The 70,490-nt window shown below is 41.8% G+C and overlaps 3 protein-coding genes across 10 annotated transcripts; 2 read left to right on the forward strand and 1 right to left on the reverse strand.

Moving 5' to 3' along the window:
• Positions 1–6,771: 6,771 nt before the first annotated feature.
• On the forward strand, positions 6,772–9,320 carry Nfe2 (nuclear factor, erythroid 2). Its single transcript, XM_026398814.2, has 2 exons — positions 6,772–6,898; positions 8,304–9,320. Exons 1-2 carry the CDS (start codon positions 6,785–6,787, stop codon positions 9,312–9,314), a joined length of 1,125 nt encoding a protein of 374 aa, XP_026254599.1. The 5' UTR covers positions 6,772–6,784; the 3' UTR covers positions 9,315–9,320.
• A 3,363-nt stretch (positions 9,321–12,683) lies between these two features.
• Positions 12,684–18,954, reverse strand: Hnrnpa1 (heterogeneous nuclear ribonucleoprotein A1). Of its 5 annotated transcripts, none has more exons than XR_013343665.1 (12): positions 18,857–18,954; positions 18,196–18,312; positions 17,752–17,898; positions 17,400–17,610; positions 17,215–17,307; positions 17,026–17,118; positions 16,793–16,867; positions 16,424–16,585; positions 15,711–15,866; positions 15,394–15,458; positions 13,002–13,082; positions 12,684–12,823 (listed from the first exon to the last, which is right to left on the reverse strand). XR_013343665.1 is itself a non-coding variant. In XM_077799274.1 (11 exons), the coding sequence occupies exons 1-10, from the start codon at positions 18,869–18,871 to the stop codon at positions 15,403–15,405; spliced, it is 1,125 nt and encodes a 374-aa protein (XP_077655400.1). In that variant the 5' UTR covers positions 18,872–18,954; the 3' UTR covers positions 14,481–15,148; positions 15,394–15,402. The 5 variants fall into 5 exon arrangements, 3 of the variants coding, with proteins under 3 accessions (XP_077655400.1, XP_077655401.1, XP_077655402.1); XR_013343666.1 differs by having other exon boundaries at positions 15,390–15,458; XM_077799274.1 differs by lacking the exons at positions 12,684–12,823; positions 13,002–13,082 and adding an exon at positions 14,481–15,148.
• Positions 18,955–18,978: 24 nt separating this feature from the next.
• Cbx5 (chromobox 5) lies at positions 18,979–59,052 on the forward strand. 4 transcript variants are annotated; one of them, XM_026398822.2, is made up of 5 exons: positions 18,979–19,216; positions 39,140–39,317; positions 44,889–45,075; positions 48,539–48,639; positions 50,461–59,052. In XM_026398822.2, the coding sequence occupies exons 1-5, from the start codon at positions 19,072–19,074 to the stop codon at positions 50,609–50,611; spliced, it is 762 nt and encodes a 253-aa protein (XP_026254607.1). In that variant the 5' UTR covers positions 18,979–19,071; the 3' UTR covers positions 50,612–59,052. The 4 variants fall into 4 exon arrangements, with proteins under 4 accessions (XP_026254607.1, XP_026254609.1, XP_026254611.1 ...); XM_026398824.2 differs by lacking the exon at positions 18,979–19,216 and adding an exon at positions 19,564–19,665; XM_026398826.2 differs by lacking the exon at positions 18,979–19,216 and adding an exon at positions 19,579–19,641.
• Positions 59,053–70,490: the final 11,438 nt, after the last annotated feature.

Genomic DNA, 70,490 nt, shown 5'->3' on the forward strand with positions numbered 1-70,490 from the left:
AGCTGCAGCTCTAAGTATTGAAGTACTGCAGCTAGACATAAAGGACTTTCCTTACAGCTGAAAATTACTAAAAACTGGGAGGAAGAAAGATTTCTCCTACTCTCTAGAGAGAGATCTGTTTAGTCTGGGTCTTGGATCAAACTCTTGGAGACAAAAGGATGAATGAGAGACACTTCTAGGGGTACAGGTAGGCCTGATGCAGAGCTGCTTGGAGATGAATCTGATAACCTGCACATGTGTCCTGGCTTGTCCAGGGTATATGGCTGCCATGTGGATTGGGTACCTTGCCTGGAAGAAAGGAAGCAGAGGCAGGCAGGGGTCTTCTTTATGGGCAGCCCCCAACCCAAGTCTCTGCACACACTGACAAAACAAAGCAAAGCAAAACAAAACAAAAAACCTGGCCAAGAAAGAAGCCTTTGTCCTGGGACATCTGAGGCTGAGGGGGAAAGGGAGAAGTCTAAAGGTGAAAGGACACATCAAAGCAGCCAGCAGCCCCTCCTCCCCCAAATAGGTCCCTAACCTAGGTGTTCTCAGGGCCTAGGTGTTCCTTAGAGGGAGGCTGTACCCTAAATGCCCACCTGCCTATACAACTGGGAAGCTAGACAGCTGGTCCTTACCTTTAGCAGCCCTTCACCTTGCTATGACTCAGTTTCCCTGTCGCTAAGAAAGCCACGGGGACAGAGGAAGGAGGTTCCGACCTGCATACAGTTTAGAGGTCACTCTTGAGTGGACCATCAGGTTGGAATTCATCATATGCATGGGAGAAACGCAGACCTGGCTGGACTCCTGGGTGAAAAGGAGGGCTGGGAGAGGCTTGGAGCCCTGCGTGCCCCCGCTGGCCGGGAGTAAGGCGGGGGCGGGGTGTGGGCAGAAACCACACCGGGCTCAAGTTTCCTCTCTTGGCCAGAAGGGGCAGGAGGAGAGGAGGGCCACGGGGAAAAGGGGAGGGTTGGAGGAAGAACTGAGAACTCAGACCGAGGGCTTCAGAGACCAGTCGGGTGCTCCAGCCAGCTTCAGGACTCTGCGCTCAGCGGGTTGGAGCCTCCACACTCAGCGCCCAGAAATGGCCCAGGGGCGGGGCGCGGCCCTGGCCGGTTCTCAGAGGTAATAGGGATCCTCGCCCAGGAGGTGTCAGCTCTGACCTAGCCTCCCCAGAGCCAACACCCGGAGCCTCACCCCTCGCCTCATCCTGCTTGGATTCTGCCACAGGTGCCTGAAAGGTGGGGTGGGGGAGGGGAGCGATCCTAGGAGGACCCACGGGTCACGCTGGGGAGGTGGAGGAGGTGGAAGGAGAAAATAACCAACTTTCAGTACGGTTCTAGGAGACCTTCCCTGCCTGCCCCTGGTTTACGAACTTGACATCTTTGGGAACTCCTCTGGGAGAAGATCTAGATGGCTTCTTAGGTGTTCTGGGATCCTTCCGATGGGAGGTTGTGGGTGCCGACCACCTGAGGCGCTCCTGAGGGACTGAAGAGTAGCCAGAAGGAACCTTTCAACTGGTGGGCTGTCCTGGGGGAACCCAAAGACTCCCAGGTGTTATGGTAACACCATTTCATTCTGCTGCATTGTCCAGCGCGCTGGGAAGATTGTGGGGAATCGCGGGATTGGAGACCCTGGATGTCTGGACTTCTGAGAAGTGTTGCTTCAGCAAGATGTGTTGGTTGGGTGAAGAGTGCTGGGATCTTGCCTCTCATTATCCCTTCTCTTGTATGGGCCCCGTGGCAGTCGGGATCAGCTGGCACTGCAACAGAGAGGAAGGCATCCCAACCACAGTGTCGTTCCTTCCATCTGGAACTTGGCTACTGGGGAAATGGGGATGCGGTGGAAGAGAATGGGGATGGTATCTGATCTGCTGAGGTCCCGAGTCTCTAGTCATTGGTGTCAGAAGATTGGAATTTGGGGTCTAGGGATAGAATGACAGGATAGCAGAAACCTGTCCCCCCCTTTCCCTTGTTCCCATACACATGTTTGAGTCATATATGTCCCCAGAGGACTGCACTCACGCTGCTCAAATCTCTCTCTTCCCTTTTCCTTCACACAAGTACTTTCTCTGTCTTGCCTCTGTGTGCTTCTTCCTCTTTGGAAGTTCTTCCTAATCTTTTTAACTAACCCACACTCCAAATTTTACTGACCTTTCCCCTGTATTGACACCTGGAGAAGTGGAAGTAGTCTAATAAGCCTGAGAACTGGGACACTGGGGCAAGCCCCCTCTCTATCATACTCCTTTGTCAAGGAAGTTAAGAGCCTTGGACAGCAGTGGGGGCCAAATATCCTCCTCCCACCAGCATCCTTCTCCAAATGATCCTGAATCCCTAAGCATAAAGCTCTGTTTCATTCTGTGAGCACTTCAGGATTGTGATAAGATCTTCCTGGAGATTTGGGGATATAGCTCAGTGGTAGATCACTTACTTATGTATAAGAACTTGGGTTCAATTCCCAACACTGCCAAAAAAAAAAAAAAAGAAAAAAAGAAAAATCCTTCTGACTGACACCATCTGGGTGAATAAGGAGGATGGATTTTCGTTCCCTGTTAGTGACTCCATTTCTACCTGATCCATAATGTTGAGAAATAAGAGAAGGAATGAAGTAAAGTGGTTGTGTGACGTCAAGATTTAGAGCTGCTAATTACAAAGAAAAGGGACATAGGGAAGTCCACTCTACTTCTTTTCCAGTATTTCTTTCCTCTGTTTCTGATTTTTTTTTTTTTTTTTTTTTTTTTTGTGGTACTGGGGATTGAACCCAGGGCTTTGTGTGTGAGGCAAGCACTCTACCAACTGAGCTATGTCCCCAGCCCCATTTTTTTTTTTTTTCCTTTTTTAGTACTGGGGATTGAACCCAGGAGCACTAAACCACTGAGCCACATCCCCAGCCCTTTTTTATATTTTATTTAGAGACAGGGCCTTTTTTTTTTTTTTTTAATACGGGGGATTGAACCTAGGGGCACTCAACCACTAAGCCTCATACCTAGTCCTATTTTGTATCTTATTTAGAGACAGGGTCTCACTGAGTTGCTTAGCACCTTGCTTTTTTTCTGAGGCTGGCTTTGAACTCGCAATCCTCCTGTCTCAGCCTCCTGAGCTCCTCGGATTATAGGCTTGTGCCACCACACCCAGCTGTTTCTGCATTCTTCATGGCCGTTCTGTCTGATTCATTTCTGATTACATCCTCCTTAGTGATCTAGCCACTGGCTGCCAACTTGCTGGTCGTCTGAAAGGTAGGCTTCTAGAACCCCCTAAACTTTACTTCACTTTCACTTGTTATAAAGACCATTGTTCATTCTTGAGTTTTGGAGAATATCAAGCTCTTACTTCCCCTGCAGCCTGGTGCATCCTTACTGCTGCACCAGACAGCTGGCTCAAACTGGCCCAGGGATCTCAACTTCTTCTCTCTCAGCCTCCTGCCTCCCCCTGCTCTTCTTCCATGTTCTCATTTTCCTATTACAGCAAGAAGGGGAAGACCAAGTTCCAGGTCTTCATCAGAAAGGGCTGATTTAGCCAGTGTGGTGGTGCATGCCTGTAATCCCAGCTGTTCAAGAGCCTGAGGAGAGAGGATGACAGGTTTGAGGCCAGCCTTGGAAACTTAGCAAGACCCTGTCTCAGGATAAAACAAAGGCTCATGGCATCTAGGCTCAGAGATGAACTGCCCAGATCAAGGTTTTTTTTTTTTTTTTTGTGTGTGTGTGTGTGTTTTTTTGGTGGGGAGGGTACTGGAGTTTGGGCTCAGTATCACTTGACCTCTGAGCCACATCCCTGGCCCTACTTTTTGTATTTTATTTAGAGACAGAGTCTCACTGAGTTGTTTAACATCTTGCTTTTTGCCTGAGGCTGGCTTTGAACTCTCATGGGATTACAGAAATGCACCCCCACCCCCAGCCCAGCCTAGATCAAGGTTTTGAAGCTGGAAGAAGTCTAGAGAAGAACATTTGCTGATCTCCTTTCTGGTTTTCTGTTCTTTCCTGTAAATCCATACAGATGGATTATTTTAGTGTTTCTCATGATGAAATTGGGCTGTTGCATGAGAATCATCAGGCACTTGTTAAAATGCTGGTTCTTAGTTCCTGTGCTATGAATTTAACCCAGCAGGTCTGCAGCAGCTTTCTGGAATCTTGTTTTTTACACATATCCCAGGTGAATGTGGTACACAAAGGTTGTGACTCCCAGAGCTAGATGTAATCTATTTCCTCTCAGCAGTAATTTTCTTCAGTCCTGTCTCCATTTGATGGAAGAGACTGAATGTGAAGTAATTTACCCAAGGTCTTGAAGGCCAGAGAACCTGGTCTCCTGCCTCCTAGAGCAGAATCTTTGTACTGCACCTTTGGCTCAGATCCAGGAAGACAGGAGAGACAAAGGAGGGGTGAGGTGGGTGAAGAACTGTGAAGCAAGAATCATTGTCCCTGCCCTCCAAGCCCCCTTCTCCATTCACTTTGCCTTTGGGCAATTTCCGCCAAACCTGGGTGGGGGAGGGTGGGTTTCCGGTGTTGAAATGGCATCCTGGACAGACATAAACACCCCACCCACTCTGCCCACTGGCCGAGGGCCTGTGCCTACATGGACTCCCAGCTCTGGGGATGGCACTATAATAAGGGGGTGGAGACAGGACTCAGGGAGATCCTCTTTCAAAAGAATAATTTGTACTTTCCACCAATTTTATAGTTAAGTCCAAGAGTAAATTCCTTATTAAATAGTTGTGATGGTCAATCCTTGTGGTGGGTGGGTGAGGTTATCCAGTCCTATCCTCTGTCCTATAAATTTCCTTTATTCTAGCCTGCTTCTCTTCTATGTGGTGGTGGTGGTAATGGTGGTGGTGTGTAAACCTAGGCATGCCGTGTCTGGCCTTAGAGATCAGAAAGCCCCTGCTAAATCTACTTCTCTTGCTGAAGTCAAGGAGAACAGATGCAGTGTCAGGGAATAGGAAGGTAGGACCAGGAAAGTGACTGGCATAGAGAAGACAAACAGAGATAAGGGTTTTCTGAGGATTTTAAGCTGTCAAGCAGAAAGGGACTTCCAAGTTCAACTTGTCTAACTTCTTAGTTTTATAAATGAGGAAAGAACAGGCTCTGGATAGGAGTGTAGTACTCAAAGGTCTAAAGAGGTATTCCCCAGCAGGGCATGGTGGTGCACACCTGTAATCCCAGCAATACAGGAGGATGAGGCAGGAGGATCACAAGTTTGAAGCCAGCCTCAGCAATTTATCAAGGCCCTAAGCAACTTAATGAGATCCTGTCTCAAAAAAAAAAAAAAAAAAAAAAAAAAAAAAAAAAAAAAGGCCTGGGGATGTAGCTCAGTGGTAAAGTGCTCCTGGGTTCAATTTTCAACTCCTGGTACAGGAAAAAAAAAAGAGAGAGAGAGAGAGAGAGAGAGACAGAGAGACAGAGAGACAGAGAGAGATATTGCCCAGAAGAGAAAAGGGACTGAGACACCACAGAAAGAACTGACTGAAGCAGACTGCCAATAGAGGCCCAGAGTATGAAGACCCAGAAATGATACTGGGAGGCCTTATGGATGAGCAGAGTCAGGTTCCAGATCATATCCTGCCATTTTTCAGCTTGAATCAAAGACCTTATAGGATCTGTGGAAATCTTTTCTTTCTTTTTGTACTTGGGATTGAGCCCAGGGGCTCTTTAACACTGAGCCACACCCCCAGCCCTTAATATTTTATTTTCAGACAGAGTTTTGCTAAATTGTTGATGATCCTCTTGCTTCAGCTTCCCTAGTCACTGGTATTTCAGGTGTGTGCTACTGCATCTAACTGTGAAAATCAATCTTATAAACTAATAATGCTTGTAAAGCACTGGAACAACAGTTCTTTTTCTTTTCTCTTCTCTTCTCTTCTTTCTCTCTCTCTCTCTCTCTCTCTCTCTCTCTCTCTCTCTCGTTGAGACAGGGTTTTGCCCGGTTACTAATGGTCTCACTAGGATGACGAGGCTTGCCTTGAACTTGTGATCCTCCTGCTTTAGCCTCCCAAGTTGCTAGGATTAAGTGAGTGTACCACTGTGCCTGGCTTAGGACAGTTTTGACAAGGACTTAATAAGTCTTTGCTGTAGTTGTCATATTACCTCGGAAGAGGAAAGACCCCTGTTTATGTGAGTTAGGGTATGGCCAAAATGACCCTATGGGGACACAGGGAAGAGGTCCAGGGTCTCTAGAACCCATTCCTTTTTTGCCTCTGCTGCCTGCAGCTGATAAACCTCTTATCTTGCCCAGGCAGGGGAGCCCAGGGTCAGGATAGGAGGAGAGGGCAGGGCTGCTATCAGCCACCAGGCCTGGGCCCTATCAGAGAAGGGGAGGGGCTGTCTGCACTTCCCAAACACTCCTAGGGGATCCCCCACTTACTCTCAGGAAGAAAAGACTGAGACCCAAAAACTGAAGACACAGGAGGAAAGCTGGGGTGACTCTCCTGATATTTTTCTTCCCAAGATGGAAAACCAAACCAAGTTTAAGAAGTTCAGAAGATCTGACCCTGTCTCTGGCCAGGAATATAATTTTGGAGAGTGAGAAGTAGGGCAAGGAGAAAGCACCTTGTTTGAAAAAAAGGTAAAAGTTTACTGCGCTTCTCCTAAGGGAACTGCCATGGCCATGGTAGCTGTGATGGAGACCACATCACACAAAAGGACCTTCCAGTTTAAAAGTCCAACATGAGTGCGCCGGCAAGGTCTCCCTCCCCTCAGGCAGGACAAACTTGCCAGGCCTAGCAGAAGCTGCTCTAATGCCTTTCTTCCTTCCATACAGGTTGTGGAGGCCCTTCGGGCTTTGGGGGAACCTGGCCCAGATCCTCGCCCAGTAGGATGCCCCCGTGTCCTCCCCAGCAGAGCAGGAACAGGGTGACACAGCTGCCCACTGTGGAGCTGGGCGAGATGGAACTGACTTGGCAAGAGATCATGTCCATTGCTGAGCTGCAGGTGCGCAGGAGGGGAGGACTGGCGCAGGAGGGGAGGACTGGCGCAGGGGTGGGAGGAGCAGATCTCAGGCTGCCAGTGTTGCCAACAGAGGAAAAGAAATGCTGGGGAGTGTGCATGGAAACATCTGGGGACAATGGGGAGATGGGAGAGTGGATGGCTGGGGAAGGAGTGGTGGGGAGGGAAGGGTCTGATTAGGGTAGAGGCCCCTCTCAGAAACTGCCTGCTCGCCTCTCTCTACCCTACCTCCTTTTCTGCCCTCCCTTTCTCACCTTCTCTTTTGACCTCCCTCTCCTCCAATCCTGCTCATCTTCTTCCCTTATTTCCTCCCCCTGCCCTTAGCAACAGGGCCCCTTTCCCCCAGGTAGCAGAGCAGTAGTTCAGGGGCCTTAGGAAGGGGAGTCAGACTATGCCGGGGTCCTCTCCTCCTACAAGTTGGACAAAGGGGTGTCTGTTGGCCTAACAATGATGCCTTTGTCCCCAGCTGGGTTGGAGCAAGGTGGCTCCCCTACGTGGGTTGGGGGCCTTGTTTCCAGTATGTTCTCTCCTTGCTGCACCTGGGCAGGGACAGAAGGACTGAAGAGTTAGAGGGTAGAGCTTGTGCAGGTTCCCCAAGGTGCTTCTTAGCCTCCAGGCCTGGCTCTGTGCCTGTCTCCAGTCACTGGCCCTGGCACCTTTAGGATCTGCCCTAGGCCCTCCTTCCACACAACAGCTCCCTCTGCTGGCACCCAGGGCATGGCCAGGGACTGAACTTGACCCTTTGTCCCTAGATTACCACAGCAGGAAGGGGTTCTGAGGGGTCATCTTGGCTAACAATACCTTGCCTTCCTGAAGGAAATAATGGAGCAGGAGCCATTTTAATACAGTAAGAGCTTCTCTTGAGGAGGAGGTTCTGTAATTGTTCTAATATTAGGTGGTCTTCTCTGAAGTCTGACCCCTGTGACCTCTATTCTTGCTTATGCTGCTTTCTTCTTGGAATGGTTGCATCTCCACTTCGCAAGAAGCTTCCAATTTTGTGCACATCTTTCCTCATTGGGTCTTTGGAAGGACTGTGATAGAGCTGGTTTCTTCTTTTTCTTCTTCTTCTTCTTTTTTTTTTTTTTTTTTTTTGGTGCTGGGGATTGAACTCAGGGTTTTGTGCATGTGAGGCAAGCACTCTACCAACTGAGCTATATCCCCAGATTTCTTTTTTTAAAATATTTTTTAGTTGTCAATGGACCTTTTTAAAAAATTTTTTTCAGTTGTAGATGGACACAATACCTTTGTTAATATTTTTATGTGGTGCCGGGATCAATCCCAGTGCCTCACACATGCTAGGCAAGTGCTCTACCACTGAGCCACAATCCCAGCCCCAGGGCTGGCTTCACTTTGGCAGCCTGTCTCAAAACTCTTTTCTCTTTCCTTGCAGGGTCTAAATGCTCCAAGTGAGCCATCCTTTGAGCTCCAAGCCCAGGCCCCATACCCTGGACCTCCACCACCCCCAACCTACTGTCCCTGTTCAATCCACCCAGATCCAGGTTTTCCACTTCCTCCACCACCTTATGAGCTCCCAGCATCTGTGACTCATGTTCCAGAAGACCCCCCATACTCCTATGGCAACATGGCTATTCCAGTCTCTAAGCCACTGACCCTTTCAGGCTTGCTCAGTGAGCCCCTCCCAGACCCCTTAACCCTTCTGGACATTGGGCTGCCAGCGGGGCCACCCAAGCCCCAAGAGGACCCAGAATCAGACTCAGGATTATCCCTCAACTACAGTGATGCTGAATCTCTTGAGCTGGAGGGGACAGAGGCTGGCCGGCGGCGGAATGAGTGTGTAGAGATGTATCCAGTGGAGTACCCTTACTCACTTATGTCCAACTCTCTGGCCCACCCTAACTATGCCTTGCCCCCTGCTGAGACCCCCATGGCCTTAGAGCCCTCTTCAGGCCCGGTGCGCACTAAGCCTACTGCAAGGGGCGAGGCAGGAAGTCGGGATGAGCGTCGGGCTCTGGCCATGAAGATTCCCTTCCCTACAGACAAGATTGTCAACTTGCCGGTAGATGACTTTAATGAGCTGTTGGCACGGTATCCGCTGACTGAAAGCCAGCTGGCACTAGTTCGGGACATCCGACGTCGGGGCAAGAACAAGGTGGCTGCCCAGAACTGTCGTAAGAGAAAGCTGGAAACCATTGTGCAGTTGGAACGAGAGCTGGAACGGCTGGGCAATGAAAGGGAGAGGCTTCTCAGGGCCCGGGGAGAGGCAGACCGTACCCTGGAGGTCATGCGCCAACAGCTGGCAGAGCTGTACCGTGACATTTTCCAGCACCTTCGGGATGAATCTGGCAACAGCTACTCCCCTGATGAGTATGCTCTGCAACAGGCTGCAGATGGGACCATCTTCCTGGTGCCCCGGGGAACCAAGATGGAGGCCACAGATTGAACTGGCTCAGAGAAGGGGACTGATAAAGGGAACCTTGAGATCCAGAAGACACTGAGTTCATTAGAACTAAAGAAGGGGGAACCCTGGCATTTGAAAGCTACAAGTTGTGTTTGAAGAGGTTTGCCTTGCCTGGGGATGCAGCTGTGGAAGATGATTTGTTTGCTTGCATAGCATGCTTAGCAAGTACAAAACCCTGGGTTTAATCTTCTGCACTGCAAACAAACAAAACAAAACAAAACAAAACAAAAAAAAAAACAAAAAAAAAACGGGGGGTGGGGGAGTTTGAGGGTGGGGAAGGGGGAAGGAGCTTAGCTTCTCAGGCCTCCAACCTCCACCTCTAGTATAGACTTTGGTCTATAAAAAGTTCTGCAGAAATAGCTTTCCACTGTTTTCTTTCTTGAGGGACCTGGGCACTCCCTACAACACTACTTGTTGGGGTGGGGAGGGAAGCCTAGGTATTTATCCACCTTCATCCCCCTTTAAGAGACAGGGATAAAGGATGATCTGAGGAACCCCTCTCTCTCTGAAGACCCATTAATAAAGTTGGGAGAGGTGCCAAAACTGGATGGGCCCTCCATGCAAGGTTCCTGATGTTTAGATACTGGGGATTTAATCCAGGGGTGCTTTACACCCCCATCCCTAGTCCTTTTTATTTTTGAGAGGCTCTCACTAAATTGCTGAGGCTAGCCTTGAATTTGCAATCCTCCAAACTGCTGGGATTACAGGTGTGTGCCACCAAGACCTGTTTAATTAGATCTCTCTTCTCTCTACCTGTGGAGCACAAAAAAGCCCACAGGCTTTTTTTCTTCTGCTTCTCAGCTTTGGTCATGATGTGCCAGAGCTCTCAGAAAACCGAGTGAACTGTTGTTCTTGATTGGAATGAATTCAAATTACACACCAAAGTTTCAGAGCATTTCATACCCAAGCACTGGTAAAACCTAGTCTAAAGTGAAGTAAAATGTGCACTCTCATAAAATCTTTGGACATGTTAGATAATTACTACCCAATTCTTGTTTTGGGGCCTGGGCCCTCTTCTTCAAGACCTTGAAAATCTTTTATTTGGGCTGGGGATGTGGCTCAAGCGGTAGTGTGCTCGCCTGGATGCGTGCGGCCTGGGTTTGATCCTCAGCACCACATACAATAAAGATGTTGTGTCTACCGAAAACTAAAAAAAAAAAAAATATTAAAATCCTCTTTAAAAAAAAAAAAAAAAAAGAAAATCTTTTATTAGCCTTCTCTCACAAAACTCCAGGATATAATAAACTAAGTTTTAGACTTTTTAGTCACATCAAAGTTTAATCAAACTCCTTAACTTGGGGTTTGGTGCCTCTCAATCTCCTCCATCACTGAATCATACCACTTCCCTTCTGCAGTGTTTTACCTCCATCTCAACAGGGAAAACACACTTCCAGTAGAACCCCAATGCTTACACATGGTCTCTAGCCTGGGTTTAAGGAATAAAAACCTAAAGCTTCTTTGTACCCCACCACTGCTAAGGGTGGCTTTTAACTTGTGATCCTCCTGTCTCAGCCTGCCCAGCTGCTGGGATTACAGGCATGCACCACACCTGACCCACATTTTTTGTCAGGGGAAGGGTACCAGATATTGAACTCAGGGCCACTTGACCACTGAGCTAGACTCAGCCCTATTTGTATTTTTCTTAGAGACAGGGTCTCAGCGAGTCACTTAGTGCCTCACTTTGGCTGAGGCTGGCTTTGAACTTTTAATTCTCTTGCCTCAGTATCCTGAGCTGGTGGATTACATTTATGTGCCAAATAGGCTCCATGCCTCCTATTTCTAACAGGTTTGAAGATATTCCCACATTTCAAGTTGTAAAGAGCAGGGCCTTAGACTAGCTGCTTAGAAAAAGCCTTGTTCCCATTCTAATGGGGGAAGGCAATAGTGTACTTTGATACATGCTAATCTAAAGCAAAAGTTGGAAGTTATCTGGATTATATGATCAAGTGGTTATAGGAACTTGAACAAGACATCAAATCTATTTCCTCATGTTACAAGTATGGAATTTGCCAGGTGTGGTGGTACACACACCTGTAGTCCCCAGCAGTTCTAAGAGGCTAAGGCAGTTAAAATATTGAGTTTAAAGACAGCCTCAGCAATTTAGTGAGGCCCTAAGCAACTCAGCAAGGCCCTGTTTCTTAAAATATAGAAAAGGGTTAGGGATGTGGCTCAGGCTTCCAAGTTCAATCCCCAGTACCAAAAATGGGGAATTTACTTTCATAATCTCGTCTAAGTAGAATATGATAAAACTCACTTTTCAATTTCAATAGGAATTATTTTACTGAACTACAGGATCCTAGAATTCTTTCCCTCCATATAACTGTCCAAAAGATGCCTGACACCACTCTTATAAGGGTGGAAGACTCTTACCATGAAGTATTTCAGAATAATACAGCCATGAACAGAGGCAAAATTTCTCCCTAATTCTTTGCTAAAAATTTAGGGCAAAAATGGCACTGTGTAAAATTGAAATGGTTTTACCAAGTTGCTCAGGCTGGCCTCCAACTTGTGATACTATTGTCTTAGCCTCTGGAATTGTTAGAACTAGGGATGAGCCACCATGCCAAGCTTCACCTTTAAGTTTTATTCATCACCTTTTGAGATGGGTCTCTTGTTGCATAGGCTAGCCTCAAAATCATGTTCCTGTTTCAATCTCCCAAATAGCTACAATTGCAGACATCTGTCATGCCTGGCTGGCTTAGTACCTTTAAGAAAGTCTTTCTTATTCAGTTCATTTCTTACCCTTGGAATGAGAATTTTAAATCTGAGGTATCTGGTCAACAAGTACAACTTGTTAATCAAAGATTAGTTCTATCATGCTCCTTCCTCTCCATGATAGGCACACAGCTCCCAAAAGAGATTCATTAAACCCAGTGGTAGGTGTTAAGCTTATTACTTGACGTTTCCTTGCCAGGGAAGCTAGAAACACATGCTCCAGTAGAGTGAAGTAAACAAAGTATTTCTATTGGGTCATATTATCCCCACTGTGCTTTTTTGGCTTTTACTAAACCATGACTCAGGGAGTATGAACCATAACGTATCCCAAACATGTAAGCTCAAGAGTACAGAACAGCAGCAAAATATCTGTATAGCATGCTGAAGGCCCAGGGTTCAATTCCCAGCACAAAACAAAGAACCAGAGTATTAGAACCACTTCAGGAGCTCAAGATTTCATTTTAAGCATCCATGTTGTTTTTCTGACTTACCACCAGACAACTAGTGTAAATCACCAAACCCCTATATCCTATTCGCCAATTTGAAATGGTTTCAAAGATTGCAGCATCAGGTCATTTACTATTAACACAGAGGAACAAGAAATAAAGCTTAAAAAAAAAAAAAACAAAAACAGACAACCAACAACAACCCAGTTTATTAGAAGTCACTCACAAAATTGAATGATTACAGAGCTGCAGAGCAGCTAAAAACCAACTGCATGGCAGTGAGAATGAAGTACATTGACTCAGATAAAGGTTGTCCTCACAAGGATGTTCCTGCAGAAAGAAAAAAGATTATCAGTATTTATGTAAGCAGAGTAGAAAGATTCTATGACTGTATCCACTCATTATGATAACACTTAGTTCTAATAATTCTGCTGACTACAAACAATCCAACATTATGAAATATTTTTGTTTTATCTGAGGTGCAACATCTCTGATTGTTAAAACTTACCTTTAGCAATGAACTTGGACAGACGTTTCTGGCCTTTTTTTTAAAAAATTGAGCTGATAAGCCTGTAGTAGCAGATTCCTCCTAGAAAAGTAAACAACCTTTTAGAACAAACTCTTTCCTGAGACCATGTCCCATCTTCAAGTTATACCTCCCACCTCCCGTTAAACAGCCCACCCAACCTCCCACCATTTTGGGGAAAGGATTCTAGTCATTACTTTGAGCCACTGTTTTAAGGAAATGGATGAAAGGAAGGTAATAAATGAATAATTTATAGGGCAAAAATATACCTTCACAATAGAAATAATTTAATGTGCTCACTTCCTTCAATTGGGAGCCAACAAAGAGCAGGGTGTTAAGAATTCATCTCCAGAAAAACCAATTGCAGCTTAACTGGACTAGTTTTGGCTCAATTTATTAAGGAGAATGCAACAGAAAACTGGATTTTAGGTAACTAATGGATGTAAGTAAAATCTGTTCTTACCTACCAGCATAGCAATAAAACCTTTCCTCCTGGTTCTGACTGCTAGTCCTAAGAGTCAGGTGTGCCTTACTCTTGTCTGCCTCCTTCCTTGCGATGATCACTGAAACTTCACTCCCTCCTAGCTTTCATGGAGCGTGCCGTGGCCTGCCCCTGGCTTATCTGTACTCCACATACCACAAGTGTCTACTCTCAGCTGCAGAGTGTCTGAGCTCGGAGCCATTCGCGCTATACTTGCTAGCAGTTCCTAGTAGCTGAACATCTCCTGGAACTTTAAAGGCTTTGTCACGAATCCTGAGGTATCTGCAAACTCCCTTAATAGTTAAGGTTCCACCTGCTATTGCAAACTCAGCCAGTATCATGGAACTATCATCCATGCTTCCCCACCCCCACCCCTCCCACCCACCCCACCCAACCACCCCCCTCCTCCCCAAAACTTCCAAGTGATACACCCATGAGATGGAATATACAGTCCTATCGTATAAACAAATATCTATGCTACTAGGTACAATGGCACTGAAATTGAGAGGGTACCAAAGGGAAGGCTCAAAAGTATCTATGCACAAATAACAATTATTGGGTCTATTTGGAATTTCTACACAATTATCACTATAGGATGATCGTGTTATCTTTGTGTTGAATTTAAAGGAAAACTGCAGTTAACACAAAATTACATAGAAAACATGGCTCCACATATTTCTAGTTTTGCCCTCCAGATAACTAGTTGATATTATATATAAACCTTTTTAGACCCACCCAAGACCATGACCCAACAAAACTGCAGTTTTCCTTTAATATAAAAGCCTATTTTCATGTAAATTAAAATTCTTGTTTTATCAAATGTCTCCCAAACACTTATCTGTGGACTTGAGGGGTGGCACTAGCCAGCAACTGGTTTCTATTCTCTGGCAGAGCTTTGAACTTGCATTGTGATAGAAGCATTCAACATTTATCGGGGTAGTGGGTAGGAAAAGTACAAATCTCTGCCAGTCCCAAATCCATACAGTTTTCATTCCATTCAAGAGAATTAAATCGTTTATTGATTACACATGATAATGGATGATACACAAGCTTCATTCCCATCTATTATTTATCTGGTACCATTATTCAATTTAGATATTGCATAGGATATGCCAACAATCATTTTTATAACCAAATAATTCCATGACTGCTTGGGTGACCCTTTCAATGGTGAACTTCAGAAGGTCACAACTACACCAAGGTTTCTGAACCTGGCATCATCCTGAATGAATTCTAACTTCACACTGTTGGGGAAGTTTTACCAAGATGGCTTCAGAGTAGACTAACTTTACACAGCACATTTAAAAAAAGACACATTTATTCAGCGTCATGATCAGACTATTACATTTAGCAATCAACAGCATGGGTGCAAAAAAAAAAAAAAAAAAAAAAAAGTCTACATTAAAACCCTTTGTTGGAATGCTTTACACTTTCCACAGAACAGAAACTAAAATAACCTGTTATACAATTAGTCACAAATACAGTCCTCGAGTTTTTTTGCCCATACACATGAGTATTGTCTAAACCATGTCTTCTTTGTAGCAGCTAGGCCCTGCCACCACTGTGCTTGGCTGAGTTCACAAATCTGTTGTAACCTGTAGCTTCCCTGTCACTTCTCTGGCTCTCCTCTCCTGCTAAGCTTTGTTTCCTGTTGAACAATATGGAATAAAGTTGTTAATCTAAACATATTAAGACTCAAGGCTATAATCCAATAGCAAAGTTGTTTCCCACAAATTTTGCTAATCTGAATATTAACTTAACATCCACAATTTACTGCAATTATAATGTTAACTACGTTGCACTGCTCAGCTATATTAGGGTTATTGGGTTCATCAGCAATTATAAAAATTATGTCAACACGTAAAAAAAAAATAAAAAAGGTTACTTACTTACCTGGCAGTATTAAAACCTTCTGCCACTGCCATAGCTACTGCTGCTGCTGGAACCGCCATAGCCACCTAAAAGAAATTTCTTTCATTTATATTTCGGAAATGTACCGATTTGAGGCAATGACACGTTCAAAGAAGGAACGGCCATTAAAGTGACCTTCACCTAGAGTGACAAAAGCGTGAGGAGGTCATGTTGAGTTTTCAAATTTGATTGCAAATTACTAACAATTGTTAAATTATCAGATTTTCATTATTTACATATGTACTACCTTAAAAACTGGTAGTCCAATGAGATCAATCAATATTACAAATATATAATACCTTGGTTTCGTGGTTTGGCAAAATATTGGCCTCCACCACCGTAAGGTCCAGAGCTTCTGCCTCCAAAGTTTCCACCCTTCATGGGTCCAAAATTTGATGACTGATTGTTGTAACTGCCAAAATCATTGTAGCTTCCACCACCTCCAAAATTGCTTCCTAGGAATGGAAAGAGGGACTTGTCTATTACTTGGGGAAGATGACTGATAGTGCCCAATTCTGCTTAGTGTTCAGAATAAAAAGAGGTTATATATTTGCTGCCTGCCTTCCTCCCAAACTGTTGGCTCCAAATCCTTATATTTTATCTCTGGGCAAGGTATTCAAAACACATCATTCAACTCAACAGTTTTCCCCTAGTGGCATTTGCAAGCACTCTAACCTTAAGGCCTTTCTTCCACATCCAAGGCCAGTGCAAATACAAGCTAAATCACCTAAGTACCTAAGGTCCCAAAGTTGATTCAAAACTAAGTGTCCTGCCATGGTACTGCTTACCTAACTCAAAATTTAAGACACCACTAAACACATACCCATCTACTTATAAGGGAGTGAGGCGGCCCCAGCTTAAAGCCAGGAGGAGGTAGCACAGCAAGCTTGTTTTAAATGTACCATGCAGTGTACCACACAATGCTTTAAAAGCTCCAAATTCCAATACAGGCAGAAACTCTAAAAGGCTAATCTAGCTATCACACCAAGTACTTGGATCACTGGATACCTACCACTACCACCGCCAAAGCCGCCTCCGCCTCCTCCGTTGTTATAGCTGTCATAGCTGCCACTCCCGCCATAGCCACTGCCCTGGTTTCCATAACCCTGTCCACCACTTCCATAGCCTCTGCTTCCTCCAGAGTAACCAGGGCCGCCTCCTCCTCCATAACCACCTACAAGAATACAATTCTTCTCAATAAGACAAAAGTATTCAACAATAAAAACCGGTGCAAATTTAACAGCTAAGGGCCTCCTTTACAGCATGCAAATTATGGGCCAAGTTGAGTTCGTCATGCACTAGGAGTTTTAGTTTCTACCATCCTATTCTAAAGGTATAGATTGCCAGAAATTTTTACTTACACATTTCTCTAAAAACTTACCATCATTACCAAATCCATTGTAGCCATCCCCGCTGCCACCATATCCACCACCACCACGACTGCCACCAAAGCCACCTGCAATAAAGATTTTATATACGAGGTGTATAGTATGTTAATTGCACACTGAAGATTAACTTTTGGTTTACTGTGGGTTGTAAAAAGGATGTGATGTAGAGCAATAGTATTATATGGTCACTATCAATTTCCACTAAGCCTTAGATAACAACACATACCACGACCACTGAAGTTCCCTCCACGACCAAAATTGTCATTTCCACCAAAACCACCTCCACGACCACCACCGAAGTTTCCAGAACCACTTCGACCTTAATAGAAAAAAAATATTTAAGTGTTAAACCACATATTGGCTCACAGTAACTCAAAATTACCTTTACATTGTAATCAAGTAATAATAAATGTACCTCTTTGACTAGATGAGGCACTAGCCATCTCTTGCTTTGACAGGGCTTTCCTCACTTCACAGTTGTGGCCATTCACAGTATGGTATTTCTGAACTAAAAAAATTTAAAGATAAAATTCTGGTCTTAGATGGAGACTGCAAGTGGATCTTAAAAGCCTTAGTAAATGTCAGCAATGTGTTACTTACTGACAATCTTATCCACAGAGTCATGGTCATCAAAAGTTACAAAAGCAAAGCCCCTTTTCTTTCCACTGCCTCGGTCAGTCATGATTTCAATAACTTCAATTTTCCCATACTGTTCAAAATAATCTCGTAGGTGATGTTCTTCAGTGTCTTCTTTAATGCCACCAACAAAGATCTTTTTCACAGTTAAGTGGGCCCCTGGTCTTTGAGAATCCTATCAGGAGGAAATTAAGTTACTTTACATAAGCAAGATCTATTCCCAAAATCAGAATTTTAAAAAGCTTAGAAGACTCCCAAATCTCATCAGTAGCAACACCTTCAAATGAATATTGGGGGGAGGGGAAAAATCACTCACTTCTCGTGAGACAGCTCTCTTTGGTTCCACAACTCTACCATCCACTTTGTGTGGTCTTGCATTCATGGCTGCATCCACTTCCTCCACAGTGGCATAAGTGACAAACCCAAAGCCTCTGGAGCGTTTGGTGTTTGGATCTCTCATTACCTGTGAACATTGTTAATTCATTTAATACACAGCGCAACTCTACAAAGTAATATCATTTCTATTTTAAGGCCAAGAAGAAACTTTACACCAATCCTGTATACGAAGCCATTCAGTTTCCCACTACTATATATTTGAGATAGCTTTGTACACTAAAGAACAAAGGCAGTCCCTTTGCCTCGTTATTTCTCATTATTACCTCTATTAACCACCTTCACAAAGCATTCAGACAAGATTAATATCAGGAAAAGCCTAGGAAATCAACTAATTCTACTGCCTTTTGTCCCTTCCAAGTCTTACCACACAATCCGTGAGTGTTCCCCATTGCTCAAAATGGCTTCTCAGACTCTCATCAGTTGTTTCAAAACTCAGCCCTCCGATGAATAGCTTCCGCAGCTGTTCGGGCTCTTTAGGGGACTAGAGTGTGGGGAAAACGCGTTTAAGTGGGGCTATAACACGGACGCTTCCATTTAGGACAAACAAAACCAGACACCAACGTGCGTATAACTTATTGTTCCTTGAAACCCCAACAAACCACGTGCTTCTCCCCATCACTGAGGGTGGTGGTGGTGATAGTGAGGGTTGGAGAGCATCAAGCGCATGCGCCCCTACTCCGGACGCACGCGCAACAAAAGGACTGTGCGAAGGGGTGCATCGTCAGTAAGATACTAATAGCTCTACGAAATTCGCCCATGCGACAAAGCAAAAAGTGTCCGTATGCGTCTAGGAGTTTTGACGTTACTAACGAGTCCGGAGTGATAACTAATATTTAGCGGACGGCGGCCTCATGGCGACGACGAGGACAACAAAATGGCGACCTCAACTTTGGGAGGAGTAGGCCCTGGCAGCGACCGAAGGATCTGCTGAAAGCGCTAGTGCAAGCCGCAAAACCACACAGCATCTCACCCAACTCAGAAGGGGCGAGAAAGAAAACTCAACTTTCGAAAAGCGTCTAACTCACCTCTGATTTAGACATGACGGCAGCAGGAAGACAGACTTTAACGATGCTTTCTCGGCGGCGTCCACGGGCAGAAAGGAGTAAGCTAACGAACGTATCCACCAGCCTACCTTCAGCCTCGCCTTTTTATCCCGCCTCCTCGCTTTCGGCATTGGCAGACTCCGCCCCTCCAAAGCTCCGATTGGCTGTCTGAAATAACTTTCTCCTTCTATTGGTCTATGGTTCCGTACTGCTGTGTAACGTCATCCGTTTGGGCGTTCTACGCAAGCCCCGCCCCCTTGAGTCATTGGTGCCTGAGCTACGTTACTCTTAACCAGTCTGATTGGCTAGCCCGCCAATCATTCATATTTGAATATACCCAAGGTATGTAAGCGCCTTTTTCGTCTTCCACACCCATATAATACATTCACCTCGCCTGGCAAAGCATAACTAATACTATAAATTAGATAAGTAGCTTGTAAAAGCTTCTTTTTGCGGTCACTACTTACAGAGCGCATGTGTAGTAAAATGGCGAGTTTACGCAGGCGTATTATGAAGTTCCGCCTGCCGCTGGAACACGTGAAATGGCGGGCAGGAGTGGGCGGTGAACCTATGGCGCCTGCGTAGTGGCGGGAGTTGTGCCCTCTTTTGCGCAGGCGTTATGGGCGGAGAAAGGGTCCGGTTCCAGGATTGGTTGCGCAGGCGCAGGGAAGGATCCGTTTTGGCGGGCGGTTGGCGTTGCGCAGAAGGCGGCGGCAGCGGTGACTTGTGGTTCGGCCCCACCACAGAGGAACAGGGCAGACGTTAGTGTGAGTGATCACTCTCGATCCCGGGTAAGTGGAAGAGAGTCTTGTCTACGCATACGAGGTCTTGAACCGGCTCCATTTGGGCCCGTTATTGTGTGAAATGAATGGACCGCAGGGTGGGGGGGATAGTGAAAGGGCAGCGATGCATCGGGCCAACCAATAGAAGAACAGGGGGCGGGATATTTTATCCTTGCAGGTTCTTTGGGGCTTTGCAGCCGAAGAATTTGACTGGCAAGTGTATAGGCCAATTGGGTCTGCCTTGAGCTGCCGAATGACCGGTGCTTGGGCCATCGGAATGTGGGAGGCGGGTTTTTCCCTCCTGAGCAGCGTCTTACTGAGCCAATGAGCACGAAGCGCGCGGTAGGATGGCCTTCTCCAAGAGGCAGCGGTTTGACTCCAATGGGGAGCGCGGGAGTTGGGCAGTTAAATGGATAGACCGAGTCTGGAGCCAGTAGGTGAACGGGTACTCCAAAAGAGGGAGTTATCTTAGACTAGGAGTTGTTACTTTCAATACCTGTGATGGTGCGTGGGAATGAACATTTTATCCATAGTAACTAACCTAATGAAATCTTTAGGTTTCCATCCTACACACCTTTTGGGGAAAATGTTTTCCCCACCTCGGGACATCATATATCTACCACTTTAGTTTTAGGGAAAACGAGGAGTTTTAGACTTATTTGCTTGTTTAGAAGACCGTTAAGATGGTAGAACAAATAGGATAAATCTTCACGTATCTTTATGGAATGCATCCAAGAAAAATCTATATCATAATCATATTTCCATGGACAAATAGGTCCGTAGGTCCAGAGAGAGTTTTGAAAGACTACATATTTGGATATGACACAATGGGATCTAGGCAGATGGGATTTCTAATGTTTAAATCTTTTCAGAGATAATTTGTTATAAAATTGAATAAAAAATGATAATTTGTCATTAAAATTAAATAAAAAAAATTTTTTTGTTTCCAGTCATCACGTATTTCTCATTACCTCCTTTCTCTTTAATTATGTATGTTCTGGGTGCTTTTCTCTTTGGTCTCTTCCGCTGAGGAACTTTCCTTACATAAATGTATCTTTGTTTACACCATTAAAGATTTCCCAAGCCCCTCTTTCCTGCTCTTTGAGAATGTCTGGTTTGGGGTGAAAAAGAAGTTGCTTAAGGAGGGTATGGGGAGGGAAGAACCACCCATCACCTGGATCACCATTCATTGCCTTTTGGTTAGATTTTCTTCTGTTGGTAATGCCCACTGTGTTTATTCTAGGGCTTTTTAAATTTTATTGTTATTATTATTTTTTGGTACTGGGTATTGAACCCAGCCAGAGGCAGTTTACTACTAAGCTATGTTCCCAGTCCTTTTTATTTTTTGAAATGAGATCTTGCTGACCATCATCATCATGTATAATAAGTTAGAATAAATAATTTTAATAAGTAAAGAAAAAGATCTTGCTGAGTCGCTGAGGGTCTCTGCTAAATTGTTGAGACTGGCCTCTAACTTGCAAGTATTCTGATTGTAGGCCTGAGGTATCTACTCTGGCTGTGTCAATTTTAATACTTCATTGTTCACTGGTTAATGTAGAGTCAAAAGGGAAAATATTTAAATGGCTGATAAAATCAACTATATATGAAATAAATTTAGGATTAGAGACCTTTGGGGTTTTTAAAAAATATTTTAAAAAATATTTATTTTTATAAAATTTTAAAAAAATATTTACTTTTTAGTTGTAGGTGGACACAATATCCTTATTTCATTTTTATGTGGTGCTGAGGTTTGAACCCAATGCCCCACATGTGCTAGAAGAGCATTCTACCACTGAGCCACAGCCCTGAGACCTTTACAGTTTTGTACAAAAAACATAATTCCAGTGCAGCTTATAATGAACAGAGGAGTGATTTCTTTTTTTTTGTTTGTTTTTAATATTTTTTTTTTAAAGAAAGAGTAAGAGAGGAGAGAGAGAGAATTTTTTTTAATATTTATTTTTTAGTTCTCGGTGGACACAACATCTTTGTTGGTATGTGGTGCTGAGGATCGAACCCGGGTCGCACGCATACCAGGCAAGCACGCTACCACTTGAGCCACATCCCCAGCCCAGAGGAGTGATTTCCATGTTAACTGGTGCTTGCAAAGGGATAACATTATCAGTTATACACCTATTTGTAGGTTATGTTAAGGATGCAGTTGCTGAGCTTCTAAGAACTAAAGTGATAATGGGTTAAGGATATTTATCGTTGATGTATTTAGGTTTAAAAGGAATACCAAGAAAGAACAATAAAGAAAAATCTAATCATGGTCTAAAATGACCAATGCCAGAGTTTATATTTATATTTTAAAATATATTTTAAAAATATTTTACCAGTTGCAAATTAGGAAAGACTGGAGATGATGGGTGAGGTGTTTAGGGAGTGACCTTTGGTAAGGGAGCACTACATTTTACCTGATATAAGTGATTTGGACATTCCTGGAATTCTTTTGGGCCAGAGTCTCAAATTCTCCTTTGACCTTGATTTAGTGAGAAATAGATTTTACACTGGTCCTGTATACATATTGAAACATGTTTCACCAGACAAAAGTGCAAAGAACACTAGCACTTTCTCATCTACAATGTATTTCATTTTTTAAAAAACCAGGTCAATTTCCACTGAACTGATTTCACAACTGTTATAAACCCACAGTTTTTTGGGGAGGGGTGTGGGGAGAGCCCTGCTCAGAGGAATGGGCAACCAGATCATAGCACCTTAGATTATTCTGAGTTGATTCATTTCATCTCTAGTTTCAGCTACCTGAATTTATAAGCAGATTCATTGGTGGTCCCTTATATGGTGTTTTTACATGTATTTTACCTTGAAAGATTTTAGCTTTGTGAAATTGAGCATTTCTAGTTGTTGTGCAAGTAAAAATTGCTTGTTTTATTATGAAGTGTATTCTAATGGGATTGTAGGTTTGATGAATATTTCTCTGTGGTGGGGGTATTTTAATAGATAATTTTCATTGAAATTCTCAAGACTATCACATGAAAAATCCTAACTAGACTTATCCTTTGCCGTGGAAAATCTGGTAGGGTTGTGAAAACCACCCCACAGTAATACAAAGTGTTGGGCCTCCATTAGCAAAAGTTAAAGCACTTGCACTTCGAGTTTGGAGGGCTACTAATGCATCTAAACTTAAAAGGATTATTTACTTTTTTTTTTTTAAAGAGAGAGTGAGAGAGGAGAGAGAGAGAGAATTTTTAATATTTATTTTTTAGTTCTCGGCGGACACAACATCTTTGTTGGTATGTGGTGCTGAGGATCGAACCTGGGTCGCACGCATGCCAGGCGAGCGCGCTACCGCTTGAGCCACATCCCCAGCCCAAGGATTATTTACTAAAAGAGAAAATAACACATCTTCATTGGTCTGTATAAAAAAAAATAAGTAGAAGACTTCCTTATAGGTGATACAGAATTTGCCATCCTCCTGTCTTAGTCTCCAGAGTTGCTAGGATTACATGTTTGTGCCACTACCCATGTCCAGCTATATCAGAGTCTTAGGTAAGCAGGATGGTAATTGGGAGAGAGAAAGAGCAGATAAGTCTGAAGTGACCAGATATTTTCTTTAAATGTCTAAGAAAATTTTGTAGATTTTCAGAGCCTTTAATAATACTTTAGAAAAGAGAATGGTTTGTGATTCAGGATGCAAAGTTTCTGAGGAAGACTAGTGGGTGTTTATTTTTGGTTTTGGGGATTTAAACCCACCAGAACCTCTTGCATGCTGAGCCAGTACTGTTGCCCCACCCCCACCTCTTTTAATTTTTAAGGCAAATTAGTAACCACAGCATAATTTTCATCTTTTAAAAATATTTTTAGTTGTCAATGGACCTTTATTTTATTTATATGTGGTAACAAGATTTGAACCCAGTGCTTCACCCATGCTGGGCAAGTGCTCTACCACTGAGCCACAATCCCAGCCCCCTAATTTTCATATTTTATTGGAATCACTCATTTAATAAGTTCACCTGGTAGAGAATGTTCAACTTTCATTTTGTTCTTTTTCTTGGTCTTTTTTTATTTTCAATTGGTTTACCTGAAATCAGGCCTAAAGCTGTGCTATGGATATTGATTTTAAAAGCAGAATATTAATGTGGTTATTGTTTGATTCAATATAGGTATTTACACATTATTATTCATGAACTTGGACTCTGGGCAGTCATCTTTTGTCACTAACATAAACTTTGATTTTCCTTTCTTGCTCATAGAGGGTGAATTTAACTGATCATTGTACTAATAGGAAGAAGTCCAGGTCGTCCTGAGAAGAGTTGGCTTATACAGAGTTCAAGATGCACATTTGTTGGATTTCTGTAAGCCATTTGATGCCACATATTCATTTCTGATGACAACTTTACACTTGTGCTGGCAGAACACCCACAGTGACAACTGCTGTCTATGTTTAGTCTGTCCAAGACCTCAACCAGTTAGTATGTTTGTGGAAAAACCTACACTGTTCTTGTTAGCAGCTATGTAAATATTAGACCGCTCTCTGAGTTTATCTTCTCAGGTCTGCCAATTTATTTTTGGGCAGTTTAGATCCTGTGGTTGCCTCAATTTACCCTTTGAAATGAGGGATTAAAGGTTTTAGTTATCCTTTGGGTTAAGTGAAGCACAATTCTTTTTGAATCGGTACATGGTTTTATATATGTCCAGTTTATGATGGATGTGTGTGTTGGGGAATGAACCAGCGCTTTGAGTACATGCTCTTACTTCGGAGTTACACTTCAGGTTCCTAGCCCCAATTTATGGTGGTGCCCCCCCCCCGCCACGCCCCAGGGATATCAAACCCAGTTCCTCACACATGTTGGCAAGCATTCTCCCACTAAACTGCATGCATAGCCTCCTGGTTTGTGATTTCAAAAATTGTACTTCCACTGTTTATTTGCTTCCTGTGGTTCGTACAACATCCTAGCACAGACTTGGTAGCTTAAAACAACAGGAATTTAGCTGAGCACCATGGCACCGGCCTGTAATCCCAGCTACTCTGGAGGCTGAGGCAGGAGGATCACAAGTTTCAGGCCAATCTTGGCAAATTAGTGAGACCTTGACTCAAAGTAAAATATAGAAAGGGTTAGAGATGTAGTAGCTCTAGAAAGAAAAAGGTATAGGGATACAGGTCTGTGGTAGAGGGCCCCTGGGATCAATTTTAATACCACAAAAAATCCTAAACAACAAAAAACCAGGAATCCTCATAATTCTAGAGGCCATAAGTCTGTAGTCAAGGCTTTGAGCCCCTTGTGGAGGCTCCAAGGGGATAGTGTCTGTTCCTTGCCTCTTCCAGTTTCTGGTGGTAATTACCATTCCTTGACTTAATGGACTCATTTCCCTCTGCTCTTTAAAGGATACATGTGAGGTTGCATTTAAGGCTGGAAGATCAGGACTAATTTCTCTCAGATCTTTTTTTCCTATATATTTATTGGTGCATTATAATTACACATAATAATGAGATTCATTGTTACATATTCGTACATGTACACAATATTGTTTTCCCATCCTTCCCTTTCCCTCCATCCCTTCCCCTGGCCCACATCTTCTACTCTTCTAGTCTCCCTTGTTTTCATGAGGTCCCCTCACCTTTTTTTGCCTTATTTCTTTTTAGCTCTCACATCTTTTCTTATATAAGACAATCACAGTTTTGTGGGTTAGGAATTGAATATCTTTGGGGGGACCACCATTTGGACCACTATACCTTGGTTCCTTAACTCCTACTCAAATAAATTTGACCTCCCTCAAAAAAAAAAAAAAGGTTATTTTAAATGAAAGAGGCAAATGAAAAATAAAAAAAGCTCAGAAACCTTGGTTCTTTTCCTATTTCTGCCATTAACTAGTGGCATATTGGGATCTCTTTGCCGTCTGGTCTAGAGTTGGATAAGCGATAGCTAATAACTTGAGACTAAAACTTATGAAGTGGCTCCTAAGTCATCTTGGAGTTTATTTTTTATACCAATAATTGTAAGTGCCAATTAAGAAATTATTCTAGGTCTGGGGATGTGGCTCAAGCATTAGTGTGCTCGCCTGGCATGCGTGGGGTGCTGGGTTTGATCCTTAGCACCACATAAAATAAAATAAAGATGTTGTGTCCACCAAAAACTAAAAAATAAATAAATTTTAAAAAGAACTTATTCTAAAAAAAAGATCACTCAAAAATAAAAAGTGTGTCTTCACATTAGGGAAAAAAATAAAAGAACTTATTCTAACATTTGGGCCAGTGTAATCCTTTGGTATTCTTTCCTAGGACTTGCAAGACAGAAGACTGACTTGCTGGCTGATTGTCAACTCCCCAGGGCATAACACAGGATAACCTTTACTCTGTGCTTAAAACTTTTTCAAAGAAAAGATTTTCTGCAAAGGGTGTAAGGGACTAACTAGGCCATTTTCACCCTTTTCCTAGTGAGACAAAGGGCTATATAGTTTGAATTTCCTAGTAATAGTAGTCCATCTAAATTAAACACTGACAAATTTTTCCATCTGAAACTAGATGGTGGACAGAAAAAAATTTCACATGCAATTTTAATCTTCAGACTTACTGTGTGCCTGTTCTATTGTGCTTCATGGCTAGGAAGGACACTAGCAAGCATGAGATCAAGAAATGGTATACTTGAAAGGGCTGTTTTAAGATCAAGTTTTGTAGCACACATTATTTATTTCTTCCATGGAGTGGAGGAACCAAATTGAATTCAAGTATTTCTCTGATCGTAATCTGTTTCTTAGAAAATAAAGCAAGTTCAATCTGAGCCAGCGGGCATAATTATGTCGGAATAAAACGCCCTGTGCTAAAGAGGTCAACTAACAGGCTGGGAAATCTTGAAGTTTAGTTTTGGAGGCAAATCCTTGAACTCCATGTGCCTTGTTTTTGTCCCTAAATCAGTAAGACTCACCTCACAGGGAGTTGTAGAGGGTAATATATTGCTAATTTGTTCAGTATTTTACAACAATAAATTATCTCAAAAGATCTGATAAAACATAGGCAAACTTCATTTATATGAGTAGCTGGAGACAAGCATAGATAAAACTTACAGATAATTCAGAAAAGTTATTAAAGTTATTTTTAACTTCCACTATATGTCCTATATATTTTCCAAAAAAAATTTTAAGTTGTTGATAGACCTTTATTTTATTTTATTTATTTATATGTGGTGCTGAGGATCGAACCCAGTGCCTCATGCAAGCTAGGCGAGTACTCTACCACTGAGCCACAACCCCAGCCTCTCTTATTCTTTTTTTAATAAAACATCTATGGCATAGTTAGGGCAAATAGCAGCAGGTTAGGTAATAAAGGAATCAGTTCATCAAGAGGATGTAACAATCCTGTGTTTAAACAGCTAATAATAAAGGCTTCATAATACATAAAGGAAAAATGAAATGATAGAAATCTATATTTGGAAATTTTAATACCTTGCTGATTGATAAGTAGAAAGATCAATAGGGAAATAGAAGACTTCATATAATTGATGTTTGCAGAGTAGTTCACATGACAGCAGAGTACTTTTCAAGTATACATAGAACACTTAACCTAAACAGATCATCCTCTGGTCATAATACAAGTCTCATATTCAAAAGATTCAGTTGTGTACACTATATTTTGTTTTTGCAGTACTGGGTATCAAACCTGCATACATTTGAGGCAAGAAATCTTATCACTGAGCTACATCCCTAGCTGTGTCAATTTTTTTTTCTTTTTTAATTACAGTGTGATTAAGTTTGAAGTCAGGGGCTGGGGATGTGGCTCAAGCGGTAGCGCGCTCGCCTGACATGCGTGCGGCCCGGGTTCGATCCTCAGCACCACATACCAACAAAGATGTTGTGTCCGCCGAGAACTAAAAAATAAATATTAAAAAATTTTTTAAAAAAAGTTTGAAGTCAGTAACAAAGACATCTGGAAAGTCCCCAAATATTTTGAACTATACAACACACTTCTGAGTAGTCCATGAATTAAAGAGGAACTCATGGATTGGGGATGTAGCTCAGTGGTAAAATGTGAGCTTAGCATGTACATGGTCTTGGGTTTGATCTCTTGCAACACAAATATGCAATAACAAAGAAAATTAGAAAATATTTTGAACTGAATGAAAGTGAGAGCATGACATCCAAACATGAAATACAGATAGTGCAGTGCTTAGGGGGAAACTTAACTACAAAAGCGAATCTAAAGTCAGCGACTTGGTTTCCACCTTAAAGCCCTAGAAAAAGAGGAATTAAATCCCAAGTATCTTCACAGCCTGTAGTCCCAGCCACTTGGAAAACCGAGGCAGGAGGATCCATCTCTCTCTTTTTTTATATATATTTATTTTTTAGGTGTAGATGGATACAACACAATGCCTTTATTTATTTTAAAGAGATAATTTTTTTAATATTTATTTTTTAGTTTTTAGGTGGACACAACAGCTTTATTTTATGTGGTGCTGAGAATCGGAACTCAGCGCCCCTCGCATGCCAGGCGAGTCGTTACTGCTTGAGCCACATCCCCAGCCCCAATGCCTTTATTTTTATGTGGTGCTGACAGTCAAACCCAGGTCCCACCCATGCTAGGCAAGTGCTCTGCCACTGAGCCACAATCCCAGCCCTTCTATCTCTCTTTTCATTTTGGTACCAGGGTTTGACCTCAGGTTCATGTAGCCATTGAACCCCATCCCCATCCCTTTTTTGTTTTATTTAGAGACAGGGTCTCACTGAGTTCCTTTGTGCCTTGCCAAATTGCTGAGGCTGGCTGTGAACTTGGGATTCTCTTGCCTTAGCCTCCGGAATCATTGGAATTACAAGCCTGTGCCACTGCACTAGACCAGGAGGATCTCTAGGAGTCTAGGAATCTAGGAGTTCATGGCCAACCTGTGCAACACAGGCTGTTATGTTAAACAAACCAACCAAAATTCATCCAAAGTAGGCAGAAGAAAAATAGTAAAGATAAAAGTAGTAATAAATTTAATTTTATTTTGGTACCAGGGATTGAATCCAGGGGCACTTAACCCCTGAATCGCATCCCCAGTCCTTTTTTAAAAAGTTACTTATAGACAGGGTCTCACTGAGTTGTTCAGTGCCTCACTAAGTTGCTGAGGCTGTCTTTGAAGTCTCGATCCTCCTGCCTCAGCTCCGGAAGTCACTGGGATTACAGGTGTGCGCCACCACACCCGGCTTGAAATATTTTTTTAAAAATAAGAAAATAATGAACTGAAAGTTCTTTGAGAAGATCAGAAACTTAATTCTTTGAGATAAATCAGGAAAGATGGACAGATGACTAGCCAGGCATTTTGGCACATTGCCTGTAATCCCAGTTTACTTGGGAGGCCAAAGCAAGAGGATCACTAGTTAAAGGCCATTTGACAAGATTCTGTCAAAAAGACACAAATATTTGGAAAAAGAGGATGGATATTACTATTGATCCCACAGACTTTTTGTGTGTGTGTGTGTGTGTATATTATTGGGGATTGAGCCCAGGCAAGATCTGTATCACTGAGCTAGCTATACCCGAATCCCTGATCCTACAGATAAAAAAGGTAATAAGCCAAGTGTAGTGATACATACCTGTAATCCCAGCAGTTGGGGAGGCTGGGAAGATCACAAGTTCAAAGCCAGCATGGGCAACACCCTGTCTCAAATAAATAGAAAGGGCTGGGGCTATAGCTCAACAGTATGAGAAACTGTGGCACTATATTCCGTGTCTTAGTGAAATTAATTGCTTCCTGGAAAAACAAACTATCAAAGCTCACTTCAGTACAGAACTTTATTGGCCCTATATCTGTTAAGGAATTGAGGTTAAAAATATCCCACAAAGAAAACTCCAAACCTGAAATATTTTGTTCTTTTTCCCACAACAGACCTATAAATATGTAGGGCAAATGGCTAACATCCTTAACTTTTGAACTTTCCAATTCAATATTTAGTGATCTGGCATATCTACTTATTCCAGATTCTGAATAGAACTGTTAAAAAGTTGCACATTAAGTTGCTTTTTTGTAACAACCTTTTAAGGTGCTAACAAGCACTGGCTTAACTAAGGGAGAAACTTAAAATCCCCTTAAGTTGAAGACTGGAGTAGACTGCAGTTATTAGACCCTCAATAAATGTCCCATAACCAACCAAACAATTTTAGAGCAAGGAACAGAATGACTACATTAATCATCCCTTTGGCAAAGGATTTGAATTGGGAAAGTAGTTGGAAACTGTACAAAAAGAAAAATCTTACTTGGCTTAAGTAACATGTCAAAACAGTTGAAGAGCTGGGTGGTCTGAGATTGGCCATCCCTTTAGCCATTTATCTGATGGTGGCCTTTCTTTGCATTTAACTATCAATATATCTGAAGTGTAGAGCACACTTTTATGATATTGTGGCATAGTAACTCACACTTAAATGTCAATAGAGACACTTGCAAAGACCTGCAAGGTTCAATAACTTCTGGTGTGGGTTTGTTTCTCCTGTCATCACCCATTATGTATTTTTTTACAGCTTTTAAATTGCCACAGAGTGAAATTGGTTGGGATCATAATAGATGGCCCAGGAGCTGCCAAGGATACCCTTGTATGGGATGGGAAAAATTCAATACTGGCTTGATTTTATTTATCTAAATTGTAGGCTATGAACTTCAGTATAATTCATATTGCAAATACACCAAGGTGATGGCAAAGCACAAAATCATGCCATATGTTGAAGGAATGCTCTTTTACTCCCAGAAGTTTTATAGTCTTGAGATATTTTTTATTCCAATTATATAAAAAATTTTTGTCAGCAGTCGTAATCAGATTTTAGTATTGCTAACATTGGTTTAAATTCTAATATTTTCTCAGTGAAATTAGAGAGATTTTAGAGATTTTAGTTTATGGTTTTGAAAATTAGTTTTTATGTCTCTTTAATGTCTTCACTAAACTAAGAAGACTACTGAGAAGCAAAATTGTCTTAATGTAGGTTCTTCCTTAAAATAAATGATATGTTGACAGGACCTGAAGGGGTCTTTGTAATCCTTAAACTGCTGATGTCCAAAAACTGCAAGCTAATACCAGGGTAAGGAGTGAGTTTTAATTTTGTGGCTGATGTTGGAAAAATGCTTTATAATTATAATTTTATTTTGGGGTAAGTATTTTAACCCTTCCATATTTTGTGAGCATGATCTGCCAAAGTGGTATGTATAAATCTGTGATTCATGGTAATCTGCTGAACATTGCTATTACCCAATTATCTTAAGATTTACTTATGGTGAAATTGCCATGTTCTTTGTGAAAGGTGAGAAGGTTTTTAAGTTCATGCTTCATCACATTTAATTAAGAGAGGAACGGGTGTGAGATTAACACCCATCTAAGAATGGGGTGCCTTGAGATGAGTTTAGTATGTTCCAGAGATAGTTGTTGGAAAGCACCATCTGGAAGACATTTTCCCATAATGGTGCCAAGTTCTACTTTCTCATAAATCTTGGAACGGCTGGATATCTAACCTTTTGCCCAATGGTTGGATTTAGGTGTGCCCTAACTAAATTTCAAGACCGACGCTTGGGAGAAGAAATTGAGTAGATTTTAATAAAAGGAAAAGAAAAATTCATAAAATTATTGTGATAATACAGATTTGTTTATTGTTGCTAAATACAACAATATGCGAGACTGACAATTTAAAGCAGTTTTTAGATTTGAGTTCTAGAGTGCACATTGATTTATAAAATAATGGTAGTCCACAGTGTATGTTTTAATCTAAAAGAACAAAGGTCTTTACTCTCTTGCTCATAGTTTTAGGAGGCCTGGATAATCAACATATAGCATACATTGCCTCATAGTAGCTGGTTGAAGCAGTGCCTTAGTCCCTGATTTTTTTTTTTTTTTGGTCGTGGGAATGGAACCCAGAACCTTGACATCACATGTTAAGTATGTGCTCTACCTCTGAAGAACAGCCACTTTGCCCTGTTTGCTTGATTTTTCAAGGGTCATGAACTGGAGTTTTGCTAGCCAAAGGGAGAGCATTTCCTCTCTAGATACTCCTCTCTATTAATAAAGTTTGTGTTGTCTGTATGTGGCTTGTTAATGATAGGGGTGTTAATGACCACAGTTAATCTTCCTCCTCAACTCTTTCCTAATCCAGTCTCTTAAATAGACATTTAAAAAGCTTTTAACTCCTCTTGAATTGGGTGCTCATGGGCTTTTGGTGGAGGTGGATTGATAGTTATCAGCCCATTTAACAAAATCCGAGACAGCCAGGACAGCTATAATGTGCATCTCTATGCTGTGTTTTTTGTTGAAGTGCCACATGGCTAATACTTTGGAAATCATAAATCTAGTACAAGAAAACACCTTTATAGAGGGTATTTTAGTTTTATGCTGTATGGGTTACATACCTAAGACCATTGGTACTTTCAATATCCACAAAGAGCAAAGAACATAGAGCAGATTAATATGGTTCTGTAAATTTGGTTTGTTTTCATCCGTTTTATTTGCTGAATAAGACTATATAGAGGACACTTAGAAGACAGTGCTATGCCTGACAATTTAATCTTTCCCTAAACTACTGTCTTTCCCCAAGGGCTTTAGGGGAGAAATGGGAATTTATCAAGTCTGGGCCTACTGAAGCCACTCATCAGTAATTAATTAATCCAGGTGATAGGCAACTTTGCATATGCCCTCTGCCTTCCTTGTTTCTTTTTTTCTTTCTTTCTTTCTTTTTTTTTTTTTTTTTTTTTTTGTGTGTGTGTGTGTGTGTGTGCGTGCTGGGGATCGAACCCAGGGCCTTGTGCATGCAAGGCAAGCACTCTACCAACTGAGCTTTATATCCCAAGCCCCCCTTATTCTTTTACCATGACTTTCTGGAGGATTTTGCCCACTTAGTGGGTGTAATATAATTTATATTGAAGCTCGAAAGTGAAGAGAGCTCACTTATTATGCATCTTGACTTTTGTTCTGATTACTACCTCTAAATACTTCAGAATCTAGTTCAGTGAAGCAGTTTATTCATTGATTTTTATTCTTTCTAAACAATAAAAAGAATGCTTGGAGAAAGATACCAGAATTCTGTTATTTGTGCTTTTTTCCTCATAGTGGTGATGTAAATAAAATGTGCTACACCAAGATCTAAGAAAAGTCATGAAGCAGCTGGCATTGAAAAGAAATTATAGTGGGTCTTCTGCCTGTAATCCCAGAGACTTGTTGCAGGCAGAGGCAAGAGGATCAAAAGTTCAAACCAGTCTCAGCAACTCAGTGAGACCCTGTCTCTAAATAAAATACAAAAAAGGGCTGGGGATATGGTTAAGTGTCCCTGGGTTCAATCCTCTCTACCAAAAAGAAAAACAAATAAATAAATAAAGGGTTATAGAGAGACCACAGCAAACTGATACTGGGAACCTTATGATGGGTGGTTTTATGATTTTCTGATTGGTTGGTTGATGCCAGCAGCTAGCCTTTATATCCGTTGTTTTGGAATTCCCAGCTTTGTTGTAATGCTCGCTATGTAATTGCTAGGGACTAACAGTTTTTAAATGTTTTTCTTTAACTGCATAATATATGGAATTATTTTTTTTCTTCCTGTCTGCTTTATCTTCTTACTTTCCCCTCCCCACCCCACCCCCCCCCCTTTTTTTTTTTTTTTTTGGTGGACGATTCAACTTTTAAGAGTTCCCTGGCAGTGACTTGGAATGTGGGCTCTGACTCTGCATAACCACAAAGTTCTTTGATGATCTTCCAGGACCTCCTTCTGTCCGGATCCCTGGTTTAGGTGTTCTCCCCTAGCATTCAGAGGCCTGTAAGGTGAATTTGCCTTGCATTGTTGATAGGAAAGATTGCTGGGGCTGCTCTTTTTCTGTGTCCTAATGCTGTAGCTGGTACAGTCTATCTATAGTGGTTAATCCTTTTACCAGAGAATTTTATCCTTTATCCGTGTTCAAGAAAGCATTGGGAGCTGTCTTGGTTGAAAGACTCTCTAGAAACTCGAGAAGCTGCTCACCCCTTTTTGTGAAGATTTCCACAAGGATAAGGTTGCAGAGGCTCCTCTTCTCCTCCTCTGTGGTAGTATCAGAATTCTACCTTAATCACTTCATCATCCTGCCAACAGATTCTCATTTCTCATACCAGAAAGCTCCCTTCTCCCAAGCTCAGCGTGAACCACCAGTCTTGATGCTTTATCTGGTCCAGGCTCTAGCCCTTAAATTGTCTGTCTGGCTTTGTGTTTCATTTGACCCTAATACACTGGGTCGCACTGTCTAAAAGAGAATTATGTCCCCTCCGATGTCTGAGTGCATTTCTCATTTTTTACTGCTGCTCCTGAGCAGATCTGTAACTTCAAGGTTAAGATAAGACACATTCCATCAGAACTATGTCGTCATCCTTGCCAGCTTCTGATCTGTGACTGTCCAGGAGATTTACAAGACAATTGCATGCCATTCTTTAAAGAATATTATGGTTGGACTCTGACTCCTGGCATCAGGCCCAATTCTATTTGTCAGCTGTTAGAAAACCCATTTCCCAAAGAGAAAAGGACCTCAGCCCCATGTGTCCTTTAGGGAGTTCTTAAGAATGAGAAGAAGAGAGTAGACCTGAACCTTAATTTCAGGATGTTTTAGGGGGAAGAGTGGACACTAGAATATTTAGTATGGTTATTCGTTGAATTCACTCTTTTTTTGTGATCAGACACTGGTCTCGTGATGCTAAGTATGCACTCTACAGTAGAGCTATATCCCCAGCATGAATTCTTTTCTTTTTCTGAAAGGTTTCACCAAAATGTGTTTTTCCTGTCTTTTATTCCTTCACAGAATTACTGTCTTTTCATTCTGCTATCTCCCACATTTTGTGAGTTTTAAGATGTAGGAATGAGTACTTGACCCTTGAGAGAACATACCTACTCTTCTCTGAAGTTTTATTACTTTTCCAGTTCCTTTACAGAGGTACTGTTCCTCGCTTTTCTTAACTATCTGCTAACATGTTGAACCGCAGGAGTTACTGCATGTGGTATGGTTTATGGGCTTAGGAATTTGGAAGGTCACATATTTCTTTCTGCTGTGGTATTGGACCCTAACTTATTTTTACAAAAGGTTCTTTTTGGAAGACATAATAGCTCTTTGATTTCAACATAAACTCACCCTTTCCCTAGGAGGTAGGAAGTGGGGATTTATTTGGCCTGTTTTAATGATACTAGGGTTAGATCTAAAATTTATTTATTCATGATCACACATGGCAAATTAATGAAAAATCAGGACACTATTTTAATTTCTATGGCATTGTTTTTAGATTCCTTAATTATGAAAAGTTAAGAAAAGTAAGAAGAGTTGAAAAAAGGCAATTTTTACTCAGAGGTTTCCTGATGGGTCCTTTCAATTTTGAGGAAATCCCCTATAATTAAAAATTTTGACTTTTCTGACCTGTAATAGCTGTTTTTTTTTCTGTCTGACAACCAAATAATCACCTTTATTTGTCTGCTATTATTCAATCAGATTCTTTTATTTTAATACCAAGGGGTCTCACACACTGAGCTACATCCCCAGCCCTTTTTAATTTTCTTATTTGAGACAGGGTCTCACAAAGTTCCTGAAGCTGCCTCAAACTGACAATCCTTCCGCTTCAGCCTCCTGCTGCTGGAATTGCAGGCTTGTGCTACCCAGCCCAACAGATTCTTTGCTTTTGATTGTTCCTTTTCCTTCTATCCCATGGCAGCAGTCTCTGGCTGTGAAGTTCCCATATAAGAGCTGGGAATGGTGGTGCGCATCTTTAATCCCAGCTATTTTGGAGACTGAGGAAGGAGAATGGCAAGTTCAGGGGCCCACCTTTGCAATTTACTCATACCTTGTCTCAAAATTTTGAAAAATATTTAAAAAAATAAAAGGGCTAGGGATGTAGTTTAGTGGTAGCATGCCTCTGGGTTTAATCCCCAGTATCATAAAAAACAAAGTTCCCACATAGGACTGCTATTGTAGCTCAGTGGTAGAGTGCGCTTAGAATGCACCAGACCTTAACACTATAAAAAGTAAAATAAGATAAAGTTCCTGTATGTAAAGCAGAGTAGGATTTGGGAGATCTAAAATGTTTGTTTAAGGCTGGCGCTGGGGCTAAGTGGTAGCACACTTGCCTGGCATGTGTGAGACACTGGATTCCATTCTCAGCACCACATAAATAAATAAAATAAAGGTCTAGCAACAACTTAAAAAATATATTTAAAAAAATAAGATAATTAAAAGCAAAATTTATGGCATTTAGTCTCTTCATCCCAGTTCTCCTTTTCTCAAGTATTAGGGATTGTTGACATAGGGAATGATGTATTAATAATGTGTATCAGATGGATAATAATTATTAAAAGATCCATTTCATAACAACATTGCAAGAATGACTAGGGCATGGTGATGCAGGTCTGTAATCCCAGCAGCTCTTGAGGCCGAGGGAGGAGAATTGGATTGCCAGTTCAGAGCCAACTTCAGCAACTAAACGAGGTAGTGAGTCCCTGTCTCAAAATTAAAAAAAAAAAAAAAAAAAAGAAAAGGGCTAGTGATGTGGCTCAGTGGTTAAGCACCCCTGGGTTCAATCCCTGGTACCAAAAAAAAAGAGTGAGAGGGCTGGGGATACAGCTCAGATGGTAGAGTGCTTGTTGTCTCGCATGCACAAGGCTGTGGGTTCAATGGGTTCAATCCCCAGCACTGCAGCACACACACACACATACACACACACACACAGAAAGAAAGAAAGATAAAGAAGCAAGGAGGTTGGAGGATTCTAACTTCAAGGCCAGCCTCAACAATTGAGGGAGACCCTGTCACAAAGCATAAGGACGGGATGTAGCTCAGTGGTAAAGCACTCTAGGGTTCAATCTTTAGTACTAAAACAAAAAAATCAAGTGAGAATAAATAGTTCAACAGCAGTGGTTTTGGCTAACCTACTCTCCCTTCCTTTATGTAACTGCTGTATTAAGGATTAATTTTTTCCCTAGCTATAATTTCAGTTGTAAGGTTTTTTTGGTCAGTATTTCAAGCCTTTGGATTCTGGTTCTGTGTCTAGTGTTCCTCCCAAGAAGAAAGCTCATATGGTATCTTTTTGTTTTTTTGGTGGTGCTGGGGATTGAACCCAGCCAGGGTCTTGTGCATTTGAGGCAATTAATCTCCCATCTGAGCATATCTCCATCCCTTATATGGTATCTTTGAAATGCTTCCCCTCCCCCTCTTTCCTCTGATTACCTCCCAAACAATTTTAATAATTGTACTATACACAGGGAGTTTTTTTTTTTCCTCCAGTGTGGTGCTCAAACATAGGGCCTCACTTATGCCAGGCAAACACTTTACCATTGAGCTACAACCCTAGCCCATTAACAGTACCATACAGATGGTGAAAAAGGCCTTGTCTACAAGTGCTTCTGGTGGGTTAGGGTACAGATCTTGTTGTAGAAGGACCTGGCCTTTCCATTCCTCCTTTCAGTGAGCTATAATCTTATTAGATGATCTTAAATTGCTATTGATTAATTCACAATGCTTTTAGAGTAATAAGCATAAGTTTTGAAATTAAAACCCAAGAACCAATTCCCTTGGTTTCTGAATGCCTTGCCTTGAGGCCAAGGGAGGTGCTGTCCAACTTCTCCACCCAGTCATCACTGAAAAGGAAAGTTAAGCCTTTTAACTTTTCCATTTGCCTCTCCCCCTCAGTCTAGTAAGGCTGCCAGTTGCCATGGCAACGGACTGGGACAGCTGCGCAGTGGCGCCCAGGCAGCTGGGTGGGGGCGGGGGAGCTGCCTGCCCGCCAAGCCCCAGACCTGGGAGGGGAGGCCCCTCCTGTTAGCCCAGAGGGAAAGAAAGAACTGGGGCGATCCGGTAGGTAAAGGAGGGAACCCCCATTCATTTTCTACTTTGGGGGCTTCATGAAGGGATAAAGGGAAATTTTCCTTTTCCCTCCCTCAAACTGAAGAACACATATGTAAATCCTTGTTTTTCCTGCTGAGGCAGGGGAGGCCATAGCCACAATGCTTAACTGCATGCATCTAACATGGGGCTGGTTTTTACCCCAGCGTTCTGACCTAAACTGCTCAGCTCCCGGAAATTCCAAGGTGAGTGGGGGTGGGGGTGGGGACTCTCCCTGGAATATGACATTTCCTGTCTCTGGTGAGGTCGGAGGCTGTTTTTATTTAAATAAACCAAAATCAGATCTGTTTTCTTGCAGCTTAGGAGTCTCTTCTAAATTCATGGAAAGATTATTTTAAAAACACCCATTTAACATTCTCCCATACTCTTTTCCAGATAAAGTATTTTAATGAAAACTTAGTTTTATTATAGGGCAGTTATGGGTACAGGCAGTTTTTAGGATGTGTATACCTATTGCAGTAAGTTCTAGAATGTGGTTTCCAATAATATTGCAATAATTTCTTAAAATCGAATTTGAAGCTAATTGATGTAACTTTTTATGTTTACTTGACATGAACATAATTCTGACATTAGTGGTCCTTATTCCTGGGAGTGGTTTCCTGGTTAACATGGTAATGTTTAGGAGTGCTGAAAAACATCTTTAAAGATAACAGCAAAATAAAAATGAAGTTCAGCTAAGAAAACAATCCCTGGTACTCTATAATCCAGACTGTAGGCATCATTTAACATGGTTAAGGAAGAATTCTTAAATATGGTTATGGTAACAACAGTGTTGAATTTTTAAAAAACTAGAGTCTTTATGGAGCACCCCCTGTTGTGCATATTTCTGGGCTTAACTCAATTTCCATTAGTTTTGCCTTGCTTCAGCTTTCCTTGGGCCTATGAATGGCTCCTCTGTGTTTTGAGGAGGCTTAATGTTGATGCTGAGTCTGGGGCCAGACTTCTTTTTCCTCCTCTTCCTTTGGCCCAGAGTCAACTTCAGTTAAGAGGAGAGGGACCTCCTTAACTATTTGGGTTAGTTGAGCCATGGGAATTACTGAATAATCCAGTGACTAATTTTGAATTTTAGGACTAAAAAGTTTTTCTTCTTCCCTCCCATCCCCAAATGAGCATGCTGGAAAAGGAGGCTTAGTGTGTTTGAGATGTCAGCCTTGCTCTTGTGAGCTGATGGATGCTCTGGAGGGACAAGCTCAATTTGTTTCAAGGAAATGTACTGAGTCACTGAAAATGTGGTGAAAGATGCCTAAGCAAGGCCTTTTTTGTGCTAAGAGACTGGTCAAGATGCTCAGATTAGAGAAAAGTTACATATTGGTGGCTTCTTTTTTCATTTTTATAAAGACTCTATTCACCTTGTAGGGAAATGTTTTCATTCTGTCTTGGTTCATTTAACCAAAGGTTTTCCACATTTTCTCTTTGAGTTCCAGGCTTAAAAACAGTTACAAAAGTAACCAGGAGTTAGATAACTGCCATCTGATAATTTTCATCTCTTTCGACAAAGAGAAAATTGTAGCTGGGGGATTGAGGAATTGATCCTTTTTTTAATTAAATTCTTTTTGTTTAAATTAAGTTCTTAAGCTGTCTATATAGAATGTTGGGAAACTTTGTTCTCTCCCTTTCATCACATTGATAAGAGACAAAGTTTTTAATCCTCACAAAGGTTGTAACCATTTCGTCTTTCCCCTTTGCAGGAACCCGTGGCCTTAGTCCTTCAGGTGGAATAGTGTGCGACATGGGAAAGAAAACCAAGAGGACAGCTGACAGTTCTTCTTCAGAGGATGAGGAGGAGTATGTTGTGGAGAAGGTGTTAGACAGGCGTGTGGTTAAGGGCCAAGTGGAGTATCTGCTGAAGTGGAAAGGCTTTTCTGAGTAAGTGCTTTTTTTCAGGCTTTAGGACTCTATAGAGGTAGAGACCATTGGTTTACTCACCCATGAGCCACCACGGTCATTGTCTTTTTCCCCCCACCTTTTTTTACCTCTCCGAAGAATCAGAAGGTGCAGAAGTCACTAAGTAGTCTCCCTTCTCATGGAACTGATTTTTTTCTTTTTAAATTTTCTTTTAGTTGTAGTTGGACACAAACCTTTATTTTATTTATTTAGTTTTATGTAGCATCAGGGCCTCACACATGCTGGGAGAGCTACAAACCCAGCCTGGAGCTGATGTTTTGATACAGCTTTTGAGGGGCAGGATAATGGATTGGTTAAGGAGCATAGGCCTTGGGAACCAAAGTTTCCATATTCTTGTTTCACCACTTAAGACGCAAGCTGGATGATCTTGGCTAATTTCCTTATTTCTCTTCAATAAAATTTGGATAAGAAAAAGTACTTGAGGGCTGGGGATGTGGCTCAAGCGGTAGCGCACTCGCCTGGCATGCGTGCGGCACTGGGTTTGATCCTCAGCACCACATAAAAATAAAATAAAGATGTTGTGTCCACCGAAAACTAAAAATAAATATTTAAAAAAAAAAAAAAGAAAAGAAAAAGTACTTGAGAGTTGTTGGGTAGATGTATAGAGTCTGAATCATAAGCTTAGTGTAAGTATAAACTGTTGGTAGTAGCAGTATTTGGGATACAACTAAGATAAAAATATGTATATTATAGCATAGAAAGAAGTAAGTCATCTAGCCTGAATCGGATCTTAAAACTGTATCAAGATGAATTATACATCTTATTGAAAGACTTATTTGAGGTCAACATTTTATTTGCAGAAATTTCTTTTTTTTTTTTTTTTTTTTTAAAGAGAGAGTGAGAGGAGAGAGAGAGAGAGAGAGAGAGAGAGAATTTTTTAATATTTATTTTTTTTTTTAGTTCTCGGTGGACACAACATCTTTGTTGGTATGTGGTGCTGAGGATCGAACCCGGGCCGCACGCATGCCAGGCGAGCGCGCTACCGCTGAGCCACATCTCCAGCCCATTTTTGCAGAAATTTCAAACATAGCCCAGGTGTGGTGGCACATGCCTCTAGTCCCAGCAACTTATTAAGAAACTGAGGCAGAAGGATCACAAGTTCAAGGCCATCCTGGCAATGTAGTAAGACCCTATCTCAAAATAAGAGATAATTCAAGCATTGTAAGATACCTAGCATCTCTAGCACCTAGAGTACTATACGTGGGTAGTACACCAATCTGAAGATGCTTTCCATATTTTTAAAGAGTGGTGGTAATACAACTTCCACTAGATAAGAACCACTGAGTTTAGGGGAGACTGAGAGCACCGTGAGGTAGGAATTAAAATAATAACAAAAGATTTTGAGGGAGTTCTTTAGGTCCATCAAATCACAACTAGAAGTACTAAGGTATTTAAAACTATCTCTTTTGAGCTACTGGTATCTCACCATAGATAAAAAGGAAGAAGATGAAGTTTGGGAAAGACAGGTTAAGCACTGATCCTTACTTTGTCATCAATACCTGGGACTCATAAATGACTGGAACAAATTTGGCCCTTTAACCCAGCGTTTGACAACAAAAGTACCTGCCTGAGTGCTAGTGGATACCCTCTGTGGATGCTGAATCCGTGGACAATATTGAATCGTATATAAATGCACTATATGTTTTTTTCTTATATATCTATGACAAAATTTAATTTTTAAGTTAGGCACAGTAGAGATTACAACTAATGCTGGGCGGGGCGGTGCATACCTATAATCCCAGTGGTTTGGGAGACTGAGGCAGGAGGATCATGAGTTCAAAGCCAGCCTCAACAATAGCGATGCACTAAGCAAGTCAGTGAGACCTTGTCTCTATAAAATACATAATAGGGCTGGGGATATGGCTCAGCTATAGAGTGACTCTGAGTTTGATCCCTGGTACTAAAAAAAAAAGAGAGAGAGATTAACAGCTAATTATTATTATTATTATTTTAATACTTATTTTTTAGTTTTTTCGGCGGACACAACATCTTTGTATGTGGTGCTGAGGATTGAACCCAGGCCGCACGCATGCCAGGCAAGCGCGCTACCGCTTGAGCCACATCCCCAGCCCCAACAGCTAATTAATGATAAAATGGAATAGTTGTAGCAACATACAGCAATAAAAGTTATGTGAATGTGAATTTCCCTCAAATATTTATTGTACTTACCCTTCTTATGATGACATGAGATGATATAGTGCTTGTGATACGATGAAGTGAGGTGAGTAACATAGGCATTCTAATATAGTGTTAGGCTACTGCATAGGGTTATTTGAACATAAGCACTACAAATACCATGATAGTCTGATAGTGGAGATAACTACTAAGTGATATTGGGCAGATAGTGTGTGGAAACTTTGGTCAAAGGATGATTGACATTCACAGAACAGAGTGAGATGGTGCAACATTTCATTATGTTGCTCAAAACGCATGCCATTTAAAGTGTACTAATTGTTTATTTCCTGGAATTTTCCAATTAATACTTTTGTATTGCAGTCAACCACAGGTAAATTAAATTGCAGAAAATGAGGGGCTAGGGATATGGCTCAAGTAGTAGGGCGCTTGCCTGGCATGCGTGAGGCACTGGATTTGATCCTCAGCACCACATAAAAATAAAATAAAAAGATATTCTGTCCACCTAAAGCTAAAAAATAAATATTTTTAAAAATTGCAGAAAATGAAACCACTAGTGTATGTGCTAAGCAGTGATCAGATTCTACTTCCTCTGTTCTATTTAATTCTCATAAAAACCTTTAGAAGAACTGGGCATGGTGGTGCACACCTGTAATCCCAGGATTTAGGAGGCTGAGGCAGGAAGATCACAATTTTGAGGCCAGTTTTGGCAACTTCATGATAACCATGTCTTAAAAAATAAAAAGTTGATCGCTTCTCGGCCTTTTGGCTAAGATCAAGTGTAAAAAATAAAAAGTTGGGGATGTAGCTCAGTGGTAGGTTGCCCTTGGGGTCAACTCATAGTAAAACAAACACACACACACACACACACACACACACACATACACACAAGCCTTTAGAGGTATTTTCAGTTTCCAGATGAGGAAATTAGTGAGGCTGTTTCCTAAAGATCACATAACCTGTGATAGTATAACAAAAATCCAGTATCAAGATTTTTGGCTGGGGGGGGTTCGGGGGCCAGGGGAGGCTGAGGTTGTGGCTAAGGGGTAGAGCACTCGCCTAGCACGCGCGAGGCCCTGGGTTCAATCCTCAGAACCACATTAAAAAAATAAACAAAATAAAGGTATTGTGTGCAACTAAAAAATAAATATTTTTTTTTAAAAAAAGATTTCTTTGGTTCTAAAATCCTTTTTAAATTATATTGTGCTTTCTTTTGGGTGAAAATTGTTAAAATAGAAGCAGCAGTGCCAAAATGGTAAGAAAGAGATAATCCCATCACAGGTCAGGCTTTTTTGCTATCAGCAGACTCTTTCCCACCCCCAAGTCTACTTCTTGTGTTAGTGTTGTTGTGACTTTTGATTTTGGTGCCTTAATTTCCTCTGGAATAGTAAACTATATGGTTTCTGGGTTTGGGAGAAGAGTTGTGTGAATGATTTTTTTGTTGTTGAGAATATGAAAATATTTTTGAATGACTAGTGACAGTACTCTTGAGTCCATTTGAATTAATATAATCCAAATCCTACTTCTTTGTCTTTATTGTGGTGATTTAGTATAGTACTGTATTGCCCTTTTTTTTCTTTTTTTGATACTGGGGATTGAATCCAGGGGCGCTTTAGTGGTGAACTAAGTCCTTAGCTTTTTTTTTTTTTTTGAGACAGGGTTTCTCTGAGTTGCTTAGGGCCTCACTAAGTCGCTGAGGCTGGCCTTGAATTTGTAATCTTCCTTCCTCGGCCTCCTGAGCTGCTGGGATTCTAGCCATGCAGCACCACACCTAACTTCATTGCCTTTTTCTATGTGACTATTTAAGTCCTCCAATACTTAAAAACTTTTTCCCAAAATATGAGTAACATTTAGGACAATGAAAACTGGAGGTGAGGGGCTGGGGTTGTGGCTTAGTAGTAGAGCGCTTGCCTTGCATGTGTGAAGCCCTGGGTTTGATCCCCAGCAGCACGTAAAAATAAATAAATAAAGGTATCATGTCCATCTACAATTAAAAAATTTTTTTTAAAAACTGGAGGTGAATGATTATTAGGTTGCCCTTTTTTTCAAGAGTTGTACAAATGGTTGATTATATGTTAAATCATATTTCTTGCTTAATAAGGCATAATTCAAGTTTCAAAAAGTTTTTTTTTAATATTTTGGTTATAGGTGGACACAATGTCTTTATTTTACTTTATGTGGTGCTGAGGATTAAACCCAGTGCCTCATGCATGCTAGGCGAGCTCTCTACCTCTGAGCCACAACCCCAGCCCTCAAAAAGAATTTTTAACATGGTACTACAAGGAAATGAACTCAGGGCCTCATACATGCTAGGCAAGTACTCTACCACTGAGTTATAACCTTCTGCCCTAAATTTGAACTGTTGAACAGCTTTACTGAGGTGTAATCTACATAGTATAAAATTCACTCGCTGAAATTATACAATTCAGTAATTTCTCATAAATTTGTAGAGTGGTGCAGTTATTACTACACTCCAATTTCAGAACGTTTATATGCCTCCATCCCCCAGAATTCCATTCAACCCATTTGTAGTTAATGCCAACTCCCATCTTCAACCTCAAGCAACCACTAATCTGCTTTCCATTTCTTTCACTTAGTTTAATGTTTTTGAGGTTCTTTGAAGTTGTAGCATATGTTAGTATTTTGTTTCTTTTTGTTGCTGAATAGCATTATCTTGTATGAATATACCAGTTTGTCCAGTTGAAGGATGTTTGTTTTCATTTTGGGCTATTGAAATGTTGCTGTAAATAATTGTGTACAAGTCTTTGTACCGGCATAGTTTTTTCATTTTTCATAGTAGAAATCTAAGATGGATGCCAGGCATGGTGGTGTACACCTGTAATCCCAGTGATCCAGGAGGTGAGGCAGGAGGATTACAAATTCAAGGCCAGTCTGGGCAATTTAAGGAGACCCTGTCTCAAAATAAAATAAAATAAAAGGCTGGAGGTGTAGCTCAGTGGTAAGGTGCTCCTGGGTTTAATTCCAGTACTGCAAAAATAAATAGATTTAAAATTTATAATTAAAAAAATGTGAAACTATGTAGCTCAGTGGTAGAGCATCCCTGGGTTCTTCCCAGTACTGCCAAAAATTAGTAAATAAGAATGAAATGCTGAAATACATACACCTGTAAGCTCAGTGGCTGGGGAGATTGAGACAGGAGGATTGCAAATTTAAAACCAACCTCAACAATGTAGCAAGATCCTATCTCAATCTTAAAAATACAATATACATATATATATATATATATATATATTTTTTTTTTTTTTTTAAGCTGGGGATGTGGCTCAGTGAGTTCAATCCCTGGTTCAAAAAACAACAACAACAACAAAAAAAATGCCTGATTTTTTTTTTTTTTTTTTGTACACTCATTTTCCTCTTTTCTCCAATCTTCTTGCCCAGGGAGCACAATACTTGGGAACCAGAGAAAAATTTGGATTGTCCTGAGCTAATTTCTGAGTTTATGAAAAAGTATAAGAAGATGAAGGAGGGTGAGAATAACAAACCCAGGGAGAAGTCAGAAAGTAACAAGAGGAAATCCAATTTTTCAAACAGTGCTGATGATATCAAATCAAAAAAAAAGAGAGAGGTAAGTTTCCTTTCCCTGTTCCCCACTGTGCCACTGTGTTAGCTTTTTGTTGCTGTGACAAATACATGAAGGGGGAAAAAAAAAAAAAAGGAAAGATTTGTTTTGACTCACTGTTTCGGAGCTTTTAGTTCATGGTTGTTGACTCCATTGCTTTGAGTCTGAGGCTAGGCTGGACATCATGGCCAAAGGGAATGGCAAAGCAGAGCTGCTCAATTCATGGCAGCTTAGAAGCAGAGGAGAAAGGGGAAGGGGAGGCCAGGAACCAACAAGGGCATGCCCGGGTGACCTACTTCCTCAAAAGCATGTCCCCCTGCCTATAGATTCCACCACCTCCTAGTATCCCATTCAGCTATCAGTGGATTCATTCTCCCAAAAGCCCCACCTCCTAACATTGCTGCATGGGGACCAAGCCTCAACACAGGAGTCTTTGGGGAACACTATGTGTGCAAACCATAGCATTCACAAACTGTTTTATTTTAGGTATTTCTGTTCTAAGGATGTACCTAGAACAAAAGCTTTCCGGAGGTTTGTTGGTTAACTGCAGCGCCCCCTTCTGGCTGAGTGGGAAATGTAATTTGTGGTCAATGGATTTGTATTAAAGTGGCAAAATTAAATCAGCACCATTTAACTACTTTGACTTCTCAGTAAATAGAAGATTTAGTTATTTTAGAGAGGGAGAATCTTTGATGAATTTTTTAAGAATGGAAAAGACCTTTATTTGTTTTAATGATAGTACTTGTTTTCAACCCTTTCTATTTTTTTAATTGAGATGAAATTCACATAATATACAATTAACTGACATTTCTGTTCTCTCTTGATCCTAATGTATTTTCATACTTCACAAAAGAAATTAATTTTAATCTTCTTTTTGAATCTTTTTGTTGTTTATTTGGAAAGTATATTTATGAAATTTTTGTTTGATTCAGTTGCTTTAATCTGTGCTCTTTAGCTCTCAAGTAACTAGCATAAGCACTGTTATTACATCCTTTTTCACCTGTATGTGTGCACATAAACACACACCACCCTCCAGCTTTTATTCCTTTCATTTATTTCAAGGTTACAAACCTTTTGTGGTGAAGGATATATCACACACTTAAAGTTTAATAAAATAAAAGCATAAGTCCACTTCTGAGTCTTCCAGCATCACTGCCACAAGCACCTCTATTTATCTTTATTCTGCGTGGATACCTATCACTGGCTGCACATTAAAATCACCTGGGGGAGCTGCTTTAAAAAATCTCCAGTGCCCAAGATGCACCCCCAGACTAGTTCAAGGAGAATCTCTGTGTTTTGGACCCAGGAATCATGGTTTAGAAAATCTTACACAAATGATTCCTGGTCTTCATAGGGCAAGATATAGAAAAACAGCTTAAAAAGAAGTGAGCATGAAAGATTGGAAGCTGCAAGTGAAAGGGGACTCACAATTTCTATGTCCTTATTTGTTTCCCCGAATAATTGTTTTTTGTTTGTTTGTTTTGTTTTTTGCAACCTTATTTTAAAAACTGCCCTATTTTGGTGAGGTCTGTATATTATTATGATATATTGTACTGATAAAGGATTTGAGAATGCTTTGCCTTCTCTAAGGAGGGAGGTCTTGAGTCTCTTTCTTCTTTTTTATGAGTCCTTTGTATTCTGGCTTTTATTATTTGATTCAGTTTCTGTCTAAATTAAGAGAGCAAAAATAACACAGTATAAAACTTCCAGTTAGGCATTTGTGACAGATAGTGAGTATGTCCTCAATCTAGGGTTTCTGTCCTTTTGCAAAGGAGCAATATGAGTAATCTGGCTTAGTGTCACTGGCCAGTACAGAGTTTCATTCCTAGGCCTGATTCTGAGGCTGCCGACCTTGAAAACAACCCCTACCTGTGCTGTTCACCCGCGGCCCTTGATAGCATTCTGAGCAGTACTGGTGGCTATCAGGTAGGTAGCAGGGAAGACAGGTGATTGTATGTTTTAAAGTATAGAGGAACAGAGGAGGATTGCATTTTTTTTAACACTATTGCATTAAAAATTGGTTAGTTGGTATTATGCTTGATTTAAAATCACTGTCTCTATGATGATTTTAGCATTTACCTCGCCTCAGCTCCTTTTCAGCAGCTTGAATATTTTTCTCCCCTCCCCCTCCCCCCTTCCCTCTCAATGTGGCAAACTGTTTTCAGCCGCCAACTATGATTTACTACCCAGACCATGTGCCAGCTTTCCAGCTGTGAGCAGCTGTGTGCACATCTGGGAACCTCTTCCCCTTAAGAACCCCCAAAAGAGGCTATGTTTTTAAAAGTATTTCCCCTTGATCCATGCCTGGAATTTCCTTCCTATTGTGGGTTCTGGTATCTTTGGGGGCCACCTGAACCCTGCATCTCTTAGAGGAAAGTAAGGTGAATTTTAGATCAAAGAGATCTTATAAAAATTAGACACAAGGGATTTCATTCATTTGGATAGTTTTCCTAAATTTTTTAGTATGCTGCTACTAGATAAGCTTGCATTATCTTCCATGATATAGTTTTAAAAAATTATGTTTTATATGAAATTTTATTTTCTTGCTCTCCACCTGGATAAGACCCTGTCTAGATAATGATTACACTTAAACCAAGTTTCAACACTTCTCTTGTGACTTATCAACTAGTTAGTTAGTTCATAATCACAGTCCAATTCTACCTTCACTAACAGCTCATTCACATTGGAGGGGATAGGCAGACCAAGTGTGTGGGTATTAGAGTTTGTGATCTTTGAAACTGTTTTGTGTCATCAGCCTCATATCATTTTTACCTCTGTTCTTTCATAACATAGGTGACTGTGTGAAAAGGAAAATTGAAATTATTATTCAGTGTTAAGGGTAAAAGCCTCAAATAAGAATTGAGAGAGGGCTGGAGATGTGGCTCAAATGGTAGTGCGCTTGCCTGGCATGTGTGCAGCCCGGGTTCATCCTCAGCACCACATACAAACAAAGATGTTGTGTCTGCCGAAAACTAAAAAATTTTAAAAAAGAAAAAAAAAAGAGTTGAGAGAGATGGTATATTTGAAGTTTTTAAGGTGAGAAAAGGTTTAGGTAGCGTAAACATGAACTTGCTTGTCGTCTCAGAAGCTATAGGACAGGGGCAGCTGCTTAGAATACTAGAGAGATTCAGAGTGAGTAGGAGGATTAGAGGAATTTCTAAATAGTGACTTCCGAACATCTCATGGGACCTTACAGACTTGTAAGGGTCACTCTGAATCTTTTGAAGGGAATATAAGGAAGGACAATTGCATCTTCTTGCAAAAGAAAAAAAAAAATCTCTGGGCATCATAGTGTCACCAACTTAACCTAGTTATTATATTTCTTAAATCCTAAGACTTTTTTTGAATCAGTGACAGAAGTGGTATCACATGATATTAACCCAGATTGAGCTTGTTGTGCTGAGAAACAGAAATTTTTTTTACTCTTTCTCCAAGCTGTAAGTAACCTTTCTTTATCTTCTATTTATAGCAGAGCAATGATATTGCTCGGGGCTTTGAGAGAGGACTGGAACCAGAAAAGATCATTGGGGCGACAGATTCCTGTGGTGATTTAATGTTCCTAATGAAATGGTGAGAGAGATTGGGCTCCACTTCATGATTGTGTTTCTTTGAATTTGTATGGAAGATAGAGTGACAAGACTGAGAATTCCCAAACTAAGAATTTTGAATTTCAGAGATCCAAATCCTATGCCTGCTATTTGGCATTAAATGAGAATTGTGATTCACAATGTATTTATGACATTCTCAAGCTTCATTATGAAACCAAATTATGTTATAGTAGCCCATATAGCAGAAAAAAGTAGAAAACATAAACTATCTGTTTATACAGTTCTGAATTTTTTACTATAAGACCATGAGCCTATGACAATAAGAGTTGAATTAGACTTTCTACCATTCCTGGGGGCTAAGACCACTGAATGATCAAAAAGAGAAAAATAACCTCAACAAAAAATATTAAGGCTAATACTGACCAAAGCACAGGTTACTTTGGCCAGTAGAGAGAGTGGCTCTTGAAGTAAAGTGCAGTACTTTTTTCAGTTTGTTGTATCTATTTATTTCTAGGGATTGAATCCAGGGGCACTTTACCACTGAGCTACATCCCCAGTTCTTTTTATTTTTTGAGACAGATTACATTTGCTAAGTTGCTGAGGCTGCCTTGAACTTCACATCTTCCTGTTTTTAGCCTCCTGAGTCATTGGGATTCCAGGCGTGTGCATCAATGTGCCCAGCTCAATTTGGGTTCTTAAAGGTGGGGTGATTAGCCAAGGTAGTCCCAGCCACTTGGAAGCTCAGGCAGGAAGATTGCAAGTTCAAGGCCAGCCTGGGCAATTAGCAAGACCCTGTCTAACAAAATAAAAAGGGGGCTGGGTGCAGAGGTGCACACCTATAATCCCAGTGACTCAGGAGGCTGAAGCAGGAGGATCAAAGTTCAAAGCCAGCCTCAGCAGCTTAGTGAGGCCCTAAACAATTTAGACCCGTAACTTTTTTTGGTTGTAGTTGATACTGGAAATTGAACTAGGGTACATCTAATCTCTGAACTATATCCCCAATTCTTTTTTCTTTTTATTTTGAGATAAGATTTCACTGAGTTGCTGAGGTTGGCCTTGAACTTGAAATTCTCCTACCTCAGTGTCCTAAGTCACTGGAATTATAGGTGTGCCCACCTACATTCACATATTTAACTAGTTTTTTCTACCATAGTCCAAAATTAATATCTGCTCTAAGCTATGCATTTTCTATTTCCTCTCATCCATAATACTTCCCTCTGTGAATTAAATGCTCAATTTTCTAGAAAAGAAAGTATAGCTATATTTGTCCACATCTCAGGAGAATTTAAATTTTTTTTGATTAATTAAAATATTTGTGTTGCTAAGATAATTTTGTTTTTACTTGGTAATGGGGCTATGTGACTTGGGTAATAGGAATTTTCACCAAATTTCCATGTTCTTATTGTTTCAAATCACAGTTCTTGGGCTAGGGATATGGCTCAGTAGTAGAGCATCTGCCTGGCATGCATGAGGTCCTGGGTTTGATCCTCGCACTGGGCGGCGGTGGGGGGACGGGGGGATCATAGTTATGACCAAGGGTAATGAGTATTTAAAAGGCCACAAAATGAGGAGGATTAGATCTCTTTGCTTAAAATGATTCAGAAACTAGATTTACACATATCATAATTATGCTGAGTACATGTTTAATTGTGTTTACTCACATGTTGAGACACACAAATAAAACTTACAAAAGTAGAATAATGTATTATTCATCCTTTCACCCTGAAATAAAGCTGAGGAGGACATCAAGTCAGTTCAGTGCACATAGTGACATAAAGTCTGTTTGGACAGATTCTCTCCCTCTTACTTCATTTCCTTCTAAGTCTTTTATTCTTCCTTCCAGGAAAGACACAGATGAAGCCGACTTGGTTCTTGCAAAAGAAGCTAATGTGAAATGTCCACAAATTGTGATAGCATTTTATGAAGAGAGACTGACGTGGCATGCATATCCTGAGGATGCGGAAAACAAAGAGAAAGAAACCGCAAAGAGCTAAAGGACGGGTGGTCTCTGTCATTTCTCTTTGTACATAATACATTCGCCTCCCTGCCTTTCCCTTCTGCCCACCCTCTTCTATCCTAAACACATCCATAAAAAAAAAAAAATGTGCTTATCACTGTGCTCCACAGGAGAAATGTTGGTATTGGTTCTCTTGTAACATAACTGATGGTCTGATTCATGATAAGTGTCTTTCTGTGAAGACCAGGCATTTACATACTGTGTGTAATTCCCACAAGTTTTTCCTTTGCCCTTATCTCTTCCTTCTGCTCCCCTGTGACCTCAAGATAAGTTTTAACTTTTTAATCACCTTAAGAGTCTTGATCTTTTCAGGGTTGGTTGCTTTTTAGATTGGGGGATTTTATTACAATGATGATGAATTTTGGTTTCTTGCTTTGTTTCTCAGAATATGTTGATGACCAGCTGGCCTTTATTTTAACATGTTGGGATGGAAAGAATATTGCCCATCTTTTAAAAAGCCAATAGCAACTGCCTACCTGTTGGGGCTTTCCCAACTTCTTTAGCTCTACCCAGGAGAATCCAGGGTCCCTGATGTGGTCTTCTTCTGGGCTACCCTCTGTTGTTCATCCTCACCCATCCTCCCAGAATAACTCCGTCCTTTGGAGGACTTGAAATTTTATGTTGAAATTTATCAAGGCCCTCCTTTTAGCCCTAGGATTTTTGGCCTTGTTCTTAGTAATCCCTGATTCTCCTTCTGTAAGTTTGTCATAAAATGACAAGATTATTAACTATGGGACAAGAGGATATGGGGTAGGGGCAAGAAACAGTTGTCTTTATCATGTATGATGTGTACGTATTCTTTCCTTCCATCCCTTATATTTAGACTGTATTTATGTAGGTGTGAGTGATTGCCTGGTGCTTGCTTGTGCCAAGGTGCTAGGCACCCTCCAACCCTGCCAACTTTTGTGGCCTCCCAAAGCATTCCTGTTACCAAAGAGGCTTCAAACCTGACTCTCTCTTCTCAATGGACCTATGTTGCCCTTCCATGTCATTATTTTCAGTGGGGAATTATTGGAGGGGAGCCATTGGCCACAGTATCAATTTTAAATTTTCATTAACAATTATATATACGTTTCCTGCTTTTTTTGACTCCTGGATTTGCCAACAGAGTCCACAAAGTATTAATGTTCTTCTCCTTTTCCACCCTCAAATTTTATTTGAATCTTATTTTTTAAAACCCATTTTCATGGAAAACTATCACCTCAGAAAGTGGCAGGTCCTTGCATTAGCATGTCGACACAACCTTTACTCCCTACTCAGCCAAATAGTTCCCTTTTGGTTTCTTCTTGCTTTGCTAATTGAGAGATTTTTTTATGATAATATCCTTCTGCCTTTGTCCCCCAAACAATGCCCTACTTCCCTTTATCCTTTTCTTGTAATTGAGAGGGCTAGAGAATCAGGACTAAACATAAGGAAGTAGCAGGGTTTGAGCATCCTTGTCCCAGCCTCAAAGCTGAGGAAATAAGAATAAATGCTTGAAGTAGCCTTAATTCTAGAGTTTGCCAGCCATTGAGGCTGTTTTTGTTGTTTTTGATTTTTAAAACATATAGCTGTCTGGCCAGGAGCATTCAGCCATTGCTAGATTATTCATAGTAATGAGGGGAATGGTGGATTGCTCCAGTCCACAGATGAGCCAAATAATATGCAAATCATATACCCATTCATAGCATTTGTTACATTGCTTCCCTGCTCAGCTGCTGATTGAATTCTGTATGTTGTATAAATTATGTCAAAAATTATACTGCACAGTTGAGAAGACAGCTGTTGCTGCAGTGACAGGACAGACTGGAACAATGGAGCTTTTGGTTTAAGTCAGCCAGGAAAATCTTTTTGAATGGTAATGTGATTGGGGGGAGAGCTCATAACCCATTCCTTTCGTGGGTAGGAGTTTTTATCTCCATATTTCTTTGCTCTATGAAGGATTTAAAGGCCGGATCAAGTGGTAGATCATTGACAGTCATTTGTATTTAATCTGATGGGCATCAGCAAGAAAAGAAGGATGGTCAGAAAACACATTTTTCGTACAAGTAACACAGGATATCAGGGTAGGTAAGAATAGGGCAAAAGATGTCCAGAGCTCCTGAGAAGGGGATCACCCAGATCACTTTGACTGACTGCTGGAGAAAATGCTAACCTACCTAAGTAACCAGTGCATGCCTCCCAGTGATAGTGGTTATGTGAACTGCAATGACCATGTTTTTAAAATCAAATCTAGCACATGGACAAGGAAAACAGCAATATTTGGTACTGAGATTAGTCCTTGAAACCAGGTACACGATGTTTTGCTGTGGCTATAGGTAATGTTGAAAACATTTATCAAAGTCTGAATTTCCTTTACCAAAATGACCCTAGTGTCATCTGTTACTCATCACCCCTTTTAATTCTCTTCATTTCATCTTTTTCTGTCTTCAGTTTATAGAATCATGGTTTTCTGAGTTACCATCAAAACAACTTTTGTTCTCTCCTTGCTACTCACAGCTGGTTGTGTGGAATGTAGGGAACCAGAGCACCAATACTAATTTCAGCCCTTAGCACAAAGGAAACCAGATGCCTGCCAGTGCCTCCAGCATTTGTTGGTGCTGGGTAGTTGTTCTCTCCATTGGAGAATTGCAGCCTCAAACAAATCTGTTTCATGGAACTTTCTCCTCTCTGAGGAGTTTGTAGCCAGGGGTGCTCACCACTGAGCTACATCCCTAGATCTTCTTATTTTATTTTGAGATAGGGTCTTGCCAAGTTGCCCAGGCTGGCCTCCAACTTGGAATCCTGTCTCAGCCTCCCAGGTAACTGGGATTACAGGTATGCTGTTGCACCCAGTTTGCAAAGAAAACACTCTTAAATGCGTAGGTCTCAGGTGCTCGCGGTATATTTTTCCTGTGTTCAGTTCTCTTTCAAAACATTCTAATGCTGAATTTCTTCCAATAAACAGCAGTAAGCGATATCCCTTTCTACAGAGTTTAACAGAGCTTTTTGGAGTAGAGTCTACCAGGGACAGCTTAGCAGGTCTTCTGATTCCCAGGACTGCACAAATGGCTCTCAGGTTTAAGTCCACTACTGGGAAGGTCAGCCTGGAGGGCAGTGCCCATTTTAAACCTGGAGAGAGCTATATTGTTTTTTTTGGTTTTTTTTTTTTTCCTTGTTCAAACGGGCTCTCGGGAATATTTGAACCTGTGGTGCTCCCAGCACTGACAACTCTAGATGGTCCTTGGCTGTCCCCCAACCATATCTGCATACTTTTGGTTGTTGAAGGGTTGGTCCTATTCCCACAGCCCAGGCAGTTATTATCCTTAATTCTTTTTATTCCTGTTCTAGAACTACCTGTTGTCTGTTTTCTTTACATTCAGTCCAAATAACAGGGCACTGGGAAAGGTTTTAGGACTTCATCTTGAGTTTTTATTGGGCCTGTGCTTTAATCCAGCTCACTAAGGAACAGTGAAGGAGCAGCATTTGGACTGAGGAATCATTGTCTCCGGCATTAGGGTTCAAATTTGAGGGTCTAAAACACTACTTTGTGAGGATGTGAGAGCCCTATTAGAGCCAAATTGAAAAATCTCAAATGGGCTAAAAAAAAGGGGGATTTATGACCCCATCCCTTTGGTTTAGATTTTTAGAGTCAAAGTTAGGGTTATTTATTTACAGTCTTTAACTTACAGTCTAACACAGTATAGACTTGAGGTCTGTACTTTTATAATTGAATCATCAGGCATGTCTGTACCAAGGAGGAGAGAGGAAAGGTCTGGAGCCACTGTTTGACATTGGCTTCACCCTCTAATGAAGGATTGTTTTCAAAAACAGATGTTGTCCAGCCTTACACACAAAGGCATATGCTCTGAATCGGGTGCCCCGAGTTTTACATAAAGCTGTCTGAATTCTCGCCATGTTAATTTACATCAACTTTGGTGATTTCATTCTACAAACATTTTTTGGCCTGGGGATACCAAGTTCAAAAAGGGGCCATCCTTCTACACTCAAGAGAATTTTAATATTGGTATGGGATGAATTGATCATTAATAATTTTGTGTAGTAAAGATTACAAGTGGAGGCTGGGGTTGTAGCTCAGTGGTAGAGCACTTGCCTAGCATGTGTGAGGCACTGGGTTCGATTCTCAGCACCACATAAAGGGCTACCAACAACTAATAAAATATTTTTTTAAAAAAGATTACAAGTGGGTATAAAGTTCTGGTTTAGGAACAGAGACAGCTGACTGATGTGGTGTAGTTTTGAGCTCTAGAGTAGGAAGGTGACATTAATTAGTTAATATGTGGAAAAGACCTATGGCCTTGGATGAACTGAGCTAATTGGCCGTAGAACACAGCAAAATTGTTTTCCAGAAAATAAACAAAGCTGAGTTTAAAATGTTGTCATTATGGAGAGAGAAATCAGATGAATGGGTATAGAGAACCCCTGATTTGAGTCCCTGGCTTGTCCTCTGCCAAAGTATTCAGTGATGTAGTTAGTTCTTGCTTGTGGAAAGTATCAGCTATGTTACGTATCCAATTGTTTGTAGATTCTTTAACACTGTTCTTCATGGACATGTTATCAAAGTTGCTCATGCATATTTCAGTTTCTTATCCCTTTTGGAGGAGTAAACATGAGGTGGGCTTTAAGCTTAAAATGTACTATCTCTTGAGAAGATTTGTTTAAAAAAAAAAAAAAGCTGGGGGCACATCTGTTAATACCTGAGCATATACCTTGGGGTGGTACAGTTTTATTCAAGTACAGCAGGAGAGTGATTTCTCACTTATGTCAGTTATGTGGTAACCTTTCCCAAAAATACACATAACCTGGAGTCTCAATGAATCCTAACCCAGTTATGAAATAGTGTAATCCTAAGAAATTGTCCATTCTAACCCACATGCTCATAAGAAGAAATTTAGCTCTGACTGGATTAACAAGAGTAAAGAAGCTTTGGAAGTCAGAATTCCCAGGATTTAGACTAATTACTGGAAAGTTAAGTGTGAAGTTCTTTGGATGGCTTCATAAAAACAATTTGTTTCATTTTGCTTGTGCTGGATTTCTTGAATTTTAATCTACCTCATCTTGTCTTTAGAGTTACTTCTGCCTGTCATTGCCACTTGAACATCATGTTTGACTGGTTGTTTTCTAAGGTGGCATTTTCCTATTTGGTAGTTCCTTTTCTTCTGGTCCTCATTTCACCTAGCATCATCTCACATTGCTTCTCTGTCAGAAGAAATGTTTTAAAATAGTTTATAAAGTCTTGTTTTATGGGAAGAAGTGATCCTTCAGTGCTGTTTGTCTCTGAGGTCAGTAAGAGAGGAGTTAAAACAAGGTGGTGGGGGAGGGACAGATCCTGCACTGGAGGCAAAATCTGACAAGGAAAGAGCCATTAATTAAGACAATTTCAAAGTCAACTGATTGTGATCATTAATGTCATAATAGATCAAAACCTAATTATCACAGTCTAGGTAAGAGCCATCAGTATTAATCGGAAAATCTAATAGGAAACTATTATCAAGAAATTAGGCCAAATTGAATGCAATGAACTTTTTATCTTGTCATTCACTATTTTGTGTGTGTGATGTCCCTTGGCATTGACAGGTATGACCCTGACAGCTGATCCAGGTCCAAATGGTCAGCTCATTACCTTTTTTTAAGGAGTGTATTTCTGGGGGCTTGGGGACAGTTAAAACTGAACCCAAACTGTCATTGCTGAAGATCAATCTTGAACTTTCTTGTCATTTGGATTTGTCCATTGTGATCAGCCATCAGTAGAAAAAGTTTATATTATATTTAAAGTCTTTAATGGTTCCTGGAACTATAGTGTCCCTGATGAATATGGTACTGTGTTGATAATTTTTTTAGCTTCTGTTGCATGTAGAAGGTCCTGCTGCACTAGCCGCTGTGAGGGGCATGAAAAAAGCAAGGTATTTGTCTGGAAATTATTTGAGATCACCTGAAACGATAGTTTCCTGTGTTGGCATTCTCAAGGCTCAAGTCACTGTGTTGGCATTCTCAAGGCTCAAGTCAGTGTTTTCCAGTTTCCGGTAGCTTTAGGATTTTATTCTAAAACAGGGCTGGCTGGGGTTTGGTACCCTCCTGACCCCCAACCCCTTGTCCTAGTTTTGGGGTAAGGAATATAATGGTTTCTACCAGAACTCAGAATAAAACCAAAGTGGGTGGGGAATGCATCAAATGTTTTTTTTGTCCGTGGGTTTTCTGTTTTGTTTTTTGCCTTTTGCCTTAAAGAGCTATGGCTCTGGCAGGAGGTAAGAATATTACAAGAGTATATATGACGAGTTATAGAGGTCACCGTTTATATTCTTAATCTTAAGCTGTTGATGCAGTCCTGGGTTTGAGCTGAGGCAGAGAGTTTGGGAAATGATGCCCTCTGGGTTGGTGGGGAGGGGTGTGCAGCAGCTGGAGGCTGGTTGGTGGTGCTGGGCTTCTGCGCTGTGTGATAAGTAGCCCTAGGAGACTTGATCAAGCCCACCAGTGGGTTAAGGTTTTTCTTGTGCCTACCTGAGAGTGGTCTTGTTTCTTTCTGGATTTTAGGAATTTGGGTTATTCAGTACAAAACCTTGAGAAATCATTGTGACTTAGCTCTTCACGTCTTAAGATTTTTTCCCCCAAAGGAATTCATGTCTTTAGTGTTTAAAATGTAATTTTATTTTCCACTAACATAATTTTCAGAAGCAGATGGTTTCTCTTAGGTTCCTCACATTATACTAGATAAATAATAAACCCTTAGTTAATAATTGTGGGTTGATTGAGCTCATCTCATTTGCAGAGTGAGGTGTACCTATCATCTTCCTTTTGCTCCCAAGTGTACCTGAGAAGTAGAATACTCTTAAGAAGCAGAAGATGAATTGAGTGGATGCTAACTACGTGTGCCAACCTCTTCAACTGATTTCATAATGGCTGACCTTGGGCAAGTCATTCCTTTCAATGCCTCAGTTCCCCATCTGTCAAATGGGGGTAATAATACTGACCTACCTCACAGGGGTGTTGTGAGGCATTGTGAATCAAAGTTGATAGAATACTTTAGGTTCCTCTGTGGAGGATTCCTTGAGCCGAAGTGTAAGCCTGATGCAGGCTTTTAGTCCTCACTGAGCTGTCTCCAAGTTTGGAACTACTTAGTGACCTCGGCCAACTCTCTGCCCCCTACCCCTCATCAAAGCTGCTAGTTCAGATGTTGACAGTGTTTTCTTGAATGTTGGAGTCTTAATAGTCCAGACTTACTTGGGATGTTATGGGGGAAGGCACTAGTATCTCCTCTGTCTTGCATTCACAGAGAGGCTTTGGATTAGGGAATCATGAGGGAGGGGTGCTACTGCTTGTTTTTCTTTGCAGGTTGGGAATTAAGATTCCTTTACCTATGGATTTGGAGCCAACAGACTGTTTCCAGAGGGTCTCAATGGTTTTGACTTCTATTACTTTTCATTCCCCCCAAATGATCCCAGTACTGCTAGGTCACTGTACCCTTACGTGCTCCTAAGCCTCCACCTCCTCATAGGAACCAGATGGTTCAGTAAATGTTACCACCACCTCATTCTCCACCAGAAAGAGCTACATTGGAGGGGTTTTTTTTACCCCCCAGAAATATGTGTAATGCTTAGAATTGGGCATTGATCCTTAAGACTTACATCTGATTTTCTGTATTTAGTATTTGTCATCTCTTTCTCAATGTCCACAATCTGAACCTGACCTTGACCTTTTTTCCCCCTTTGGTTTGAGAAAACCTTGGAAACTATTTCTATTGCCCAGGTATGGGCTCAAGAACTGTCCTCTTTCCATTTCATTTTAGGGGCTCTGCCAGCTCCTCTTCCCAATAGGGCTGTTTCTCCTTTCCCTTCCTTAGTCCTAAATTGGTAACCCATGAAAAAGCACAATGTCCTGGCTCCTTGCAGTCACATTCCAGTTCTCTGTGTTTTGTGGACTCTGCTCCTGCTGTTCACCCGGTACTGGGGGTACTGGAGGGTTCTGTGGAGTCCTGGAGGATGGAGAGAGCACAGTCTGACATCCTGCCAAGTAGCCAGGAGTTGACTCGCCCATGGCCTGCTGGCCTTCCACCACTTCCCACCGGATGGGATCTAAGAAACTCAAGAGGCTGGGTTCCTTCCAGCACTGCACCATCCTGAGTAGTAAAGTCACACTTTGTAGCCAGATTTCTGAATGGAAATGAGGCATTGAATTCTCTATGGACTTTTTGGTTTGTGGGGGAGTTTTGGTTGTGTTTTTTAGTTTTATTTCAGCCAAACATGTCTGCTTTTGATTTTTTTTTAAAGGATAAGTGATCTATATGTATGTTTGCCTCTTAAATGTAAAATGTTTAAAAGTAGGCATTTATGTGTTTCCACAACTGACATCCGATTCAGACCTCATTCTCTCCCCCTCTTCCACCCTCTTTTCCCTCTTTTCATACTCTTGTATTGGTTCTAATAAATGGTTGCTTTTCAAATATGGATCTTGAGTGGTAGTTTGAAGATCTGGATCTCACACCCTTTTTTAGTTTGGGCCCTGGAATGTCAGACCGTAGCCATACATCCCGTTTCCAAAAGAGCAGCGGGACTTTAAGAATAGAGGTGGATGAAGGTTGGGGTGCCTTAGGGTGGGGGGCTGGTTTCCTAAGGGTTGTTGGGTCTCTTAGTCGCTGTCTTTCTACAGCCACAGGGTGGTGCAAACCTGCGGGAATACAAACATGTCCCACTCCCCAGTCTTCCTTGAACTGGTTCTGTTTGTGTGCCTTCCTGGTTCCCAGGCTCTTCTTGCTGCTGACAGTTCAGAGAATAAACATGACCCATGGCACTCTATAAAAGTGAGCACATGGTCGTTAGAACTTAAGAAACACCACATCAAGTAAACAGTCAATCAGGTTTAAGGATTACAGTGTATGTCTTTGTAAATATAACTTCGTATTTTATCTTCCTGATTTTTGACAAATAACCAAATAATCTGTCTTCTCTGAGGACTAAATGCTTGGGGCCAGGAGTGTGATGGAGGCCAGTTGGAAGCTGGGTTAGCAGGGGAAGCATATGCTGGAAAATCCAGCATTTATTGGATAACCCAAGTCTCATGTAGCCCTGAAGCTAGTGGAGATAGGCAGAAACTCCCAGAAGAGTGAGAAGTGAGGAAGATCCCAGAACCAAGGCACCCTCCCATGGAGATGTGACTCTGAGGCAGAGTCCTTGTTCCTACCAGCTCTTATCTGCAGTTCTCTGGTCCTGTTTTCCTTCCTTGCTGTTGAGTTATAGAGTCTCCCCAGTCTAATCTCGTAAAGTCTTATGAAGACATCTGTGGGTTGGCTGACTTAATGGTCCATGACCCCATAAACATGGGACAGGAGAGCCATTTGGTCCACTTCAGAGCCAGACCCTTCTGGACATTATTTATTTCCTACCTCTGAAGCCTGGGACTGCTTGCCCCCTTCCCCTTCTATCTCTTTCTAGTTCTCGCACCACCATGACGGTTTGTCTCTGCCTCAGGCCCATCAGAAAGCACGACTCCAGGGTTTTGACACCAGCATTCTCACCCCTAAACAACTGTGGCTTAGTTTTTGCCTCCTCCAGTGTGCCTGCACGGCGCTCGCTCAGATGAGCTCATCTTAGCTCAGAACTCTTCCCCGGAATCTTGCCTAGTGGTCTGCTGGAGAAGTCCAAAACTGGGCAGTTTGGCCTCTCCTTTTGTCTTCCTCAAGGGCTACAGAGCTAGTGAGATCCGTGCAGCACCGAGGATCACGAGGATCATGTGTGGGGATCACCGTGCACATACATGCAGCTCTAACATGCCCTGTTAAAGGCAGCAGCCTTCAGGCAGCCTCTGCCCTTTGGAATGAAGTGTGAGTCAGGGCGAGAGCCTCATTATTTGTGGCCTGCTAGACAGAACCTTGCAGAGGGGAGCCCACTACAGTCCATGGACATACCCAGGTGCTATCCAAACCTTGATGTGACCTGTGTCTGTGTGTGTGTGTTGGAGCAGGGGAACGAGCAGAAAAGCTGGTCCCACTGGTGTCTATGGATGTGCCACACAGGCACAATGGGACTCTTCAGGCAGAGGTTGGGGCTGAAGGGGAACTACAGAGTGTGAAAAAACCCTGTGAACTCACTTGGAGTCATGGACAAGCTGGAGACAAATGAAGGGAAGGGCTGGTTTTTGTGGCTTGTGGCCGTCTTCCTCCCCTCCTTCCTATGGCTCTCCTGCTTTCCCTACCCGCTCTGCAGCTGGAGCATCTTGCATTCCAGGTGCTGGCTCCCTCCTCGCCCAGCTTCTGTCTTTATTTGTGCTGCTGTATTTTTTATGATCTCCCCTTTGTCTACTATATTGTGTGTATTTTTCTTGTTCTTCATTTTTTTGTTTTTGTTTTCTTTTTCTCCTCATTTCTGGTCTCTCCATGTTCTCTCCATCCTTTAAATTCCACAAGCAACCTCAATTTGGACACTTATTTTCAATCCCATCAAATTAATATCTTTCTTGCAACAGTCTGGGACTCTGAGCTCTTTCTACCCCATGCCACCTCTGGAAACAGGTGCATCCCTTTCTGTATATAATGTGATGCCCCCTTCCAGACTGGGAGAAGCAGCTGTCTCAACAGCCTCGCGCCTCCTCTCCACAAAGCCGTTAGATCATTTGGTTATGAGCCAGGGAGGGAGAAAGAGATGCTGAGAATTGAGCTTGCTGATAAATTTAAATTTGGGGGCTGCTGAGATGAACAGCGTTGGGATTATTATTGCACCCTTTCCTTTTCTTTCCCTTTCCTGCTGCTGCTGTCTTCTGGAGAAAGAAGCTGGTGGGGAGTTGAGGTATTGGCCACAGCTGCTGCAGTTTATGAAATTCTGCTACATCTGCAGCAAGGGGCGGAGGCAGGGGGAGGTGCACTGGAGCCCTCTCCTCTGCTGATAGCAATGGGATAGGCCATTCCTTTCCTGCCGTTTCCCAAACCATGTGCAGGGACCTGTGCAGCATGCCCCCTACCCCACCCCAATTCTATGCTTCTTTGTTTTATCTCCTGCAGGAGCCAGGGGACCACAGGTCCTAGGGACCTGGGCCTGACAGCTCCTGTGATTTCTGTCACATACCCCCTTGCTCTGGTTCTTGCCTTACCACTCCAGTCAGATCTGTGCAGGGAGTTGGGAGCTGGAGAGGACTGAGCTGCCCCATGCCCCCAGGGGAGGCGGGGGGGGGGGGGGGGTGCTGCTCCGGGTGCAGTGCAGCCCAGCCCCAACTGCCTCTAACCAGAACACGGATGCTCCATGCTTTCTCTGCCCTTCCAGTTGCTTCCTTCTCCCTGACTTTTTTTCTTGTTCATTGTCTGTTCTCAGTTGCTTTTTTTTTTTTTCCTTTATGTTAGAGAGTGAATAAGGGGGATTGAGGGGCAGAGTGAGAGAGGGAGAGAATAAAGATTGTTTTCCTCCTCTCCTTTGGCTCTGTGAGAGAGGGGGCAGGGAGTTGCCATCTTTCTCTCCATCCTCAGCCACCAGAGTGAGCAATGATGTATAAAACAAGGACTCTTACTGGGGATATAGCTCAGTGGAGAGAACATGCCTATATTGCAAGGCCCTGGGTTCAGATCCCAGAACTGCAAAATAAAACTTAACAATCAATTTGGAAACTTTCATAACACTCTGGGGGTGATTGGGGCCATCTGGGGTGCTGCCATAGACTGGACATCACTGAACTTTAGTGTCCAGCTAAACCAGCTGAATCCTTATTTTGTCTGAAACTCCTGTTTCCTTGTAGCATAGGAATAAAAAATTTCCTCCTTGGGGGTCTCCCATTGCCCCATTCATCAGCCTAAGGGATCATGAGCAGGTAGAAGTCATTTTCCTGATTCTCCCTGTCCCAATCTGCTCCAAGTAGATGAAGGCCAGGAACTATGTCTGGGCTTTTGGATCTCATTTCTACCTTTGACTTCTATGCTTTCTCTCAAAGCAGAGAAGAGGATTTTTGGTGTGGACTAAGGAGCTGGTTTAGCGACCAGGTTACAAGCATGGAGAAAGGAGGTAGAAAGACAGGCACAGGGTTGTCCCTGGAAAGAACTAGGAGACTGGATTAAAATATGGGAAACAAGAAGCTTGAAAAGACAGATGATGTGTAGGGGATGTATGTGTGCCAACACACAGATGCCAGGAGTATGGAAGCTCACACAAGGAGCAGGTGAGGCCCTTGGCCGCTGCGCATCCTCTGCCTCCTGGTGCACCCAGACAAACACAGCCAGCTGGAACTTCCCTTCTGAAGAGCTCTGGGCAATGAATCAACCGAGCATCCACCCTCAAGTGTTCTGAATTAGAAAAGACTGGATGACCTCCCTGGAAATCTGAAAAATATTTGGACTATTTCAGGAGGCTCTTTGGCATCCTGAGGACTTTAATCTCCACCCTAGGGTTGGGAGGATGGAGGGCCTGGAATCCTGAAGTTTCCTTTCCTCAGGCCCCAGTCCTGCTTCAGGTGGTCTCAGGAAGGGACAGAGAAGAGAGTGTGTCTAAGGAAGGAGGTGAGGCATTGGCAGTATGGTGGCTGCAGATAGGGCCACCTCATCCTCAAGAGAGATCTCAGAGCTGGATAGCTGCTGCTGCCTCCAGAGAAGAGATGGGCAAACAGCTCCCTTCTTCCCACAGGAAATGGCATGTCTCTGTGTGTGTGAGTTGGAGGGATGGATTAATCTGAATATATGTTTGTGCTCATTTGAATATATTAAATCATTTTAAGTCCAAGTTGTGTCACTTTAATAGAAGGGAAGCAATTGCCTAGATAATTCAAGGCAGCAAATAATTCCCAAATTGTTTACAAATATGAGTAAAGGTTTCTTGGACTGGATCTTGGGACAACATCAAAAGGTAGGTACCTGTGGGCTTCTTGGCTTCTCTGGGTGAAAAGGAAGAAGTCATTAAAGGAGGTAAAGAAGAAGTTCTTAGATCTGCAGCAGGACAGCTGTACACAACTCAGAAGCAGAAAATCGAAGAGGCAGGTGGAAGAAAGGTGGGAGGCTCAAGCGAGCCTCAGGGGCAGCAAACTATGGGAAAAATATCGAGAATGTTGGCAGGCCAAAGGCCCAAAGAGCTGTAGAATAAAGTGGGAGCTGAGAGAGGTTAGGAAGCAATGCAAAGTCACCACTGGCATTTCTCCAGAATTAGCCAGTACACCAGCCCAGACCAGTCCAGGCACTGGGCAAAATCATTAGGTAAGAATTCAAGTCTGGGGCTGGGGATGTGGCTCAAGTGGTAGCGCGCTCGCCTGGCATGCGTGCGGCCCGGGTTCGATCCTCAGCACCACATACAAACAAAGATGTTGTGTCCGCCGAGAACTAAAAAAAAAAAATAAATATTAAAAAATTCTCTCTCTCTCTCTCTCTCCTCTCTCACTCTCTCTTTAAAAAAAAAAAAAAAAAAGAATTCAAGTCTGGGGCTGAGCATGGATGTGCTCCCCTGTAATCCCAGCAGCTCAAAAGATCACAAGTTCAAAGCCAGTCTCAGCAACTTCGAGGTGTCAAGCAACTCAGTGAGACCCTGTCTCTAAATGAAATACAAAATAGGGCTGGGGATGTGGCCCTGGGTTCAATCCCTGGTGCCAAAGAAGGGGCAGGGAGAATTCCAGTCTGGGGCTGGGGGTGTGCTCAGTGGAAGGACACATGCTGAGCCTAAACCAGGCCCTGGGTTAGATTCCAGCACCACCCAAAACCAAAACAGAACAGCAAAAAACCCAAACTCTGGCTTTGTCATTCTGCAGGCCATAGATCAGTTAAATTAATCCTCCTGTCTGGGTATCAATTTCCTGAGGGCTTTCTTTTTCATAAGATATTTTAATGTAATCACAACAAAAACCAATAAAAGGAAAAGTTGGAAAAACCATAATCATGTTAATACAATACATTTTTTTATGTTTATGTGCCTGATCAGATTTTGTCCATACAAGACAAATTCCTATTTTTACATAGTAATGTTTTGTGTGTGTGTGGTTTTATTTTAAATTTAATATTAAAAATAGTTCTATAGCACAATGTGTTTTGTTTGTTTTTGGTTTTGGTACTGGGATTTTAACCCAGCGATGCTTGACCACTGGGCCACATCCTCAGCACCTTAGGGTCTCACTAAGTTGCTTAGGGCCTCACTAAGCTGCTGAGGTTGGCCTCAAACTTGCCACCCTCCTGCCTCCACCTCCTGAGTTGCTGGGATTACAGGTGTGCACCACAGCTCCTGACATTATAGCACTATGTATTTTTAAAAATTGTGTCCACAAATTATAATATATACCCTTTTACAGGATACAAAGTGGTGTTATATGTATCCAGTGTGGATGACTGAATCAAGCAAATAAACATATTCATCACCTCAAATACTTATCCCTTACTCCTAACTGGAACTTTGTATCCTTTGACCTTTGGAAATGGTTGATCCATTTCCCCCACCCCCAGTCTCAGTAACCACATTCTGTTCTCTGAGTTTTAGGTTCTAAAACAACTGAGAACACACAACATCCTGTGTGTGACTTATTTCACTTAGCACAATGTCTTCCATGCCCAATCATGTTGCAAAGGACAAATGTTTCTTCTTTTTAAAGGCTGAATAATATTCAATTGTGTTAGTCACATTTTCTTCATTCATTCATTTGTTTCAACTCAGGGGTGCTCTACCACTAAGCTACATCCCAGCCCTTTTCATCTTTTCTTTTGAGTAGGGTCTTACAAATTGCTGAGGCCAGCCTCAAACTTGTGATCCTCTTGCCTCACCCTCCTGAGTAGCTGGATTACAGGTATGCACCACTATACCTGGTCTCATTGTGGGTTTTTGATTTTGTTTTTGTTTTTTTGTGTTGCTGGGGATTGAACCCAGGGCCTTGTGCATGCAAGGCAAGCACTCTACCAACTGAGCTATATCCCCAGTCCCAGTCCCTTGTTGTGTGTGTGTGTGTGTGTTTTTTTTTTTAAGAGAGAGAGAGAGAGAGAGAGAATTTTTTAATATTTATTTTTTAGTTTTTGGTGGACACAACATCTTTGTTTGTATGTGGTGCTGAAGATCGAACCCGGGCCGCACGCATGCCAGGCGAGCGTGCTACCACTTGAGCCATATCCTCGGCCCTCGTTGTGGTTTTAATTTGCATTTCCCAAGTGATTATTTTTTTCAAATATCTGTTGGCCATTTAAATGTCTTTTTTCAAGAAAAGTCTATTCAGGACCTTTGCCCATTTTAAATTTGGGGGGTTTTGTTTGTTTGTTTATTTGCTATTGAGTTGTTCATGTTCCTTATATGTTTTGGATAGTAATGGATCAGATGTGTGGTTTGTCAATACTGTCTTCCATTCTGTAGGAAATCTCTTCACTCTGTTGTTTTCTTTGCTGTGCAGAAACTTCTTAGTTTAGTATCGTATTTCTTATTTTGCTTTTGTTGACCATGGTTTTGATGTCAAATACAAAAATCATTGCCTGTGACTAACATCATATAAATTTTCTTCTGTTTCCCTCTAGTGTTTTTATGATTTCAGTTCTTACATTTAAATCTTTAGTCCATTCCGAGTTAATTTTTTTGTATAGTATGAGAAAAGGGTCCCATTTCCTTCCTCTGCCTGTGGATATCCAGTTTTCCCAGTGCCCTTTACCAAAGAGCCTGTCTTCCCCATTTGTTTTCCATTCTTGACAACTCTGTCAAATTCATGGGTTCATTTCTGGTCTTTTTATTCTGTTCCTTTTGTTGATGTGTCTATTTTATGCCAGTACCCTGCTGTTTCAGTTATTATAGATGTATAATGTGGTTTGTAAGAATAGTGCAATGCCTCTTGCTTTGTTAGTTTTGCTTATAATTAATTACCTTGGCTATTTGGGGTTTGTTTTTGGTAATTATATGTGTATTTTAGATCTTTTTCTATTTCCATAAAATATGACTTTGGAATTTTCAAGAGAGTACATTGAATGGGAAGATTGCTTTGGGTAGTAGATTTTAACAATATTAGTTCTTCCACGTCTATAAATGGGGAATATGTCTTCACTTATTTGTGTCTTCAGTTTCTTTCGTCAGTGTCTTATAGTTTTCAGTGCAGAGCTCCTTCACTTCTTTGATCAAATTTATTCCTAAGTATTTTATCATTTTTTTGGATCTACTGTAAATGGGATTGTTTTCTTTAGTTCTTTTTTGGATAGTTCTTTGTTAGTGTATAGAAAAGCTACTGGTTTTTGTGTATTGATTTTTGTGTGCTGCAATTTTATTGTATTTATGTGTTCTTACAGTTTTTGTTGTTGTTGGGATTTTTAGGGTTTTCTATATACAGACTCCTGTCATCAACAAATGATAACAACTTCACTCCTATCTTTGCTATTTGGATGCCTGTTGTTTCTTTCTCTTCCTAGTTGCCTGACAAGAACTTGCAGCACTCACTGTGTTGAACCCAAGAGGCGAAGGTGGGCACACTTGTCTCATTCCTGATCTTAGAGGAAAAGCTTTCAAGTTTTCACCATCAGGGGGTGCTATTAACTGTGGGCTTGTCATATCCAGCTGTTGTTAGGTTTGGGTACATTCCTTCTACCTAACTTGCTGAGACTTTTTTTTTTTTTAATCAGGAGAAGATGTTAAATTTCATCAAGGACTTTTTCTCTGGATTTAGTGGCATATCATAGACTTCATTCTGTTAGTGAGTGTATGTATCCCTGGGATAAATCCTTCTTGATCATGGATATTGATCCTTGTAACTAAATTGATTCTTGCTGCTGAGTTCAGTATGTTATTTTTTTTTTTGAGAATTTTTACATCTATTTTCATCAGGAGCACTATATGTTCTTAATAGTTATTATTATTTAAAATCATTATTAATAAAGTCTGTCAGGACTCATTGGCTGGAAGGTCCTCTTATACTTCTCTGGCTCTTTCATCTCAGTCTTGTACTTTTTTTTAATGTTTATTTTTTAGTTTTTTAGGTGGACACATATCTTTATTTTATTTTTATGTGGTGCTGAGCATCGAACCCAGTGCCTCACACATGCCAGGTGAGCACGCATCCCAAGCCACATCTCAAGCCCCTCAGTCTTGTACTTTGAAACAATGGTGCTTCCAGAATTTCATTCTTTTCTCATTATACTTTGTTTTTTTCCCCTTCTTCTTCTCCTTCTCCTTCTTCTTTGTACCAGGGAATTGAACCCAGGAGTGCTTAACTCCTGAGCCACATCTCCAGCCCTTTTTAAATATTTTTCTAGAGACAAAATAGCACCTTGCTAAGTTGCTGAGGCTGGCTTTGAACTCAAGATCCTCCTGCCTCAGCCTCCTGAACCACTGGGATTACTGGCCTGGGCCACTGCGCCTGGCTGTTTCTGTTTTCTGAAATAGTTCATACACTCATTGTTTCAACCATTGCATATGAACTCATGACCCCCCAAACCTATATCTCAGGACCTCAATACTTTCTCTGTTCCCACCCTAGCCACTTGCTCTATGCTGCCTCCTTCCTCCCAAGAAACCTAGAGACTCCTCAAATATAGACCCTCCTTTGTTTAACCTAGACTCCCTTTTCTGCACCTCCTCCACTTCCCTTCTCCTGGTCCCTCTCCCAGCATTTCACAGAGCCATGCCCCTGTCCCCTTCACCCTACATCTTCAGTGGCTCCTTCCTCCTCCATGCCTCTTGGATCCTCCAAGCAGAGTTCCTCCCCCTCCCTGTGGTGCTTCCACAGCCTCCTGCACCTCGTCTGTATTATGAAATACAGAGTCCACTTCTAGCTCATTGTTGGATCGTCAACTTCACGTCACCATCGTTAACTTGGTCATATTCACACTCCCTTTGTGGCTGTCATTATTATCTCTGTTGTCCACCCTATCTCATTAATAACAGTGACACCAAAAAACTTGTATTAAATATCATCATCTCTCAATCTGTCCCCCCCCTCCCCCCCCCTCTCTCTTGCATGCACACACACACACACTCTCTCACACACACGCTCTAGCCTTAGGTAAGGCAATTGTCAGTTCTCTCACCCCGAAATGATGCCTGGTGGGACTGAATAGGTGGGAACAGGAGCCCTGTGTCAGTTCCTTCAGTGCTGGGCACAGAAGGCTGTGGCCTGAGCAGGTGGAGCCTGGGTGGGGTCAGAGGGAACAATGTTAAACCAGAGAAACTTAGAGCAAATGTGTATTTCCAATACATGAAAGCATTCGCACCTCACAACTCAGAGGAAACTGAGCCCAGGGGAAGGCTATGACACTTCCCAGGGTGTCACAGTTGATTGGTGGCAGAACCAGGCCTGGAACCCAGGTCTGTCTTCCCCAGGACTCCCCTCTGCGCAGTGGCTGTGCCCCTTCCAGTCCTCGGATGCCCACTTAGGACATAAAGAGTCACAATAAAAGGAAGGCTGAGCAGTTAGGAGGTCCCTATGCTTGCTGAAATTTAGCCAGGGAGCACAACGCCTCAGAAGACGGGAGTCGGGGGACAGGGTTTCCAGGCCTTCTTGGGAGGGGATGGTGGAGACAGGGGAAGGATGTGCAGACCAGGACTGTCCTCAAAGAAAGGCCCAAAGGATCCTTGCCTCTAGCTCACTTGGGCAGCCCGAGGTGATTTGGGGGTTTGTGCTGCCCCCTGGTAGCCAGTGTGGAAACGGCATCCAGCCTGGCAAGCAGGCAAGCCAGCATGACCCCTTGCTTCACCTGAGGACCTCTTCTTGTCCCTGTGTCCTCACAGAATGCACCCGGTTGAAATTCCTCACACCTCTTGACCTGGATCCTTAGTGGAAGCATTCCCCTCTCCATGGGTAAGAGAGCAAGATGGAGGCTCACGCCATCTGTCCGGAATCTCCAGGAATCCAGCACTTTTTTGACATGCAGTAAGCAGGTCCTGTACTATTTCATTGAATTATTACCAAGTCTCCACTGAGTAGTCAATATCCCCATTTTAAAGTTCAATAAATGGCTCTGGAGGGAGGCAGCTCCTTTTTTGAATGTTGCGCAGTGCCAGAGCTTGAGGCCTCTTGACCATGGGTCCGGTGCTCTTTCCGGTGGCACCTTCCACTGCCCGGGTTCTCGTCCTTCACAGCCCCTGGGTGCTTGGGGAGATATGTGAGGATCCAAAAGGAACTCGGGGCAGGGACTCTCCTATAGGCTCACAGATGTCACGTCAAGGCTACCTGGGACCAGCAGCACCCTAAGTGTCTATATGTGTCATACTCCAAGTGCCTGAAAGAATCAGGGCTTCCCTCCCTCTCTCCCTCACTCACTCATTCAGTGTTTCTGAGTGTCTCCTATCGCTCCAGACTGTCCAAAAGCAGGACACAACCAAGGACAGACATGGTCCCTGTCTTCACTGAGGGAGCTCACAACCTGGGGAGTGCAATTGACCAAATGTTCATGGGGTGCATACTAAAAGATGTCATTACTAATTGCCTTGGGTGAGAGGATTTAGGGAGGTCTACCAGAGGCAAGAATATTTGAGTTTTATTTATTTATTGGTACCAGGGATGGAATCCAGGGCCTTGGGCATGCTAGGCAAGTGCTTTTCCACGGAGCTATGCTACATCCCCAACGCCCTTCTCTCTCCCTCTACCCAGTACTGAGGACTGAACCCAGGGGCTGTCTGCCACTGAGCTATATCCCCAGCCCTTTTTACTTTTTATTTTGAGCCAGAGTCTCCCTAAATTGCCCAAATGCCTTGAACTTTCTCTTTTACCTCAGCCTCCAGAGTCCAGAAGGCCCCTTAGCCTCTTTTCAAAATTTGTTCTGAGGGCTGGGGTTATGGCTCAGCAGTAGAGCACTTGCCTAGCACTTGGGAGGCCCTGGGTTCGATCCTCAGCACCATATATAAATACATAAAATAAAAAATAAATATTTAAAAAAATTGTTCTGAGACAGGACTTCCTAAACTGCCCAGGCTGGGCTTCAAATTTGCTATCCTCCTGCCTCTGCTTCTCTAGTAGCTGGGATTGCAGGCTGAGTGATCATT

The sequence above is a fragment of the Urocitellus parryii genome, chromosome 5, assembly GCF_045843805.1.
Source record: "Urocitellus parryii isolate mUroPar1 chromosome 5, mUroPar1.hap1, whole genome shotgun sequence".
Lineage (NCBI taxonomy): Eukaryota > Metazoa > Chordata > Mammalia > Rodentia > Sciuridae > Urocitellus > Urocitellus parryii.

Coding starts and splice junctions, on each gene's coding strand:
- Nfe2 (XM_026398814.2), top strand. CDS start 6,785: ATGCCCCCGTGTCCTCCCCAGCAGAGCAGGAACAGGGTGACACAGCTG. Junction 6,899..8,303: donor TGTCCATTGCTGAGCTGCAG/GTGCGCAGGAGG, acceptor CTTTCCTTGCAG/GGTCTAAATGCTCCAAGTGA.
- Hnrnpa1 (XM_077799274.1), bottom strand. Junction 17,611..17,751: donor AGAGAGCTGTCTCACGAGAA/GTGAGTGATTTT, acceptor TCCTCCTGATAG/GATTCTCAAAGACCAGGGGC. Junction 15,459..15,710: donor TGCCAAACCACGAAACCAAG/GTATTATATATT, acceptor AATTTCTTTTAG/GTGGCTATGGCGGTTCCAGC.
- Cbx5 (XM_026398822.2), top strand. CDS start 19,072: ATGGTTCCGTACTGCTGTGTAACGTCATCCGTTTGGGCGTTCTACGCA. Junction 45,076..48,538: donor AATCAAAAAAAAAGAGAGAG/GTAAGTTTCCTT, acceptor TTCTATTTATAG/CAGAGCAATGATATTGCTCG. Junction 48,640..50,460: donor TTAATGTTCCTAATGAAATG/GTGAGAGAGATT, acceptor TCTTCCTTCCAG/GAAAGACACAGATGAAGCCG.